Source organism: Pollachius pollachius, assembly GCF_949987615.1.
Source record: "Pollachius pollachius genome assembly, chromosome: 15".
Lineage (NCBI taxonomy): Eukaryota > Metazoa > Chordata > Actinopteri > Gadiformes > Gadidae > Pollachius > Pollachius pollachius.
The window spans coordinates 13,248,491-13,320,579 of record NC_136948.1 but is presented as its reverse complement, the minus strand read 5'-3'; the positions used below and the strand labels follow the sequence as shown (position 1 = coordinate 13,320,579).

General features: G+C 45.0%; 4 protein-coding genes across 4 annotated transcripts in view; 2 read left to right on the top strand and 2 right to left on the bottom strand.

Moving 5' to 3' along the window:
• Nucleotides 1–1,425, top strand: part of lin52 (lin-52 DREAM MuvB core complex component) — a gene marked incomplete at its 5' end in the record, with an annotated part of 11,116 nt that extends 9,691 nt beyond the window's left edge. Inside the window, one exon of the mRNA XM_079752099.1 lies at nt 1,023–1,425. Coding sequence (XP_079608225.1) covers nt 1,023–1,078 — 56 coding nt within the window. The 3' untranslated portion in view covers nt 1,079–1,425. The remainder of the gene's footprint in view (nt 1–1,022) is intronic.
• Nucleotides 1,426–5,702: 4,277 nt separating this feature from the next.
• vsx2 (visual system homeobox 2) lies at nt 5,703–11,056 on the top strand (the record flags this gene model as incomplete). Its single annotated transcript, XM_079752272.1, has 5 exons — nt 5,703–6,117; nt 6,674–6,758; nt 7,250–7,373; nt 9,424–9,604; nt 10,656–11,056. 5 exons carry the CDS (start codon nt 5,703–5,705, stop codon nt 11,054–11,056), a joined length of 1,206 nt encoding a protein of 401 aa, XP_079608398.1.
• Nucleotides 11,057–21,410: 10,354 nt separating this feature from the next.
• On the bottom strand, nt 21,411–28,362 carry LOC307087293 (synapse differentiation-inducing gene protein 1-like; the record flags this gene model as incomplete). Its single annotated transcript, XM_079752815.1, has 3 exons — nt 21,411–21,569; nt 22,935–23,072; nt 27,862–28,362. 3 exons carry the CDS (start codon nt 28,360–28,362, stop codon nt 21,411–21,413), a joined length of 798 nt encoding a protein of 265 aa, XP_079608941.1.
• Nucleotides 28,363–47,571: 19,209 nt separating this feature from the next.
• On the bottom strand, nt 47,572–63,977 carry LOC307087288 (RAS guanyl-releasing protein 1-like). The gene is made up of 18 exons (XM_079752808.1): nt 63,895–63,977; nt 63,590–63,798; nt 62,544–62,725; nt 58,811–58,913; nt 57,454–57,516; nt 57,212–57,343; nt 56,576–56,726; nt 55,949–56,122; nt 55,031–55,147; nt 54,596–54,871; nt 54,142–54,222; nt 53,759–53,863; nt 53,431–53,540; nt 52,728–52,872; nt 52,249–52,285; nt 51,665–51,796; nt 50,910–51,274; nt 47,572–49,406 (listed from the first exon to the last, which is right to left on the bottom strand). The coding sequence occupies exons 2-18, from the start codon at nt 63,781–63,783 to the stop codon at nt 49,272–49,274; spliced, it is 2,502 nt and encodes an 833-aa protein (XP_079608934.1). The 5' UTR covers nt 63,784–63,798; nt 63,895–63,977; the 3' UTR covers nt 47,572–49,271.
• Between the last annotated feature and the right edge of the window lie 8,112 nt (nt 63,978–72,089).

Below are 72,089 nucleotides of genomic sequence, written 5' to 3'. Positions count from 1 at the left end.
GTATTGTTCCTTGTATACACGCACACATGCAAGCACACACATGCACACACAAACACACCTACAATGGCTGTGTAGTCATATGTCAGTGCACACACCGCGATCATCAAGTCATTTACTTTGGTAGACGGTGTGTGTCTTATTTTGTTTTGCATGTCCAAAATGAACAGATGTTTGTCGAAATCACCTCCTGCTTTGACGCTGCACAGAAATTAAATACATGCTTTGCATTGCTAAAGAACAGTGCTGATGCCTTCTACAGCACCTTTTCAATCACTCTAACAGTTCCTCTTCCCATATCGGAACCCAATCACGTATTTGTGTAGCGTTGGAATTCATACCTATCTACGAAGAGCTGCCTGTTGTTTTCATATGATTTGCTTTTGACTAGCCTGGTTTCCCAGGCTAGTCATACCAAAGGAGAAATAGTTTTCAGCAGAAAACACGACTACAGTATATAGGCCAATGTTGAAAACGGCTGTCAATTTAAATCTCAGAACACTATTCAGTTAATTTGCAGTCTTGTAGATATCACATGGTTTGTTGTGCATTGTCTTTTGTCTTGTTTTCTTGTGTGTTGTCTTTGTGGATACTTTTGCAGTTTCTGTTCATATTGCCATCCAATTTCCTCTTGTTACAAAAGCATAGAAACTCATAATCGACCATTATGGGGCATTGTGTTGGAGGGTTTTCATAAAAAAGACTCTAAATTGCGAATATTTATACTAATTATTTGTTTATATATCGCTTCAGTTGTTTCAATTTCATAGGCGCAATGAATAGACATGAAGTGATAACTATTAAAATGTGTAATACTGATTAATGACCGCCTAAATAGCTTACGCTGACCTTTAGCTTGCTATCTCAAACACTAATGAACTACAAGTCTTTAGCCTTCTATGCTTGAAGAGAAGGATTAATTAAAGCCATGTGTTGGTATTGAATCTTTGTTTATCCATCTTTTTTAAAGCGGAGCGTCTTCCAGGGTAACTTCAGTAGACTAACTCTCTCTCTTTTCTCTCTAGCCAGGGAAATGACCAGAGGGAAGTTCCTCAACATCCTTGAGAGGCCAAAGAAGTAACGATTGGACCAATTGTTTAATGTCATCAACGACAACTGAGACAGGGTGGAGGAAGGCGGTCCTGATTCGGATCCTCGAGGAGACTGAGACAAACAACAACGCCCCCAAACAGTTGGAATCACCCCCAACCACTGGGGGGCAGCAACATTTCCTCCAGGGGAGCTCACTTTCGTTGGGATATTTTTCCTCTACTTATCATCAATGCAGTGGACTTGAATATTTGCAGTACACTTTCCCATTCCCCGGATGTACGTTCCCTATTTATTCATATTTCTATTTTAAAAAACGTGGTTTAGAATTTTGAGATTGCTGAATTGTTGTATAATAAAGTTTGACAATGAACAGAATCTTTGTTTGTGTTTACTTTTTGAATGCTGTTTTCAGCCACACTGAACGCGATTTAAACTACATCCAGCGAAACAGTTCTGAGAGTGCTAGGCATTTATTCAGGGCTGTAACTTCATGCCACCGCCATTCCACAGCTTGCAGCTGTCCTCCATCTTAGGCCATGCGGGGTCCCCCCCCCCCCCCCCACACTCCCAGGACCCCTCTTATTTCCCCACATTTAATGAGCATTGCAAGACGGGTTCCCGACACAAAACATTACGTAAAAATAATATTGCTTATGGTCATGGTCATGGTCGTTAACGAGAGTTGACATAATTACTAGGGCCGTTTCTTTTCTAATTAGCACACCCAGGTTTTCGGGGTGCTGGCGCCCATGCAGAGAAGGGAACCAGACAGGCATGGCGAACGGGAAACAAACAGGCCTCCACGGGTCATAATTAGGTAAGACAATGCCTCTGACTGTTTTCTGTTGGAGATGTTACAGGGTCCCTGGCCACTCACTCTCCACCAGCAACGCTGGTGCCCGGACCAGTAATAAGCCCCTCCTCGTGCCCAGCTCAGCCCCATTCACATGGACACGGAGCGCCCCGGCCCCCCCTGCTCCAGACACTCTCGAGCAGCCCTTGCTTAGGCCTACCGCACAGCAATTTGGATTATTAGAATTAAAGTAGGGATCGGCAGCCTTTATGTAGGATCAACAGTGACGTGCCAGCATGTGAACGTGACGGTATAGAAAATGCCCACCTTCTTTGTGATCATGAAGTGTTGGTGGCTTTCAGTGGCAGGGTGTGAATAACACTTTAACACAGGATTTGAAGGTGACCTTTAACCTGTCATGATTCAGCCGGGCCACCCGATAAGACGGCGATTAGGTTCACCATCGGACACGTGTTGATATCGACTAAGGAGCATTGATCAGCCGCAGCAGAGCCTTGACACACTAAGTGACCTGACATCCTCAATATGGTGCAGCGGAGCGCACTGCTGCCTGCCTCCAATCCCATGGCCCCCGGCACTCCCAAATAGATTATCCAAGGAACAGGTTGTTCCCCTTGAAGCGTATGCGCATGTGTGCGTGTGCGCTCGCGCGTGTGTGTGGTGGAGGCGGGGTCTTAAAAAAAATAGCGTTTGCTGATCTAACCTCACCGTGTAGGTAAGCTCAATCGAATGCGCCTTAAAGCTTTAAATTAGCTGTCAATTAGCGCTAATTAATCAACCGCACGCCTAATTAAGCAATGCCGATGTGCAGCTTCCAAACACGACACAGTGGAAGAGCCACGAGAAAACTACAGCTTGCAAATTTGGGATTGAACCGGGTGGCTGGATGAGAGGTGGATTCGGGGGGTGGGGAGCGATGGTGATGGTGGAGCATCACCTTCCTTGGCAGAGCTTCGAGCTGTGCTTTGTGTTTTCCCCCTGATTCGGCTGAAGATGTGTGCCGTCATCACGTTGCCCTCCAGGCGGGAGGGAGGATGCGGTGCTCGGCTCAGTGCTGAATCATCCAGTGCCTCCCAATGTCCGGTCTGAAAGGCAAAACAAACAAGGCAAAAGTATAAATCACCGGCGGTACGTGGAGGACAGGGAAACTAGTTATTATCAGGATTGCATATGTGAGCTGAAGCATTTCGGATTCTGCAGTGGGGGGTTAATGTATAGTTGTGTTTCTCGTGCACCGAGAGCCTATTATCCCGCCTGACCTTCCAGGAAAGTGAAAGTTCCTCACATATTCATTACCACCCATAGCCGTCAACATTTTCCAATCAGGACCACAGGAGAACCCGCGACGTTCACTGAAGGGGGCGTGGTTTGTTTGTGGCCGTTATCCTTTATGAACCCCTGCAGGAATGCGCTATGCTTCTATGGTCACTGGTTTTATGCTTCTATGGTAACTGGTTCTATGCTTATATGGTCACTGGTTCTATGCTTCTATGGTCGCTGGTTCTATGCTATGGTCGCTGGTTCTATGCGTCTTTGGTTGTATGGTCACTGGTTCTATGGTCACTGGTTCTATTGTCAATGATATGGTCACTGGTTCTACGGTGGGACCGGTTCTATGGTTCTCTGGTCGGACCTTCTTACTGAACCGGTGATGACTTACGGTGGGAAACTGTCATTACGATAGAATAGATAGACGTTTTCGACACTGGATTTTTAAAGTGTTTTTAAAAATGTGTTTAAATTATTTTTTAATATTCACAATAAGTAGGCTAGCATTTTGATTTATGCCAAAGTGTGCGATTTAAAAGAAAGAGAGAGAAAGCTTTTTTCTGCCCACCATGATGCCTATAATGTTACATGGGGTAATACTCGGGGATATTGGGAGGAAGTAAACCAAAAATGTCCAACAGCTGTTTGCTGTTTAATCTGCAGCCGTCAGATCCTGCAGGTCTTTGATGGGAAACCCAATCCACATGAATGACTGAACTAAACCTTCCCTTAATCTAGGGCCCTTATTGGGCTTCCTGTCTTTTGCATGCAAATCAGGAAGCTTGCATTTTAATACGGGGAGGAGATGCATTATAAAAATGTGCACGGAAAGTCGAAGAGTATTGCAACAAACAAGCAAACAGAAAATAATGATTGCAACAATAGCGTTAATGAAGTGCGCGCGCGGTCACCTCTGTAATTGACAGGTCATCTGCACTCCGTCACGTCCGGTATGAATAAATGCTTTGATCCCAGTAGGCTGATGTATCATTAGCATATTCTAACAACATTGATTTCTTCATTAATGCATTTTTTTCTTAACTAATCGGCCTTAATTAGTTTCAACTGGTCCACTGTAATGATTGATCCCTCGTAATCAGAGACTTGATTCCTTAATTCTCTCTTTCTGACATGGCTTCGGCAGTATAAGGGCGCTCGTTTCTCTTCCTCTTCGTCGTGAATATTCGGAAGACTTCGTCATTTGTAGGAGCAGCAACAACGGGTCGGAATGGATAACTGATGCCTCAGCTTGAATATTAAAGAGGTCTGTGATGTTAGATGGTCAGCTATTAATTAGGCCTTACACATTCAAATAGGCCTGAAAGCAGCCAGCAACAGGCCATCATTAATCCGTTTTATTCACCATCATTCAAGATCATTTAAGATCATTTCATATAGCAGGCCTTATAGGGCTTCTGGATTTAATTTACTTAGAATTCTGCTCTAAAATTGTCCTTTCTCCGTTGAGTGACAGCTTCTCGCTCGATTTAGAGACCAGACGTGGGCTTCATATGGTGAGAGATTTGAGAGATATGGTTTATGTCTCTATGCCGGCCGGCCTCCAACCTAACTCCCTGATTGAACGAAACACCACAAAAAAAAATCGAATCGCTTTCGATGTTTTATAAAAATACTATTATGAATTTGGCAATTAGGACTATATCCAGGCACGTTTTCCTCGCTTGACCCAACACAAAATCAAATAAAAGTTTCAAAATGCAAGAAGTGAGTAAAGACTCACACATAATGAATTTAGTCCAAGAGGCCAATTAAGATTTATTCCCCATCATATTGTCAATCCAATTATTTCGGACATAAATTAGCTGCCGGCCCATCCAGCCGTCAATAAGAGGCCCGATCGGGGTTTGTGTTATGATGTTGCTGAAAAATCCCCCGTTTCTCTATTTTTAGATCAAGCACTGGCCCATATTAGGGTTTTAATTTCTCTGAGGAAACGGTGTGATTTAATCTGCTGTGGTGGGATTATATCTCCGCGTCCAGCTGTCGCTCCGACGGCCCTTTGATGGCGCGTGTGATGCTTCTGCCCAGCATCTGGAAACAACAGCCCGTCTATGTGTGTGAAACATTCGACACCATAGCTAGGTCTCCATTGATCTGTTCATCAGAAAAATCATGCTTGTTTATTTCTGGCTGGAAAGACTTTTTGTTGTTGTTGATTATCTTCATGCAAAATAATCTTTCGCTACCTTGGATTTTGTGGCGTCAAAATGTTCACTAGTTCTTCATCATAAAATGCTCAACAAACGTGGACTATAGCTTGTTGTGTGTGTCGTATTCCTCTCTGTGCGCCCTGGTCCGTGTGGTTTATGTTGTGGAGGAACCAGCTCCAGATCCGAGAGGGCGTATAAACGCATCCATGATCCACAGGAATCCTCAACAGCTTCCTTGCAGCTGATTGGCTGCTGAGTCCTGACTCCTTTCGGGATGGACCTGTTGGATAAAAGGACCGTTTTCTAAAAGCTTCTAGTGCCGCGTTGCACAGTGGATCATGCACTGGGGACTACCATTCACACGAAACGGGCAAATATCACCCAAACACAGAGACTAAATGACGGGGAAGCAAGGCGCCTTGCTGTCGGAAACTTTCAACCCATCCAAGATGTCACTGGGCGGAAACGGAGGAGCCGTGAACGGGCATCTGTTGAAGAGCACCGCCACGCACCCTCCGAAATGCACGGGCTTCGGGATCCATGAGATACTGGGGCTGAATAAGGAGCCCTCCGTGCCCCCCGGCAGCCCGCTACAATCTCTGCCGCCCGGTGCGCATCTGCTGGCTGCTCGGTCGATGCTGGGCCCCGCCGCCGTGGGCGTCGGGATGGGACTACTCGGGCCCGGCGGGATTCCATCCTTCTACAGCCAGCCTGCGTTTCTGGAAGTGCTGTCGGACGCACAAAACGTTCACCTGCAACCCCACCATAGATCACTGGGACGGCTGGACGTGGGCCAGTCCACTGCCAGCTCAGGTAAACCGACACGACTTTTCAGTCTCTCGTCTGTCCAAACATCTGGATTCTGAACACAAAGCCTGTATGGAGCTATTTATGTTAGCCTGTTGTTAATTCCATTATTTAGAGGGCATATAATGGAGAACTATATACAATTATATCTACAAATAATAAAGAATGTATGATTATTATAAGGCTATATTATTGTTAATATTATTGTTGATTTTTTATTATTGTACCCTATGATTTAATTGAATTAAGGTTAGTGAAGGCCTATTAGTGATTATCATTGTTTAGTGTTGGTGAACCTGAACAGGCCTAGGTCAGATCAGTCCAGGTTTTTGTGGTCCTTTTCTTATATTTATATATCATAAATATTGTAGACCTATATAGCTACATTATTAGGCTAATAATTACAATTACAAGCAATTTCCCCCATTAAGCATGTCATTTTAAATGTGATTCTGCTTATCTGTGAATAAAAAAAGGCTATGTATAATCGGAATTAAGTCAAAATAATTTAATAGCAGGCTATAATATTAACCTCTTGTTGTGTTCGCTGTTGTTCGACCAGATTCGGAGGATTTCTCTTCCAATGAACGAAAGATCTCCAAGTCTTCCATAAATCAGAGCAAGAAACGCAAGAAAAGACGTCACCGGTCAGCATTATATTATTTAATCCTGTTTATTAATCTGCTGGTCTGTTAACAAATATTTATTCTATTTCTATGTTTGTATCAATTCATGATTGGCCTATAGGCTATTGCAATGATTGGTTGATATTCTATCCAATTATTGATGAGTATTAATGTTGTTGACTGGAGGTTTATATTCTTTATAATTAGGCCTAAATAGTTTTTCTGAGGCTTCAGAATGCGTTCCGTTTAAAGAATCCATTTTCTATATGAGACTCTCAGCCTAGTTTAGTGTCCTTATTGTTGTTATTATATGCTTAACAAAAGCCTTTAACTATTATAAGCCTTTTAGCAGTATACCTAATATCCTATAACGAATGGGATTAATTATTTGATCAAAGAAGACAGGCCGATCTTTAAAATATTATTGTATCAATAATGCTCGATTATTTATAAATGAATATCACATTTGTCATTTCGTTGTAATTTATCCCTCTAATAATCCTTCTCACCAGGACCATATTCACATCGTACCAGCTGGAGGAGCTGGAGAAGGCGTTCAATGAAGCCCACTACCCTGATGTTTACGCCCGGGAGATGCTGGCCATGAAGACAGAGCTTCCTGAGGACAGGATACAGGTAGGAACCCCAGAGCATGAATACATATCATCTACTGTTTGAAGGCCTGCTGTGAAGATGGCTCTGTTATATTTCGACTTAAAGATACAAACCACGGCTCTGTTTTTTGGTTTATTCAGTGTTTATTCGTTGTTTGGTATTTGGGTCATAACTGCGTTCTGCACGTTTAGTTTCACCATTATGCTGCTGTTTTGAACTGTCTTCAGATTATTGTCGTCTATGAGGTTGCCTACGAGGAGAAAAAAAAGGCTTATTAACAGTTCTTCAGACGACTTTATGGTTCTGTTCACTCGCAGCAGAATCATCTGTTCGTCTGTTTTACTTGGAAAGGTTCTTCCATTATTTGATAGTAAAAAGGGTGGGGAAATTCCATGAAGCGGGGGCTTCGTGTAGGCATATTACCTTTCAATTTATTTATTTGTTTATTTCACCCAAAAGACTGAACTGTCATTTTATTCTCCATATCCAATAGGGATTCAGATAAAAACGAAACTGAAGGAGTGGACGTGTGCAGTGAGTCTCTCAAGGCTCCACTAGAAAACACGGTCTGCTGTCAGACAGGGCGCCCACTCACACACTCATAGCCCACAGCCTAATGTATGAGGCCGGGGCCAGGGGCCCCACCGTAAATCGATCAGCGACGCTCCTCTCCTGTCGGAACAAAGATGCCTCCCCCTCCTCCGCCTCCTCCTCCTCCTTCACCTCCTCCTCCTCCTCCTCCTCCTCCTCCTCCGCGAGCAGCGTCCTCCTCCATCTCCCCCTCCACCACCTCCTCCACCTCCTCCACCAGCAGCGTCCTCGCCAGAGCAGATCATCTCTCATCAGGCGGTTGGATGTGAAACAATTTGTTCCCGCGGAAGCGCACTAACGACCTAATCACGCGATCAAAGGCTGGAAGAAGATTGCGTCGTGACCCGCGCTATCCATCTGGCCCCTCATGGCGCCTTTTAATTTTCCTTCTCATTACGGCTCCTAGACGCGAATAAATAATAATGGAATAAATAAATAAATAAATAAGGTGACAGCCTATTCCAATTCTAAATAAAATTAACACCCAATTTTCTCATTGAGAGTAATTAGTTAAATCAGACGGGGAGCGGTGTGCCACGTGTGTGTGTGTGGGTGGGGGGGGACGGCTGGCTCGAGATGCAGGGAGTTCAAATGAAATAACTACATTGAATTTATTAGCACGGGTCAATAGCGCCGCTCCCCTGAGTCCCGCCGCTTTAATTTCCCGTGATATTTGCCCGCCTGCCCGCCATCGATTGGGCCTGAAATTAACTTATTTTTCAATCAGCCTCGTCGTGCCCTCGGGTCGCTTCTTCTTCCCGCGGATCCACGCGCGCTTCCTTTGAGGGCCAGAGAAGAATTTCTCATGAAAAAGTATTCTGTATGAAATGATGGTTATCATCAGAATAACCAGAAAACCACTTGGAAAAAAAGCTCTTTTGATCATTTTCCATTTAATAACCCCCCCACCCCATCAACCCCCCTTCTAGATTCTTCCAGCTACCCCCCCCCCCCGCTGTCTCCTCTCATCTCCACTCTTCACAAAGCCATCAGAGGTGGCTAAGTAGACTATTTAGGAGCACTGTGTTGTGCTATGAAATCAATTTGGCCTCTCTCTGAGCTGACAGATCGCTGCACTCTGCTCAGCCGTGGGGTGGCTGTGACTGAGTGGAGCTTCCCTCCGTCTCTGTCGGCCCTCTCAGCTCCTCCACAGCGGTGAGACGCTACCTCGTTACCTTAACGACCTCCCCTCCCACATAGAACAGACACAGTGGACGCAAAAACCCACACCAAAGTTTTCGTTTTCACGCTTTGCAGTTCCAAAGCCTTGTAGCTTCCGCCCGTTGTCATAGCGATGGCGTTGGTCTAGCTTTGAACCTCGGTCCTTCCAGGGGAGTGACCTTCTTCATCCCCCCCCCCCCCGCCAGACCTCTACGGTAACACCTGTTGTCAAAGCGATGGAGGTCAGCGGAAACGGTCTACCTTTGAACCCTTTCTCACCTGTACCCCCCACCTCCACCCCTCCACCCCCCGTCCCCAGGTGTGGTTCCAGAACCGCAGGGCCAAGTGGAGGAAGCGGGAGAAGTGCTGGGGCCGCAGCAGCGTCATGGCGGAGTACGGCCTGTACGGGGCCATGGTGCGCCACTCCATCCCCCTGCCCGAGTCCATCCTCAAGTCGGCCAAGGACGGCGTCATGGAGTCCTGCGCCCCCTGGCTGCTCGGTGAGGCCGCAGTTTAGCTCAGCGTGTCTCCGGGCTTCAGTAGTTCCCCCTGTTCATGGCCAACTCGGTTTGGTTTTAAGTTATTGTTATTTTGACTCAGTCTTTACGTAAATGTATGTGTCATAAGTTTATGAGTGCTGGGTCCAGATCCACCCTCCAGAGTTCTGACATCCTCAGCATCTCGCTCCTCCTAGGCTGTAACCGTGCCAATGACCAAACCAGTTCTCTGCTCCCTGCTACTTTTCACTGCAGAGTCTGCCCACTTTTAAGAATCGGCCAAAATGCCTACACCTAACGGTGCACTTCAACACTGGTCGTGTCATGACAACAAAATGAAGGACATTAAACACCATATTGAAACACACTTTTATTTATCACTTTGAAAAGGATGGCCAGTTTAACCTGAAACCAACACCTCAACCTGGGTACCCGTGCATCCCATTTACATTTACATTAACATTTAGGGCATTTAGCAGACGCTTTTATCCAAAGCGACTTACAATAAGTACATTTGTCATAAGAAGTTAAACAATTTATCGCTGTCGGTACAGTAAAGATGTTCATAGAACCAAGTGCAAGTACTAACAATCGCTAGGCTAACCCATTCCCCGTGTGCGTACATTAAGTGCCAGGACGTACAACATACAATGGTGGCCGGAAGGGGCTGGGTATAGCTATGCAGAGTCGAGGTGAACTCTGAACAGGTGAGTTTTAAGTCTTTTGCCGAAGCTGGTGAGCGACCCTGCGATCCTGACATCGGCAGGGAGCTCGTTCCACCACCGAGGTCCCAAAACAGAGAAAAGTTGTGACTTTGCTGATAGACCTTTGCCTGCTCTTAGCGATGGCGGTACCAGGCGTCCAGCTGAGGTAGTTGAGCGGAGGGATCGAGCTGGGGTGTACACACAAACACCTCCCCCCGCTGCCCTTAAACTCAGCCTTAAATCCCTGTTCTAAAGCAGAGCCATCTTTTTTGTTTGCTTATTTGCAGTCCAAGACGGCTTTCCGCTCTGCAGGCGCTATTCTAAATCTGAATACCCGCAATTCTTTGCAGGGATGCACAAAAAGTCCATGGAGGCCGTGGTGCCCCCGCCGTCGGGCCTCAAACCGGACCCCCCCCAGCAGCCCGCCCTCACCCCCATCCACACCACCCCCGCCGCCGCCGCCGCCGCCGCCGCCGCCGCCACCATGGCTCTGGCTCAGCGGGCCGACGGCAGCGACGCCGAGGACAAGCGCCCCCCGGAGAGCGAGCGCTCCCCCATCTCCAAGGAGGAGCTGAGAGAGAACAGCATCGCGGCACTCAGGGCCAAGGCCCAGGAGCACAGCGCCAAGGTGCTGGGGTCCGCCTCCTGCGACCGGGCTCCACCGGAGGGCCAGGACGAGAGGCCGGCCCCCGCCCCCGAGGAGAGCCCCAGAGACCCTTTGAGCCCAGGGAAGGACGCCCAATGTCCCTAGAGATTGGGAGAGGGCCAGGGGGGGGACGGGTTGGCGCTGAAGGACCGGACTGCTCTCCACAGGTGTGAGGGCCACGGGCTAGGTCCTCTGACCCCCGTTCTAGATCACTGAGGAGAACGGCATCACCGCAGGGCGTCCTTTAGCACAACGGGGGGTTTTCTTGTGAAAGAACAGTGCACTTTTTTTTTTCTTGTTTATGTTGAGGGCTTTTGGTGAGTCGTGTCGCTTAGAGTCCACTGACACGAGTGCTGGGCGCGGCTGGTCGTGCGTGTGTATAATATCCACAGCTGTGCTTATCACGCGACAAATGTGGTTTCAGTTCATGTTTGTTATACCAGACGACGGAGGATTGTCCAGTCGGTCCTTTGAAGTCCACATTCTATCATCTCATTTTGGTCTGTGTTGACGGAATTGCTTGTACAGCTCTTATAATATATCTTTGGTATAAAGGTGACATTAAGAATATAATGATAAACATCCGACAAGACTCTTTTGAGAGAACGATGGTAAATCTGTCCGATATTGCTGTGTACATATGGAAATAAAATAATAACGTAAATATCGAATTACATTTTGTTGTAGTCTAGAAGTTTGTGTTTTAACTCCGGAAAATGTAAAAACCAAAGTGAAACCCAAGCATTAAATTGGTATCGGCTTTTGTTTTTCAAATGTACCCTTGTGTTGACCGTTTTTTTTGTGGATTAGCTCTTTGTCCCATCAGCGCAATTGACCAGAACCCATCCATGAATTATAATCTCCTGAGTAGTATAGGCGTGGTTGGGTTTCTGGGCAGGGAAGCTCCATTTACCAAGCTAAATCTCACCTGTTCATCACTAGAGTGCCTCACAGGACCTGGCCTGGCCCTGGCTGTAGTGCTGCAGTACGATCCACCTACTTACTTTGTTGTGAAAGCCATGTTGTCTATGATGGTAAGAAGCTTCCCCACTTTGGTGTCATACACATTGGGCTCCTTTAAACCAAGGCTACATTAAGATGGCTACATTAAGCCTAAACCAATATAATAGCTTGCTTCCATAAGCTACACTTAGAGCTGGATCACCCGCTTTTCAAACCTCTTTTTTATCAGCTTTATTGGTTGTTAAATCTTCATTGAGCTTAGCCCTACTTCATGTTCAAACTTCCTATCAAAGTATTGACCTCATGGCAACACAAGCCACGTTACCCACATGAGACGTTACAACTCACCCCACCAGTAGCCTCCTCACTAATGACTCCTGCCATCAGATTAGATTCCAATTAAACACAGAGCATTCCCCAAGGGCACCGGAGGGGGAAGACTTTTCAGTATGCCCGGCGCATGTCTTCTGATTCCGAACGAATCTGTGATTGGACCCATTATGTCAGAGGATGGCGAAAAGTTTGCTAATTAATACTGTTGACGGGGAAAAGTACACACAGTAATTAAAGATTACTTGGGAATGAAGTTGAGCGTGAGCAGTAATACAAATGTTGGAGCGCTGCGCGGTGGGAATATCATTGATTGGTGCACTCCTCTTCTCGAGGAGTACTCGTCTAATTAGTGAGAGGCACTATCATCACAGCTCACTTATGATTACCAAAGGTCACAGGGTCACATGAGTGCCACATGATGAGATTTGTGGTAGATTAAAAAAGTATACACGAAAAACAAAAAAGGACGATGGAGAGTTTCATCATCGGTGAGGTTCTCCTGCTGTTTTCATTTCAGCAAGTAGATACAACGCAATTAAACCCTTTAAAACGATATTTGACGCATGAAATATAAAAACACACTGCAATTTGCATTAGTGTGTTGGTTCAATAATAGTGATCATTGATAGTATGATCTTAGCAATTACATTTTAGCAATGTTTAGGATTAAAAGAGGCGGTAAACCGAGGAACCATTAGGTTCAGAAATGAACCTCAGGGGTCACAACTCAGGAGCTATCAAGTGTAATATTCACCCGTAAAACCACAGAAATCACTCAGGCCAGTTTATTGGTCATTTCCCCCCTCCATTGAAATTTTCATATGCCCCACTATGAATATACAAATAACGTTTCTCATAACCACATGTATGTCGCTCCATATTGTTATTCAAGCACACAGTAGTATTCCCCGTGGAGACTAAACGACAGGATCTGAGAGAAAAGAGGATGCCCCCGCAATTCAGTAATTGAGGCCAAGACATATGCAGAGTGAGGATTATTCATCAAACTGCAAATCTGTTTAATCTTTGCGTCGTGAAATGGATGCTTATGATAGTAGATCAAGCTGTTTGCATTGGATGTGAGGTGATAATTCACTTTATCTCTTCTGATGGGCAGAAGGATGAGTGTAGACTATCCCAAGATCATCCCAATCTGTGCAAAGAGATATCAGCGAAGGTTTAAACAAAACAGTTTTGACTAATGCAATATTATATTACATTGAATTCATGTGTTTTTTTGGTATAGGGTTGGGGGGTACGTGTCGTTATCTGGTATGTAGGAGAGGCCGTGTACAGGCAACATGTTTGATAAGATTAAGTACCCAAGGAACTGAAGATACAGAAGATAGTTGGCGTGAAACGCACAGTCCATGGTGAAATGTGGTGTTGTACTGCCATCTAAAGCATACAAAAGATATTGCAGCCGAGGAGCAAAGGAACCCGTCACATGGTCAGATTACTGTTTCTATTCTGTTTCGACATATGTGAGATAGATAACCTTTTTTGTAGGCCTATCTTATTATTTATTTAACTTTTTCTCAGTATTCAAATATCTGAAGAATGGCTTGTTTTAAGAAGGAAATCAATCGTTCACAACTTTACGCTGAGATTTATCCTGATTTAAAGTGCTTTATTGCAATAATATTGAGTTTTTTATGTAACTTGTGTCAGTAAATGTCAGCAAATCTAAGGTCTTCTTGTGGGCAATTTTAATTTTGGAGACTCTAGTCAGCTCAGAAGAAGCTGCTTTCCAGTGGAGGCATGTTCTAGTCCAATCATCTCAACCACCTGCACCTGAGGGACGAGGGAGAGACACGTGGTTAGAAATTGCGTTACATACCAAATTTAAAAACACTACAGAAGTTCTGCATGCTCTTATCTTGATCATCAAAGCAAAAATCCTAACAATTTTGTTTCTACGAATATAGAATATATACCTTTTAATAATATTATATATATTATTGAAAGATATATATAATATATATATATCTTTTTTCTTTGTAATAAAGCCAAAGTAAACAAATGTTGTGTATTTATATATATATATATATATATATATATATATATATATATATATATATACACACAGCATTATAACGGTTGTCTGGAGGGGTGTGGTCTTGTGTCGGGAGGGGGGGAGGGTGTGTTGTTGAGTAGGTTTTTAATCAGTTTCCTCTTGCAGTGAGGCTAGGTTTGGCCTGACACACACACACACACACACACATACAGAATTGTATTTGTTTATCTTGTGCTTTGCCGGATGTGTGTGTGTGTGTGAGAGAGAGAGACAGACAGACTACATGTGTCAGTGTAATGGATTGTTAGGCTTCTCTGAGTATGTGCTAATATTTTGAGCTGCCCACTGATCTCTCCCATATCTGAAGAGGAAGCTGTCTGCGCGCATTCCACTACATCCATCCAGCCACATGGAGGCAGTCTTGCTCTTGATTTCTAGACAATCCCCTTCTCACTATATATACAGGTTTATCCTTTTTTTTTTTCTTTTTTTTCTTCATTTGAGTCATAGTGCTGCCTTCTTGGCCAGTTCATTCTTGGAAAATAGATTTTAATCTCAATGATTTTCTCTGCCTGGTTAAATAAAGGACATTGATTGATTGATTGATATGTCGAGTATGAACATGACAGGAGTTTTGACATGACCTCTTGATCAATGTTTGTCATTGGGAGTGGTGTTTCAGGTGTGTCGGTTTGGGGATGGGCCTGTCTGCCCAGAGCGGATGGAGACATCTTTGATTCCATAGCTTAATGATCCGCCCTGGCTCGGAGGCTGATTTCATTCCCAGGGTTCATTTCACCAAAGTGATACTGTAGTTCGATCATCATCATCCGCGCCTGGCCTGGGGAAAATAAGCCTTCATTTGCACTTCATTTGCTGCAAGTTCTTATTACAATGGGTTTAATTTAATAAATTCTCCCCTTCGTCGATTGCTATTGACCGTCTCTCGCAATTTTTCATTTCAATGGTAAAATGATAATAGCCCCTCACACTGACTTTCATCTTGTTTACCAGTTTGATGCAGATTGAAAATCCATACAATGTATAACAGAGGAGGAGTGTGTGCGTGATAACGACGCGTGTGCCCTGGGCTTGTTTTTAAGGAAAGGTGGGTCAATACTCCTCAAAGTATAATGCTTACCATGTCCACTCCAGTCCCATGATTGATTACAAGACAATGACGCCTGTGTGTGTGCTGTCCTTGAGTAACCTTTGCTGTCTCACACACACACTTGTCTCAGTGGGGCCACAAAGCCCCTCTCTGTCACTCTTTCCTAATCTACCAATGATATAAGCTATCTCTTGATAGTTAAACTCTCCCCCCGCCATCCCCACCAGTCTGGAGAAGATTTATGATGAGCTGCTTGACACGGGCAGCAGGCCTTGGTTGGCAGTCCACTCCAGCCCAGCCTCTCCTCGGAGCTACAGTTTCTGTGTTCGGTCCGGCGTATCTGCCATCTGCTAGCCACTTTGAGTGCCAAATGCCGGGCCAACACTAGCCCACAGCTTGATTTTATTACTGTACCACTCTGGGCCGTTCCCAGCAGCGTTGCATGACTTCCACGGTAGCCGATCACATTAGATCTGACTCCACCTCACACTGTACACCCGGATTTGGTTGGCAATAAAAAATTGAGTGGTCGTTACTAATTCTTCCATGTTTTCAAAAAACGTTTGTCATTACTATATATATCCAAATTATATGTTTGCACTATTCAGCTGAAAATATACAAAGAATGGATCATGTTAAGCAGATATTACTCAGTATGTAACGTTTCTGAGGCCCATTCACCAACCAGTCAATTGATTGTAACTCAACAGAAGAAGAAGAAGAAGAAGAAGAAGAAGAAGAAGAAGAAGGGTGAGGTAAGAGTGTAGATTTACTAATATCAAAATTCCGGTCCGCTGACAACTGAGTGAGCTAAATGCGTTAGCTTAGTGCTAACATTAGCACTCTAACGTTAGCTTGTTTTTCTGTCGGTTCGGTTGTAACGTTAGTAAGTAATCATGTGCTTGTGGCTAATGCTAGCTACCGTCTGTCAATATGAAGTTACCGATTCGACATCGTGTTTGATAAGGTTGTAACAGTAAACGTTACATGTGTGATTTGTTGCATTTGCAGCCGTGACTGAGCTAACCTTTCAAAGGACGAGGTCATTAGAGGAGGTCGGTGAACGTTTTGCAGTGGAGTTGACATTACTGAGTTGGTGAGGTGGTTCTTTTAAAGATGAAGTGTAGTGGAAGCATAGTGCGTTTATGTTGACACATTGGGATTGATATCAAGTTGTTTTAATGCCTGTTTCTACTTTTTATTAACATGGTTTGTCACATTCCAAGTGTTGCCTTGCAATGTTTTGTCAACAATGCAATACTTTGGAACATTTATATGGATTGGTACATTTTTAACCCTCCACAAAATGTAAAAAATAAACAGAATGTACTTAAAACACTTATCTCAGAATATTCTATTTTAATAATTTTAAAATATAATATTAATATATTTTTTAATTTTGACTACTAATGTCACCTTGATAGGTCTACTACATCCAATTAAGGTTGTATGGTAATGCAACTTCACCTGTTTAGTTTCACCTTGCGTCAAAAAAACTCTGTTGCATGGCAACAGGTTCCCACGCGACCTCCTCATAACACTAATTCAGTACCCTCTGATGCCTTCTCCCACGTCCCAAATTCAGATAAGACCTAAAGTTGGCTGGGGAATCTGTAAAACATTTTACATCAGTACGACATCTGTCACATGGTCAGACCATTTCTATTGCCTCTTTATATTGAGATATTCCAGAGCACCCCACATATTCCAAGGAGTATATTTGGCAAATGCATCACAATTCAAAATGCATGCATTGTTTGTCTTTTTGTATTGTGCTGATTCTTCTAACATCTGTAACATGTGTCTCTGATGTCTCATCAGGAGGACTGGCTTCTACATTTGAGGGGACATGCCTGGACCAATGCTGGGATGTTAAGGTTGTTGTTATCGTGAGGCCGCCCTGAAGGGAGTCAGAGATAGACAGCAGCTAGCTTGTTGCCCGCCAGAGATAAGTGGAGGCCCAAAGACGTGTCGGGATGTGTGGTTATCGGGGCCAGTGTGTTTGTTGGCAAATGCCGTCACAGGTGGGAGAGAAAGGAGAGATAGAGAGAGAGACAGGATGCTGTGGACACAGGTGTGAGGGCAGATAGTGGTTTCATTGTGTATGTGGGTGAGTGTACGAACTGAATATACAGGTGTCTGTGTCTGATAATTTATAATCAAGCCTTTTATGACCTATATTACATCCTAAAGTGCAGGGACTCTTCCAATAAAGTCACCCATGAACCCTCATCAATTCATTGCCTACACATGATAGATGGATTATCCTTATGTTCACTCATCATTTTATTGGCTACTGATGATGGATGAATTATCCTTATGTTCATTCTAAGCAGGGGGTCGATTTTCACGCTCGTTGACGTCAATATCGTTCTTGTTACTTTGGAACCAAATGAGCTGTGGTCTTTCAGATGTGTGCAGCAGTTATGGGATTTTTTAGGAGAAGTCATCTTTCTTTGAAATGGGCTTTTCGAGATGAGCCATTCAATAATCCACGGTATAAATTTACACAGGCTGCACTGTCAAGAGGCTTCTATGGGAGCCTGGAAGCATATGGATTGTGTTTTACCATATTGATGCAAGTCCCACTGACTGCAAACTCGGAAATCCTCCACTCCTGTTGCTTTTATTTAATTCCACCGTTCTATTACGGGTACACAGACATACATTTTTTAAGAGTACATGAGAGTTCATTAACGCTGAAGACTTGCGCAATGCATAATACATTTTCTGTCTATATTTAGAACGCACGCTTATTGCTTTGTATTTAAGGAATGCCATCATTTGTAGGCGATAATGATGAAGGTGTGGATAGTGCTTTACTCTCGATTGGGTAATTGATGCTGATTAATGCATTCAGGTGAATTATTATTCATGAATTGGGTTTTATGAACACAAAGCTGGAGAAACCCCCCCACAAAATCATGGTTGAACGCCTATCGTCACAATGGTACCTTATGTTGACATTGAGATGGAGAGCTACATATTTTATAGCTGTCATGGGGGGATGATTTAGTATTCCAGGAATTATGAAATATACATTCAGATCCCTCACAGCTTAAGAAATGCTCTCTGGAGAAGCTTCCAACTGCATTCTTTAAAACCCAAACTTGAGTTTTGCCGCTTTTATAAGCAAGCTGTATTTGTATAACCTATCGCTTGAAAAGCGGTAGGTTTGTGTCTATTTTGTCTGTGGTGTCTATGTTGGTGATTTGAATTAATGATGACAACTGTCTCAGGGAATTACATTTTCCTATTCCCTCCCCCCTATCATTACTCTTTTGCTGAGGTATTCACACATCATTATGGAATAAATACAATTTATTCATGGGTAAATTGGGTTTCCTTTGAATTTCCCCAAATACCAAGCCGGTGTCAGCCGGGCCGGGGAAAGTGCTGAGGGGAGAGTATTTCCCCCACACGATGTTTGTATGCCGCTGTTGTCCGTGCCGGGGCACAGATGACAGGTATTTCATCAAAGCAATGATAAGAATGTGGAAATGCCTCACAGTGGTGCGAACAGCCAAGTGCATCATGCTTCTTATTAATGTAGCGCTCAGCTCTAATGTCTTTTTGTCTCTCCACTGCCTTTCACACTGCTATCCTGCCCTTTGTTTGAGACCATTCATCTTTGTTCTCCCCTCTAGAACCCGTTTTCACTTCAGTCTCAGGCGCAGGGGAAACGATCCCTCACTCGGATTGGTATTAGCTCAAACTCAAAGACTAGCAAGTGACATTTAATTTTTTTGTTTTTGGATACGAGGCTCATTACAGGTTTCTAAAACCCAGTTAGGAAAGGCTACCGAGACACGCATTCACACACACACGCACACACTCACACACGCACATAGCACGCACATACATACACGCACATAGCACGCACCTAGGCCTATATATTTTTTATTCACGTGGGGGTGGTGATGACTAATACATTTTGCTTTTGCCAGTCCGAGCTTTGGTAAGCGGCGCGGCGTGGGTGTAAATTCACATCTACTGAGAGAGCGAAAACACAAGCAGCAGCAGCAGCAGCAGATGCAGCACTGCCTCTCAGCGCCGGCCCACTTCAACACGCACACGCCATGGGGCTCCCATTGACAAGAGCAGCACTTTGGCTCCTTGTCGGCCCTCGTAGGCCCCAGCCAAACTGTTTGTCCGTGCGCTGGGTTTCATGCAGTGGAGACTCAGGGCAGGTGGTGGGGGGGTTGGTGGTGGTTGGGGGAGTTGGAGTTTTGAAGCTACAGCATAAGAGACGCCAGGACAAACACAGAAGACGTGTGGTCTGTGCTCTCCTTGTGAGAGCAGCTCCCCCAACACCCTGCCCTGTTCAGAGGCTGAAGCGGTGAACCCAAATTTCTTTTATTATTTATTTATTTTTTTCCGGACACTCTTCGGACATCGACGCTTAGTCACGGGCACTTCTTAATATATTTCCTTGAAGTCCCGGGGCCTTGGCAGGTAAAGTCACCCGGAGGGCTGGGCTCTGAGTGATGCCCAGGCAGAGGCAGAAAAAACCATGCCAGCTCCGCAGTCCCTCGCCCACACCCCCCCACACCGCTGCAGAGGGCGTCGATATAACTCATCCCGGCCTAACAATACATTCTGACAGCCCAGTATAAGCACACAATCAATGATCCCTCTCTCTCTTCCTCGCTCCCCCTCCCTCTCTCTCGACACTCCTCACATTTCAAAGGGGTAATGAATAAAGAAAGAGAGTGAAAGAGAGAGAGGGGAGAGGAAACCAGACCATCATGCCAAACGCATTTATTGACGAGATTTACCCGCTGCACAATAAACATCAAATGAGCACTGTGATCACCGCTCATCACTTTTGTGTATGCCTCCTGAATTGCTTTTGTTGCTGCCCCCCCTCGCCCCCACCCTCCACCCCCCCAATCCCCCCTCGCCATCTCTTCCTCCAGCAGCCTCCGCTGTTAAGCCCTTTGTCCTCTTTGTTAATGGACTGTAATTACATGTGAGGAATATTTCTCCAATATACGTTTACACCACCACTTGACTTGGACGTTTTCAAGGTTGTTTTTAATTGAAACGTTTAACGTCGGTTACTGTAGGGTACGGGATCAGGGGGGTTGTGTGGGGATTGGGGGGCGGGGGGTTACACAATAGGGCTCGGTGCTGCATTGAGCTAGGAGCTGATAAGTGGTCTCTTTATAGTTTTCACTGTGTGGTACAAGCGGCTGTAAGTACAAGGTACAGACTTTGCACAAAAGTAGTCTCTCCGGTGCGATAGTGTTTTTTTCCAGTCCGTCGGCGCTCTTCATCTTTCATAATGGAATGCCGGGGCGGTATAATGGGAGTCCTTGGAATAAGAATAAAAAGTAGTATCCAGACCGATGGGGATGAGCTCCGAACGATATTCCGTCCACACAAGAGTCTCTCTCTGTCCTCGTTGGATCTCTTCCGCCCACATCCGGGCTGCTCCGACAGCCAGACGCATGTCCTGCATGTCCTTCATGTCCTACCTGTCCTACCTGGACAGATAGGACAGTAGGACATGTGGTTGGGCAGTGTCAGGTGCAGAGGGATGACACATCCCACGTTTGACCTCCATCTTTTCCTCTGCCTCTTTCTCCCTATCTTGTCCTTTCTCCCTCTCTCTCTCTGTTTATTCCTCGTTGTTTTTCCTTCCTCTAGCTCTTCCTCTCTGACGTCTTGCTCTGTTTCTCTCCCTCTCTCTCTTTATGTCTATATATCGCTTGCACTCTCTCCATTTTTTCTCTCTGCCTTCCACTCTCTTCCTATTGTTATCTCTCGCCTACTCTTCCTGTCTGTTCTCTCTCGGCCACTCTCTCCTCCACACTAACACCTGCGTCCACAGAATAATCTCCCTCTCTCCCTCGCCCTCTGTCTCTCACCCTCCCTCTCTCCCTCCCTCTCTCCCTCTTGCTCTCCCTTGCTCTCTGTCTGTCTGTCTGTCTATGTTTTGTGTCTTCCTCCCACTCTCTCTCTCTCTCTCTATATCTATGTGTCTGTCTCTCTGTCATCTGCTGGTGAGCCCCCCGCCCCCCCCCATGCCGCTATACGTGTCCAGGCTTGGACAGGTAGGCCATGAGGGCCACCACCACCGCCACGTAGACCCCCGCTCCCACGGTGATGGAGAGGGCCGCCAGGAACAGGGCTCGCCTGGAGTTCACGCCCGCCCGGGAGAAATCCCCTTTAGCAATGGCCTTGCCACTCTGTATGTAGAACACACACACGCACACATGGACACACAGACACGCCACACACACACACACACACACACACACGTGTAAACACATACACACACACATGGACACACATACACACACACACACAGGGACACACACACACATACACATGCACACACTTGCACACACGAAACGCACACACCGACATACAAACATGCAAATAAGAAGAGAGATGGTTTTGAGCTAGTATTACTCACAGCACCAAAAGACTGTGAGTAGGTGTAAAGCTTCAGTTAAAAGAGGAAAAAAAACAGAGAAAGGCTGCTGGGGAGCTATTAGTTGCCATGGCAATTAGGTCATTATCCCTTGACAGTGACGAATGGGATGTTTGGGTGTTTTGTTTTACTCAAGAGAAAAAAGAAAAGGAGAATAACATTGCTGTTTAATCTATTTATCCCTCTGACACATTTTTTATAGTCTCTTCCGGGGTAATTGTTTCTGCAATTAGTTGAGGAGATGGTGCATCTCCTCTGAGATAAATTGGTTGGGATTATTCTTTAAAGGTTGCAGGTTGTTGCTTTTTCTGCCAATGCAAGGCTGGAGTCCCAATTATATCAAAGTCATTAGACTTGCTTCGTGGACATGACAAATGTCAAGAAAAGTCCATGTAGAGCTGGGTGGAACCAATATTATGATAATTTTGTTCAAACAATATGTTTCTAATCCTGCCAATTGTTGCATTTATTTAAGGGAAACACAAAACATCTTCATATTTCTTATCACCTGAATTTATTAATAATTTACAGATAAAAGGATGTTGATATACAGTTCTTCTAGAATGATAAATTGTTGAAATCGACTTTAGTTTTTGAATGGCTTGTTATATCCTTTAATATCAATGCACTTGACCTTTGCTTCTGATTAACACAGATCATTTATTCATGAAGAAATGATCCTGCAACTCTCACACATATTTAGAGAAGGAAATAGGGTATATATATATTTATATATTCATGTGTTTCATAGCTATGAGGATTAACACCTTGACACCATGAAGACGCTATTCCACATAATCAAATACCAACAGGTCATCTCAAGGTTAAACTGACTAAATTCCACTTTTGGTATATCTAGGCTCATGTCATAATAACAGATATTTAATCAAGGTCTCCCCCAGCTCTCGGTCAAGGCAAACCATTTAATATTATTAATCTCTGTCTGGAAAAGATTAATTCATTAATTCAATGACTTGAGTCATTCACTTGAGAACCACAATGACACTGATGAAAGCCTGTGCTCCTGCCGGACCTTTGCTGGGGCATTGTCCAGTCTGTACATGCTATACATCCTGTATGTGTATGTATGCATGCTGGGGCCAGGCAGACTCTGTACCTTGTGCGAGTAGTAGAACGCCACAATGCCCAGTGGCCAGAAGCAGCAGAGCATGGAGAAGATAGCCAGACCCAGGTGGTCCCTGGGGGGCTGCATTAGGAAGTTGTCCTCGCTGTCACTGTCGCTGGAGCTGTCGCTCTGGGGGAGGCAGTGAAGAGTGAGAGAGATGGCAGACGTTGGTATTTTCAGCATGTCGCAGTTAGTATTTGCATATACCGATCGTAGATCTGTGAGGAGAACTTATAAATCATGTAGATATACATATCTCTATCTCTATTTATATTTATATATATATATATATATATATATATATATAGAGCTATATATGTATATGGTTATGTATATATCTCTATCTTAATCTATATCGATGTATCTCCATCTCTACCTTTATAGATATAAAGATACATCGATATAGATATAGATACATATAGATATGGATTTATATATATACATATATAGCCCTGATTACAGTACAACAATCATCATGGATATGATGGCTTCTCCATCTTTAAGGCATTCAGGTCTCTACTGGGACGTCCCTGCATCCCCATTGAATGTTTGGTGCTCTCATGATTGGTGACAAACACACCTATACACACACACACACACATACACACACACACACACACACACACACACACACACACACACACACACACACACACACACACACACACACACGCACACACACACACGCACACATAAACACGCACGTACACACATCCCATACAGCAGCCCAGTTTTCCCCGTTCCTCCAACCACACCGGGACATGATGTACTCGGCCGACCAGAGAGGATTTCCTCACTCTGTCGACACCCATGGGAGAGAGAGAGAGAGACAGATGAAAAGGGATTAGCAGATTGTTCCGTCATCGCTAGGTGACAGGAGTGGGGGGGCGAAAGACGCATCATGAATGTGCTGAATTGCCTCGGGAACCCAGGCCCCCCGCCCCCCACACTCCTCGTCAACCCTGGTAACTGGAGGAGGAGGAGGGGGGCGCGGTGCCTCCTAGATGCTGAACTGAGATCGCAGAGATGCTGGGCTAATGAAGGCCATTTAAAAGCCTTGCTTGCTTAATGCTGCATGTCTGCGGAGGGAGGCTGCAACACGAGAGAGACAGCCTCTTAAAGAGGAGACGGGCCAGGCGTGTCCACAGAAGATATTGGTTTGAATAAACATGGCCTCCCCACACGCACGGACACAGACACGCACACACACATACACTTACACACACTTAGAGGGACCCCTGATAGAATATGATTTGTGAGATTAAGAGAGTAACACTAAATCTAACTTTGTTGTTTGTTTACATTATATTGCAATAATAGTCAATTAATCGAATCCAAACAGGCTGGGTTAATGTCAACATTGATTTGCGTTATCCTTTAAATCCAGTCACGTCTGTATTGCTTTTCTTACAATTCGTCCAATGCATAACCACTTACATGACAAAGGGAATTGGTGATTTCAAACCCTGATTCTAGTACGATCTACCTTTAAAGAATTTATTTTTACTTTCCTCAACCAATCCCACCCTTTTGGCACGATTTGGCCATATCTGTGTAATGAAAACCATTTTAGTGATAACCTTGACTCTAATAGTGATTATGGGCTGATTGGATTGGATCGTGGCTCCGCTGGGGCATAATCTGGTTCGGGAACACCTGGAGTCCTTCCTTGCCTGACTCACCCAAACAGCAGCTGTCACCAGCTCCGCAAAACCTGGCTCTGCCTGAATGAGCCGCCAGTCACGGACTGGACTGCGGTGTGCTTCTCTCCCTTCATTTCATCGTATGATTTAGTACATGGCGAGCCCACTGACTACCCTGAGGGCAATGCTTCCAGGGTAGTCCCAGTCGGATGGTGTGTGTGTGTGCGTGCTTTCTTGCACGTGCGTGAGTGCGTTTGTGTGCGTGTGTGTGTGTGTGTGTGTGTGTGGGGGGGGGGGGGGCAGAGAGGTAAGGGGATAGTAAAACTAATGAGATCCACCAGCTAACATCACCTTGTTAGGGTCAACGGGCGACAGCAAAACCAAAACTCAAGGGAGTACGCAATCCACGAAGACGGGCACCATTATTCAAGACATCTACTGCCATTGGAATAATGCTGGGGTGGTATCTCCTCTACGGACTCCTTACCCACAATCCCCCTGTGTTCTGTCGCTACCACTCAACTGTGTGTGCAAGGCACACTGTGACAGTGTGAGAAGCAAACATAGAAACAACAGCAACAAAATCTGCCAAAGCCTGTATCCTTAGACTTAGACTAGAAAATGTGATTCTCTCTTTCTCTTCCTCACCATCTGTCTTTCTTTCTCTCTTTTAAAATGTAGCTGTTGGCAATACATCCTGACAGTAGCAACTTAAACCTCATCTAAATCGGGCCTGCAGTGATACAAAAGTATATTCAGTGTTTGTGTGCTTAGGTTAGTGATTCCTTTTTTTTCTGTGTTTGTTTTGTAGATATATGTTTGTGTTTTATAACCGTAGCCCAGAGACACAGGCAGAAAAAGTTTCAAAGTTTAGACCTGAAACTTGAGTTTAGGTTGCGATCACCAGTTTTTTGGTGGAAACTTTAAATTCCTGACTAGCCTGCTCTCAGAGTCCCTGCTTATTATTCAGGTGGGGGAAGGCATTCGTTATGGCATTAATGGCAGTCAGTGCTGCGTCTCCATCTATCTGCCTTCAACCAAAGTGACAGGAGCTGGAGCGATTGTCAAGGCCAGTTAAGGAGCTTGGCTTTTCTGCTGCCAACTTGGAGTGCAGGGTGTTTCACAAGTCTCACTGCATGAAATTAGATTTGCACCACTTCTTTAAAGATTTTCTTGGCTGCCACAGTTTTCGTTCCTTTATATCAGGTCGTCAACACGCTCTTAAGCCTAACTGTAATCATCCCGGCGGATAGAATAAATCCGATACAATCAGGCGTTGGGTTTTTTATTTTAAAATGATTGCAATCAACCTGAAGTGACTGAGAAATAATGGACCATTCAGGGGAGGCAAACGTGAATCATTCTCCCAATCTTTAAGATGAACCAGTCAATGAAATGAGGAGCGGCGCTGAGAAGAGTGGCTCATATTCTGTTTGAAAATGTCGCCAACGCTAATGAAGCATTGCTGTGGAATGAGAACGCTTCAGTTTTTTAATTGCCTTCTCAGTATTATGCGAGTGGCTCTTTAAAGGCCCCCTTCACACATGTTTTGAACTCTAAAATCTTGCATGAGAATCGTTTAACATGGCTTTGCCTCTGAAATGTTTTCTATGAAGATGGCTTGGCTGCATGGCCTATATCCTCCTTAAGAAGGCCACGATGATTAGACCATGAATAAACAAGTTGCGTTCCAACGCGAACCCGCCCACCCCTTCTCCTCTTGAGCTATATCGTTTGCATAGTAAGTAAATCATATGCATATTGGGCCATGCCTGGTTCATCCTATTTGTAACATCAACAAATTATGCTCCTAGATGCAAATTATGCTCTTGCATGCAGGCGTCACATCAACTCAGAGAGTAAGCAGGTGTAAAGGCGTTGAACACAGTGTTCACTGAAAGAAGGTGCAAATGGGAGTGAGGTTCCGTGCAATACATTACTTTGAGAGTGTTAGCTTAGCGCTATTTAAAAAAAGAATGTAGCAATAGTAATAGCAATGGACAACAGGATTGGAAAAACTTAAAATAACCCGGATATCTTTACAACTACACTCCTGTTGAATATCTTGTCAGGGAAATTTATCACAAAAATATGTGAATGAATATCTCATAATCAGTGAACAAATTGGAAAGACTAAGAAATGCAGAGATATAGTCCAAAATCCTGCCTTGGCCACCTGGTCCCGAGGGAATCTAGACTCCATCCATTCGACAGGCTTCAAGGAATAGAAGGAGATTGACACAATGGAATGACTGAATCTCATGGAACATTATTTTCTGATGCTAAATAGGATACACCGAGATATCTGCAAATTGGCGTTTGGCTGTATTAGCCAGATCAGACGAGTTGCGTAACTTTTGACCGTTTGCTCGGTTAGCGTGTGATTTCAGACAATCAAGCGCCATTGCAGAGAAATCTCGGGGTGTCCCTTTAATGCACACCTTGATAACCCTCAACAACATAACTCGAAGAAGTGCATCTTTCTGTTGGACACTTGATGATGTATTAAGCTTATGGTGATATTATGATGTGTTAAGCTTGCTGATATCGATAGATGATATCTATATCTGTGTCTGTGTAGCTCCAACGTTTTTCATGGCGGTACGCCCACTGTCTGCACCACTCAATTCCTAAATTGTTAAAAAGGTTGGGTGGGCAGTAATTCTATGTGATTGTTTATTGTCTGACTGGTGTCACAACAATGTGAAAGGAGACAATATCCCGTTATGATGCAGAGCTCTGCTGTCTAATTAGTAATCATGGCTATAAATATGCCTGAACATTGTTCTTCGCAACATAAAGTTTGAATACATCAGAGAGAATTCTCTTCGGGAATCATTGATTAAAGTGTATTATAGCTTAAATTACCATACCACCGCAGTGTAATTAATCTTAGCACGGCTATTAAGCTCTTCGGTAGAGATTTTGAATTTACAAGCAGATGCGGTGCTGTACATATCAATATGCTCTCATCTCCGTATAAATATTGATTAAAAATGCTAAATACCCTCGCCCCGTCTAAGAGTAGAGGATCTGGGGGTAAAGGACAGTGTAGAGGTCCCCCACGGACAGATACTGGGTTTGATCCCCAAGGTCTGAAAACACACCTGACGGCCCCCTTGAGCGAGAGGCCGAACCTCAACCTGCTCCAGCCGGTAGTTCAAACGCCACTGTGAGTGGCTTTGGGTTACACTGTCCCTAAATCCCTGTTCCCCAACCTTTGTTGTCGTTGGTTTAAAAGCCCCCAGTAAAAGCACGGCTCCCGGGGCCCTCACCTCGTACTCATGGGCGGGTTCCTCCTCCACGTCGTAGCAGACCGTCTGGATCTTCACCTCCTTCTCGGCGCCACTGCTGTCCTCTGTGGGTTCCTCTGTCTCCTCATCCTCCTCCTCCTCCTCTTCCTCATCCTCCCCCGCCGTGGACCCCCCGTCGGTGAGGGCCCGGCCCTTGCCCTCCGTGAAGGTGGTCTCCAAGCTCTCGCTGCGGCCTGAGTCCTTGCTGTGCAGGCTGACGCTGTCGGTGTACAGGATGAAGCCCGCCGGCCGGTAGAAGGCCTCCACGGCCAGGTGCAGCGACGTGGCGTCCAGGAACTCCTTGCTCTTAGTGGGGGCCGGCCGGCTATGGGGGCCGGCATACAGGTAGCCAATCAGGTCTCCCTGCCGGTGGTACTGCTGCTGCTGCTGCGGCTGAAGCTGGTGGTAGTTGCCGTGGTGAACCACATGTCTGCTGGAGGTCTTGTCCAGCAAGGGGTTCTGGAGCTCAGCCAGGCTCTCCATGATGGTGGGGGGGCCAGAGGGCAAGTGGCTGCTGGGTTAAATATCCAGGAGGCTGGGACCTGGAACAGAAAGAAACCTTGACCTTTCCGAGCCTCGTAGCGCATTAGTTAGGGGAGGACATCGAGAATATACTGCAGGGGGAGCCGCTGCAGTACTCTGGTTCAGGATGAGCTTAATCAGGAGAAATTACACAGAATGAGTCCAATGGCAAACAACATGGAAGTAGCGTTTGTTAAGCAGTGGTGCATGAGACAGGCTGAGCCCTCACGTCGCCATATGCCCTATGTTAATATATTGCCGCTTACATAACTGGATTTGTAACACCACAAGCTCGACCCTATCCGCATTAACTTATAGAGTGCGTGTGCGCGTGTGGTCTTGTGTGTGTGTGTGTGTGTATGTGTGTGTGTGTGTGTGTGTGTGTGTTTGCTTGTGTGAGTAGAGGTGTTATGGAAAGCAGCTTAAAAGCATCAACATGCAAATAATATACGTGTAGGGAAAAAGCCCATCCAGATCCTATATAGACACCATTTGCAAAAGCTCAATGCCACTGCCTTTAAAATAACAGCACTCCCGTCCATTCTGACAACGGTGTGACGAGATGCTGACAGGTTCAGCACAGCGCTGTCTCCGATTCCTTTTCATCTCCTCCTGGCCTCCAATTTCAAGTGTTGCTTTCTTTCTTTTTTTTGTTGCTTTCGTACTCCACTTTTGAGATAAAACCGAAGTACAAACAAAACACACACATGTTCACAACATGTGTGTGGACCAACACGGCAAGCGATTGCTGAATTAGTTTGGACTATCAACAGCCATACACGCCCTCAATAGTTTCTCTCTCTCTCTCTTTCCATGACATTTTGTAATTGAATGATTTGATGATGATTTTGTTATGTTTTAAGTTAGTCTTTGTTGCTAGTCGCACTCTTGGAATTAATCGGTTATAAACATCGTGCGCTCCTAACAGTCAGAAACAAAACCAAATGTCTAAAATATATCCAGAATGGTCAGCATATTACAGTCGTTACCTTGGCTCATACCTGTTGTATAAGAATATGCGGCGGACGTCTTCATTCCTCAATCCTCATCCTTCGAGGCTCGCGTCAAATCGATGGATGAGCACCAATGTCCAAATTCACAATTGGTAAAAAAAGAAAAAAAAGATCACCGAACAATAGCGACCAATTTTGGAAAGTAGTTTTCTGTGTGTCGATATGCATAGTCTCGGACGCCGAACTCGGCAGCGTGTGCCTGGGAGGACCAGGACGGCTAGACTAGACAGAGAGGTAGAATTTGCGCTCAACATCACGATGAGCGCAGCCTCCCCACAACTCCGCCAGCGACACTGCCAACTGATTGGCTGCAGAAATCCGCTGGAACGGCCGTTGCGGACATTGATGTCACAATGTTTCTATACTGTTCAACCTTTTCCTTTCATATTCGATCTTCCTTTCAGACAGCGTGACATGGATAAATTGCTCAAGAACTAAGTATAGGTTAACTTCAGTCCTTTAAAATCGAGGGATTGCATTCGTTGAGAAAAACAAAAACAGCAGGTGATTCACGGCCGGGTTTCATCATTGTTATTGTCTACTATGCCAGTACAATTGTGGGCTATAGATGGCAGCAACTTGAATCATCTACCTTATAAACAATAACTCTTCCCTGGCGACTCCCACCAGGGAACACGTCCTGAATAAAACCACCATTAAATTCATTCTGTATTTACATTTGATGAATATTTCATATCACAGGATATGCATTTATCATGAGTACGTCAATTTAGTTGTCCCCTTCAACCGGCCTGGCCTGTGGCTTAAAATGGTTCACATTCTAACAATTTATTATAGAGTTATCTACATATCATGCATATGGATGAACTTTTGATGCATACACAGTAAAGCACACACACACACACAGACACACACACACCAACAAGTATCTTACTTTATTCAACTGCCCTGGGAGATGAAAACGATTTACCCCAGCCTGATTTACAGAGTTTTATGCGGCTTGTTGTTCATGGAACCCTAAACAGCGAACCACTGGACACGGGTCCCATTCACAGGGGAGATTCATGCCGTATCCTGCACAATTGACCCATGAAAGTATCCCCGGCCTTTGTAATGTGCTTGGCGGCTATCCCCTTCCCTGCGTCGGCGGGAGGGGGAAACGTGGTGTACGAGAAGCAGTCTCGTGCGTTCATACGGCGGCGTGGGGAAGATGGCCGCCGCTCCCAGAGCCACCTTGTGTTCAAAGGGAAAGGTACTGGGCAACGTGGCGGGAAGAGATGTCCCTTTGATAGACAGCGCTCCCTCAAGAGGAAGCAAACGGATAAAGTGCTTTGGGAGAGAAGTGGGGGGCGGGGGGGGTTAAGAGTTGAACAACACCTTTTATAATCCACTCCCCTCCTCGCCTGCAACACAATCATTTCCTCTTTTCTGTCTCTCTCACACCTTCCCCTTCCATTAGCATTTGCAGAAACCCAATTGAAAACGCTGTCCCCTGGCACAACATTACTGCCAAGACAACGTGGAGACGCTTGGAACTGTTTAAGACAGAGCGATGGTCACATGATGTGCTTTTTTAATCTCAGCGCCGCTTTAGGGAGAAGTCGATGTTTCTACTTGGACCGGGTCCTGCTGCCAGCTTCCTGGCCGGACCACCGTGACTATTAATGGCCCACACTGTGAACTATTCTTCTGCTCCATTTTCCACTCCTCCTCTCTATATTTAGGCTCCAAGTCCCTACTGTACACAGTGGATGAAAAGGAAATGGCTTGTGGTTCACAGTCTGGTGATCCTAACAAGGACAAAGACATTGATGGGGAAATGCGTACGAAAGGGTAATTTTTAACGTTTGCTAATGTTCGGTCCTGGTTGACTTTGACTCAGAGTGAGTGGGAAAACCTCCGGTCTTTGTATGTTCCTCCTGCTGCGGTTATCTTGCATAACGACTTTTCAGAACCTCTCCCTCAGCCAATGCTGACCACGTGAACTTGGAAACGGTCCCTGGGGCCCATTAACCCAGCCTTAATCATTTAAACACTTTTTGAGAATTAATCGTCCTAATCCGATTTGCAGGGAACGTATCAAACCACTTAATTTGATCTGAGCTAGCCGGCTTTTGTCAATAAAGGAAGGGATTTAACTGGCTGTTCCCAAAGGGATCATTCAACGCCCATCCTATTTGATTAAACACTGAAACCAAGTGTATGCTACGCTAACGTCTCCGACCACCTACCCAGACCCAGGGCTAAGTGGGGACACAATAACACTGAGGCAATATCTAAATCCTGTCTGGTGGGAATCTACGTTGTCACCCTCTCAGTTCGCAATCTAGCCCATGCTCATCTAAGAATAGCACCAGTTCAATCCAAATGATTGGGACCTTTCCACCCCGGGGTATAAGTAGGACATCAGCAAGCTTTCCACAGCACAGCACCCATAAAAATAATCACCAATTTTCGACATACCGCTAGCCAGGTGTATTTGTGAAATATATCTCTAGATGAAATGTTCTGGCTGCTGATGTTTGCTGCAGACATCAGTGGTGCAACCTTCCTGGGGCTCCCATCAGGTATGATGCGAGGCTGGGATGGTTGAAAGGCTACGGAGGAATAGGGATGACGGTTTTGAACTTCCTTTTCAGGCAGGCCTGTTGCGCGCCCCAAGCTAAGCCCCTCTGGCTGGGCCAGTAACAGCTGTGCATCCCCTCTGATCCATTGGTTTTAAAATGAGACATTTGCATGCAGGTATGGTTGAAGAAGAGGGAGGAAGGTGGAGTAAAGGGAGGCAATCGGGGTATTAAATTGAGTGATGGAGGAGGAGGAATCCAACCCAGACACCTCTGAGTGTGAAATCGCTTCTCTTAAACTGTGACAATTTTGTCACATGCAAGCAAATGAAACCACGAGGCTTGAAGGCTGACCATAAGTTGGATTTATCTGCTTTGCATTTAATTCATTTGAAACACATCACTATTATTATAAAAATGAACTTCAGTTATTTGTATAGGCTCAAGTACACGCAAAGACATTGATTTATAGCTTTCTTTCTTCCAAAGCAAATAAAACAAGTGTGACTCCTTGGCTGATCTGCCGCTTAAACATAACAGCCAGAGGATGGTAACATTATTAGATGCAATTTCAATATTGTCTTTAAAAGTTGCCCGCTGTGTTAGTTTTCAAGGTCCTCATAAATGTTTTAACCTAATTATGTATAAATGAAACAAGGTTCTGGAAGCCCGCCCAAGTGGGCATGGGGGCGGTGCCAAGGCAATGGAAAAGTGCCGAGACCAGCAGGATTGCTGGGAACTTGTGGCAATGTGATTATCTTCTCCACATACTGATCGGATCTGTCTCATTAGATCAGCTCACTCCCGAGTGAAAATAGACAGATTCTTCCTGTCCCAAAACACTTATATCACTTAGGGCTTATTGTCAAAAGCAGATCTTCGATGTAGCTAGGCTGACAGAGCTCCGTTGCTAAGGGTACGCCATGGGAGACATGCAGATATGAACGACACCCCCCCAAAGTCAATCAAATGTCCCTCTTCCTCCAAGAGAAGCACATGCAATAAGGATGATGGGGAGAAGGGCTAAAACTCAGCAGATCCTTGGCAGGAGTACCGTAAGCAACCGTTTCACCCCAGCGAGAGGTTCTGTTTAGATTGATGGCTTCCTCTGCGGTGAGATCTCGAATTTTTTTCCATTAATGGAGCCCCGTTGATAATTTATTTGGACAGTTGCGCCGTTACACTATGAATAATGAAGTGGTCGTAGGATCATTAAAGTGATGGATTCCCTTTAATGTTGTTGTGTTGTCCCACATACAGCTAAATACCATATATTATAGAGAACAACATTATGCGTAGAATCATAACATATGGATTTGAAAAAGCATAAAAAACTAACAATAATCCCAGCGATTTTATGTTTACAACTCGTGTGATTTGTACAGGATTAAAGATAAAGAGCTTGATTGGATTTCTTTAGGAACGGCATTGTCCGTATCGATTGTGTGACAGGCTAATAGCCGGGGTACAAAATCCATGCTTGTCCAGTGATTGAGATCCTTCTACCACGTCATGTTTTAGGAAACCAGGCCATCCAGGTTGGCTTTCTAACTTAATCTCCTTCATCCATTAGTGTATAAATAGACAGCATTTAGCAAATCCCGCCATGTCAATGTGTCTCTGTGGGATGTCGCCTAAGTTTGATCTGTCTAGCATAAGTTTGATCTTCTCAGTCAAAGTAACAAGCATGAAAATACCTGCGCCAGACTCCATCATCACAAGGTTGTAAAGTCGGAGGGTTATCTGCCGGAAGCTGCATACATAAAAACACCATGGGTGCAACTCATAGACAGCCTGTCTGTTAGTAAGAGGATGAATTTCTTGTGGTCATGAAAATGCAAAGAGGGAGAGAGCGAGAGAGAGAGAGGGTGAGAGAGAGAGAGATAGAGAGACAGTGAGAGAGAAAGTTATAAATAGGTAATCTTTTTGAAGCCACTGTGGGCAAAAGGAGGCGCTCTGTGCTTCAGTGAGTCATCGCGGGTGTCTCCTTGCATCATGTCAGCTACCTGGGTCTCTGCATCTGTCACTGTAGCACCGACGGCCACGCAGATCACACAGGCGACGGTGCGACATGCACACACACACACACACACACGAGCACACACACCAACACACACACACCAACTTCCTCTTTCCAGGTAGCAGCTCTAATAAAAGGATTATAAACCCAAGAAAAAGTCCTTCGAAGTAGAAATACTCATCAAAATTCCCCTTATGGGTGCAGTTTCTGTTCGAATGCCGACCAACACATTTGTGGGCATGTAACTGACACCTTTACAGTGCACAGTAAAACCGAACTCTGAACGGTGAGCCTGGTACCCCAGTTGTACCGGTAACCAAGCTCATACGTTGCATTAGACTAGGCATTATGGTTTGATATTCTGTGTACATCTCCTCCGCTGCCGTCTGCTAGGTATTCGAATCGATATGTTCAACCATGCGTTTCGACGTCGACCCAGCTTGTTAGCACGCTGCGGATCTGGAGGAGGGTGTGGAAGTGTTCCTCCTGAGCTCACTGCTTCCGCGCCCAGCGTCGGTGGCTCCTCACAGGGCAAACAGAGGCGTTACTCCTGGACGGGGACCCATGGTGGCGGCTGCCAATCCCCCACTCCCGGCGCAGCTGTGACTAATAGAGAATTCAATCGCCTCGGGATTCTGAGAGATGGTCAATAGTTCAGGAGGAGCTGCGTGGAGAGGCTGTGCTCACACGGCAGCTCATCTCCTCTCACTATACTTCAAAAGGCCGTTAATGGATCCACGGCGAAGGGGATATGTGTGTGTGTGTGCGTGTGGTTGTGTGTCGTATTCTACCCCACAGTAAAAATATTAATAAATCCATACCTTCACAAGACACGAGCTTTGTCGGTGTGCTAGGCACCATGGTACTACGCTCAACATGAAATGTTGTGTAGGCTTGGCGTGCTTAGTACGAATCGATGGCTGCTCATGTTCTATCAAACCCAAGGGAAGACCAGAGGGGGGGGAGGGGGGGTTAGGGGAAATCATCAAGGAGCCAGAGGAAGATGGATGAGGGTTGCTTCAACCGCACTCATTGGCCCTCAGCTGTTCTGAGGTGTTCTTTAAGAGCCCGGCAGAGCTCGAGGGATGCCATATCAGCAGGAGCTGCTATCTCCAGGCAGAGTTTTGCAGAGGAGCAAGAGCAGACAATTTGTGTTGTTAATTCTGTCAGAATGTGTTGTTGTGTTGATATTAATGGCACATATTTTCAAAATGCATAATTCATCTCTTTTCTGCATCACCAAATCATCGGGATGTATCTGTGGTGCCACAGATACATAATTTCTTTACTTGTACCGTTTATGTTGATCCATTGGTGGTGGTGGAACAGATGTAAGGCCCGGAACTGTTAATCACACTTTTCTCTGCATGTAAGATAAACGAGTCTGTGGTTATGTAGCCACTCAATTGTCCTGTAAGTGTAGCAGTGCTTTCGGGCTCTGACAACGCCCAGCCCTGTATTATCAGAAGTAGATACAGATTAGGAGAAATACATCATCCAACGTCTCACATCATCCGCCACTACGTTACAGACAGTAAAGTTGTGCCGCGGGCCTTTGGCGGCTGAAAGCATATCCATATTTCATCGACATATCTATATTTTATTAAAGTGCTCATTAAGGTGAGCGATGGGCTCCCATCTGGGAGGTGTCTAATCGGTTCCGGTTTTAACCTGGTATGCGGGCGTACCACCGGTGAACTGGATTTCTCGCTTTACACTCGCAGGGGAATATCCAATTTATTAAGACATCTTCGGCTCATGTCGCCCGGCCCATTCGCCGACTGGAAACAGCCATCCAATAACCCATGCATGATATCATCGTCTCCTCTCCGCCGTATGTTTTATGGAAAGCAGTGTGTCTTGGCTCATGTATTTCAATAATAACAATAATGTCCTCGGAAAGTCTGGGCGGTGGGGGGGAAGGGTAGGGGGGTGGTCGTTGGGGCAAGCATTCGTGACACGTAGCTCAACATCTCAACTGACGTTATGCTGTTTGAAACCATATGGAGTGTTTAAGGATCAGCTGGTATCAGATGCTGCGTAATTAATAGGGATGGGAAACAGACAGACAGTTCCCATGAGCACTGTGTCTCTGTTTGTGAGTGTGTATCGTGTGTGTATATTCAATAGGTTTCAAAAAAAAAAGAGGGGTATCCATGGTAACCTAGACATTGGGTGAGGAGGATGAGGGAGGATAAAGAGAAGGAAACTTTGTTATTCATACCTGGTAACGGTTAGACAGGTCATTAAGGAGCAGGTAGGGGTTAGACAGTCAATACAGAGACAGGTCATTAAGGAGGAGGTAGGAGCTAGTTCGACATTGAATGCAGAGAGAGGTCATTAAGGAGCAGTTAGGGGCTAAACAGTGGATACAGAGATAAGTCATTAAGGAGCTGGTAGGGGCTAGACAGTCAATACAGGGACAGGTCATTAAGGAGCAGGTAGGGGCTAGACAGTCAATACAGAGATGGGTCGTTAAGGAGGAGGTAGGAGCTAGTTCGACATTGAATGCAGAGAGAGGTCATTAAGGAGCAGTTAGGGGCTAAACAGTGGATACAGAGATAAGTCATTAAGGAGCTGGTAGGGGCTAGACAGTCAATACAGGGACAGGTCATTAAGGAGCAGGTAGGGGCTAGACAGTCAATACAGAGATGGGTCGTTAAGGAGCTAGTAGGGGTTAGAGAGTGAATACAGACAGGTTATTAAGGAGCTAGCAGGGGCTAGATAGTTAATAGAGATGGGTCATTAAGGGGCAGGTAGGAGCTAGACAGTCAATACAGAGAGTAGTCATTAAGGAGCAGTAAAGGGGCTGGACATGTTGTTTAAGGATGCCTACAGGAAGGTGACCATAAATAATACAATGCATAAATAACAGCAATGTGTCTTTAATGACATACACCTTTGAAAGTTGTGTAGATGCATTACCTTCTTGACTGACATTTAATGGAATCCATTTTGAAGATGAACAAAAGTGGTATTGCATGCATTATTCACAATAGGCTTTCCTCAGAATAGATGGTAAGTTATCATTTTGACATGTAAATACAAATGCCATTTTATGTGTTCTTGAATCTTTTTAGTAGAGACAAATTTGCCAGACTTGTTAAGGACATGTTTGAATTCCTTGACCATGTCTTCCCAAAGCATGCTACAGAATGCTTTGGGAAGCACGCACTGTAGCACGCTGCACGCTAGCATCCCCGATAATGCACTGCTGCTTCTCCCGTGAGGGAATGTGAGGCTTTGTGACATGCTAGGGGGGTTCATCGCTAAGCTGCAGTATAAAGCCGGAACCTGAATATAGCTCTAGCTAGCGCTGTCCCCTCGCATTACCTCCATCCTTGCTTCTCCAGCTCACCGGGCGTGAAAAGGGTCAAAGTTCATGCAAGGTCGCCGAGAAGTGTGCAGAAAGTTGTCGGCAGGCTAGTCGATCAGGACACTGCAATCACCTGACTCGTCCGATAGTAGTCTGATTCAGGAGGTCATAAGCAGGTCGAGGATGAGGACTGAAAAGACAGTCCTAGGACACCGCCCAATGGCACTCCGTTTGGCTGTTTTCACAAAGTTAGCCGATCCCGAGAGTAAGCCGAGCCCCAGCCGGCGTTCCCCCTCAGGTGTGCCGGCATCGACGCACACATCGTACCCTATTAGGACGAGCAGTTGGCCTCTCCCCCGGGGTCGGCGGCGCCCAGATGGCGGCGAGACGTTTAGCACCTCCGGAGGCGTCAGACCGAACGTAACCCGCGGTCAGCCGAAAGATGACGGCCGGCCCCGCCGCGACAGGACCTGAATATTCAGAGGAGGATTCACACCAGGAGGTGCATCCGGGAGCAGCAGCATGATCCATGGGCTCTTGACTTGAGTGTGAGAAATGACAACAGTGCGGATGCAACGGTGAGTTAAAGTGTACGGTTTGAAGTTTTTCTATGAGTTGTTCTGATGAGAAGATAGGCTACTTGGCTGACTATGGGAAGCTTCAAGCGAACGCCAGGCAATGTACAGTAAAAATAGAGTCGATGGGGATTTTCCATGATTAGATCTTCAACTTTTTGATTGAACCGTCTTGGTCATTTTCCGATGCTGATTTTTGCGATTTCGGTAATTTCCTCCTGCATATTGATCAAAGCACTGCTGTTCATGCCGTCATAGCTGCCAACCACATGACAGCTACTATGGTAGAAAATAATGAAGGTTTAAAAGGATATCTCTACCAAATGTTGGAATTTATTTGTGGAGAGAAATGTACCAGTAGTTGGGGGAGGGGCAGGCTCCAGACCCTGTTCCATTGTTGACACCTCAGAGGGTCCGCAGTTGACCGGCAAACACTCAGACAGATCCCTATGTACTCAATGACATCAGTCTATTTCTCAGTTCACTTAATAAGTATACGTATAAGCAAGGGCGTAGGAACCGTGGGGGACGGAGGGGACGTGTCCCCTCCAATATTGGAGACAGGCGCATTTTATTTTGAAAGCGCAACACAGCGTCTTGTCACCGCTTCTTATTCTAAAAAACTGGATGATTGAGCGTGCAACTAAATAATTGATTTGATATTTATCAGTTCATTACTGCCATTCAAAATGTGTTTTCCTTTACATTTACAAATGTATCTTTTTAGTAGAATAAAATATATTTGTGAATTTTTTCAGTGTAGTTAATTTATGACATATTTCTGTTCAAACCATTAACGGATCTGTCAGGTTCCGATATGTGTCCCCCCCAATGTTAAACTCTTTCCTACGCCCTTGCGTATAAGTATAAGTAAGGTCAACTTTAAGTATAAATTATGCAAGAATACAAGGTAAATATATTTACAATGGAGCCAAATGTTAAACACTATTGATATTACCTGGCGTTCCTGTGTCTAACAAATGCCTGCTTTCTTGATGAACCCCCGACGCCTCATGTAAATGGATCTTACAGAAACATCTGTTACCCCTTATGGTTTCTCGTCTGTGGCTTTAGAATGTATATTCGGTAGGCTTCAAGTTAGAGTTAAGTTAACACATTTTTAAATGAATATTGCTTACACAGGGCTCATCTATTAAACACATGTGGTAAGTCATGGTGATTTAAGATCAGGTTAATAAACAAGGCGATGAATGGATTTTAATCAAATACCTCACTTCATATAACTGTAATGCATAATGTGTAAACTTCACATAACTGTTATGTTTAAAATGTAACTCTTTTGTATCTAATGCTTGAATGTATGAATGTATGTATCCACGTGGGGAGTGAAGATAAATGTTAATGGGGACCGGGGAGGGCCCGTAGATTTGATTTTAGAGCTCTGTGATTGATCTAGGAAATCACAGATGCTGAAGTTACCTCAGAGATCCCGAGCCGGATGGGCCAGTTATTTTGCAATCCAACTCATGTGATTTTGTTACTCTCTGCGGTGACAATAAAGCCTTGATCATTCAACCCTAGTCCTTCTCAACCTCTCGTAATTGGTTAGGGTTAGGGTTGAGTATCAGACCATGTGTTTTATCCACGACACTACCTATACAACTAACTATATACAAGATACGTTCATATTCAGCATCGCTGTCCAAATCATCCGATAATCTTTTAGAGTGAGTGTTATGGCTCTGTACAGGGGAACTCTCCGCCCAGTAAATAAACCGCCACAGAGTGAACACCGACAGCAACATAATATTCACATCGCGTCATTTTTTTTCTAAAGCCATTAAATCACAGTTCTGAAGGGCTACCCGGGTCACGTTATGTAACCACAGACCCGGAAGGAAAAACAAACAACAAACTTAATCTGAGGAAAGAAACCTTTGGAAGGAACACAGTAAGAGGGATCTCTGCTCCATGGGGAGGAGGGATCCCTTTGGAGTTAGGAGTGCACTAAGTCCCATAATGGTAGGGTAAGGGTCAGGGTAAGGCTTAGGGTTAGGGAAAGGATTAGCTTTTAAACACAATGCAAGACAGTGCGTAGATTGGCCAATGTTGGAGTCAGCTGGGCTATCGCTGGTTGGGAACCAGACAAATCTGCAAGCTCATGTTTTATCTGCCCTGGCAAATTCTTCTTGTCCCCCTCCCGTTCAGACAGATTTCCAGCACTGGCAAATCACAACAGTCAATCTAATGTAATTAAGGCAGGTGTAACATAATGACAGTACAGAGGAGCATCCTAGGGGAGTGCTGTTGAGGCCTTTTCATACACAAACCAAGACGACTGCCACTGATGTGTCACCCGTTCTGTTGCTCTGATTGTTTGTAGGTCTATCCAAATGCTCCCAGGGGCATACTGCAAATTACCTGAGAGGTTCTAGACTAATTTGCATTTGCGATTTGGTCTGGCGATGTCACGCTACCTTTTCGGTCATTAAATTGTGTCGAATCAACTTCATAAATTGCTGAGCCGTCAGCTGATTTCTGTTGATTACAAGCAGCCCCACTCAGCCATGACAGCTAGCAATAAGAGCAGAGACATCGTCCATATTGGGAGAGCTGTGTAGCGTGTAATAGTATTAATCAATTAGTATTATTCATCAAAGTCATGAGCGCCGACGCATCACGCCAGGGGCCGCCTGAACCATCGTCTCACCCTATCTCAGCAGCAAAACATTTGCCTGCTTTATAAAATTACGTCTATTTAAAAAAGCTGGAGAGATTTGGGAGGATTAGCACAGCTGCCAGCTGTCAAAGTCGCCTCAGTTCCACTGGAAGTGCTCTAAAATGGAGGTCATGTCACATCCATTAATTATATGTCCCCAAATAATTGTGTATAGGGTTTATACATCGTGACGTCACGTTGCAAAGACGTATGACAACTATAGGAGCATCCCATGGTGCACTCTGATGCAGAAACCCTACTACAGCATAATTATTGCACATAGCAACCAGCAATAAAATGACCAAACCCCCGGATGATGATGTGCCCAGGTCACGTGACTTTCTGTCTGCGACATTCCAATTTTAACATAGTTTGGCTTTAAAATGGGTTTTGTTAAAATTTCTATATCAGCGTCCTATTACAAACTGCGTGATCTACATAATACGTGTTAGACGCATTGCGGTCAACGAGACTGGCGGCATCACGCCTGGGCCTTATAAAGGGAGGAAGTTGAATGGAGTCAAGGGAGCTCTATTTAAAGAGTTGTGATTTCAATCAGAATCACTGTTAAATGTTCCTGGGAGGGTTTTTCTAATTAAAAGACGGAGCAAAAAGCAGCGGGAGACACTTAATGTGTTTGAGCTCTGTGTTTTCTGTACGTCCACAGTTGTACGTAGGCCATTTTTTTAACAAATGAGAAGTTTCTTGATGTGGAAAATTACAATTCCTCAGTCAAACCCTGCCAAGAATATATTTGGGAGATTCAGATATAAACCAATACTTTTTCAATCCTCCTTGGTTGACATAAAAATGTATCCATGGCTAAGGTCAAGCGTAACGCCTGAGGTGGGGGTGACTAAAAACCACACTATTCAAAGTCTTAGAATATGGCCTCTGGTTTGCTTCAGTGCCAAATAACAACCACAACCAGTAATCCTACAGCAGTCCTCCGAAAGAATAAGAGTATAGTAGCTAATTGTTTATCCAATTTATTTCAACATAACAGAGAGAGAGCGAGAGAGAGAGAGAGAGAGAAATCACGCACGCCTAATATGTTCTTACCTTCAGGGCAATGCATCATCAACACTGGACAGTAGGTGGTTTGGGTGTGAGGCGCAGTGTGTAGTGGTAGGGACGTGACCACAACACACTCAACAGGCCTGCAAGCCCTCGCTCACTCCATTCCAGCCTGCTGTCAAGAGAGGGAGGGAGCAGTGCTTAGGGTGGTCGGCTATCTGCTGCCGCCAGCAGCTCAACGGGCGCTTCTCTTCATGGAGACCTGGGGCCGTCTCTAAAGCTGGGGTAGTGGATGGACTCAGGGTCCCAACACTGCTTATTTCTGCTCCTCTCTCTCTCTCCATCTGGTTTGATCACTTGTTCTCTCTATCGCTCTGTCTCATCCCTTGTATTTCTTCTGCCAGAAAAGCAATAAAACGGTATAGGCCTGAAAAACGAAAAACATTTTCTATTTATTTTGCAAGTAAGACAGTTCTGACGCCATCCCGGGCACAGTTCCTTCCCATTCCAGGGTTGTCGTGTTGGACTCCGGTGAAATCACAGGAGGTGCCAAGTGGCTGCCGTATTGAAAGCCGATAGTGCTTTAACTCTGCCCTGTCTTTAGCCTCATTAAGCAGAATAACCCTTGCTGGCAGGGAGACACCAAACAACACCCTGTTCAGCCTGGCATCCATTCTACCCCATTACAGTGCGCTATTTCCATCTCACGCACAACTCATCCTATTTCTAAAAGGCTGTGTTTCTGAAGCATGCCACAGTCATTGCGTATCATTTATAGAATGTGTCAGCTTGTTGTATGCGTGATGTATTCACCCAGAAGATGCAGTTCAGCAGTTTGTCGGTTGGTTGATGGCTGTGCACAGTGAACAACACACATTTCAACAAGCTAATTTGATCTGGAGACATGGCGCTACAGAATGAGGCCATACTAATGATAGGTTGGGTTTAATGGCTTAAAATGTCTGAAAATAGGCCAGTGAGCGGAACAATATACACAACGTTAAAGCAGGAAAATAAATGTGCTGCTTTAATTGTGATTAACATGCTCAAATCGAGTATTTTTGATTTGGTTACTATATGAAGTGATTATAGTCCTTCTTAATGTATACATTGTTCTGCTGGCATTACATTTAGTATCATTATTTCATTGCAAATTGGCAGCTGTGATATTGGTTTCCGAAACAGTGCGTCCATGTTTATTAAGCAGATACAAAGCAATATGAGCAGGTTTGGCTAATTTGGACAAATCACTAAATGATTCAAGGGAAATAATGGCAAAGACATTTGTTTCTTGTACTGTGGATTGTATGTGAGGTGTGTATGTGGATTGTGTTGTGTGTATAACTCAACGTATCAAACCCATAAGCATGGGTTTCCTTGTTGGAGGCAGCAGCGTTTGGGTTCCGTAATTGCTTCAATAAAACCGGGTTTTCAGCGTCCGAGTCTGAGTCAGGCACGCAGTTCAAAGGGCTTACTTCCAAATGCTCAGTGCATTTCTCCCCGACTCCCCCTCCTTCATCATATTCTTCTCGCTGTGTTTCTTGTAGCTGCGGTGCTATGACTCCCATCCCTTTAACAGCATGCCCTGCCTGTTACAGAAGATTGGCTGGGCTTCTGTTTGAGAGCTTCTGCCGGCACAGCACCGCTGTGACACTTGTCCCCACTTTATTGTCATCTAGCTTCACTCCAGGCTTCTCTTCTTATTACCCGTCTGTTCCTCTCCTCTCCCCCTCAAAAGGTCCCCCCGCCTAGGGCTACATTTTCCCTTTCCCTTCAAAATTAAATTGGCATTCAACGCCCTCCTCACAATCTTTGCTAATTCTCCTCTCTAACGCCACAGGACACTCAATGTCGAACCGCCCCAGAGAGAGAGAGGCTCTGAAGCTTTTCCATTGTGCATTCTTATCTTGTAAGAACGGCTATTGTATCTTGTGGTTTTCTGCCACGGCGCTCCGAGAGTTAGGTGAGACGTCAAAGTCAGAGTTCTTCTGCGAGGAGGAGGGCGAAGGGGTGAGCAACACAAGGGGCGCTTCTCACCAGGACAACCATGATCCAGATCCACGGTCCATATTAAGGCCCATATCCGTACACCTGAACCACTAGTTGCATGGAAATACATGTGACGTAGCTCATGTATTTCTCTGGTCCAGGTGAACGACAATTGACAGCAATGGCGTCATCCAAACCCACAGTACTGGGGGGTGGAAGGAGTTGGAGATGCGTGTTTAACTATCTGCTTGAATCATTTCATGAACATGTTGGGTGTTACAGGGGCACGGGCCAAAAGGTCACACTGAGACCCCCGTGGTGCGAAGGGGCAGGTGGTTTAGGGTGTGGCTCTTGGCACCCAATCACAAGACAGATGGGTTAGTGGCAGGTGTTCTCAATTACCAATTACTGTCCACTCCAATAGCTGCCCCTAAAGGAGAGTTTGGCGTTGGAACCAGAGACCAGAAACTCGGGGGCGTTGGAACGGGGGAAGCTGCTGGAAAACACGGTATGAGAATTTAATTTTGGACAGACTTTGTCGGTGCTAATAAACTGAACGCCTTGGGCTGCCAACAAAGAGTCTTCTCCTTTACAACCTTGTTTTCTTGGGGGATGGAGATGACGGCGGTAGTCTTCAGACAATACAGAATGTGGAAGGGAGAGGTTGGAGTTCTCAATGAAGGCAAGCTGACGGCTGGCCAACAACACAAACCTTGAGAATGCACACAAGGGGGCTTATGTCCTTACCTGTAGGGGTCCTGCGTGGGTTTACCATCTTCAAGGATTTGCACACGTCTGCCGGGCCAAGGTGTTTTCAGTGGGCTCACATCCAGACCCTCATTTGCAGACGTAAGCCTTGGGTCTTGAGTGTGAATACAAAGTGTACAGGGCTAAATGTCCTCAATAGCCTTGCTTTTACCTTTGTACTCGGGAGTTCTTAATCCCCTATCCCCTTGTGTGTCAGGTAATGGCGGCGTGTTGAGAAGACTGTATTCTCTCCCTATAATTGTTGCTTTGGTCTTCAAATCTCACGCTGTGATTTTTGCAGCTGGTGGTAATGCATGGTAATGATTTCCCCCCTCACCCATGGCTTCTGATTTGGAGATGTTTAAGGTTGTTGTTGTTGTTGTTGTTGTTGTTGTATAACTTAAGTTACCAACAGACCCCTCGCCCCAGCAAGGGGGAAATAAAACAAGCGACAACACTACGAGTTGTTTGTGCCATTATCCACCAGTGAAATCGTTGTTGTGTTTATCTTTCATTACCACTGCCTAAAAGCCAGTTTGCTAATTGTACCACCTTGTGACTGAATGCGCAGTGGAAGTTATCAGCTACTTACTTCTGGCTCACTTTAATCGCTTACGGTTTGAAAAGGATAATAAATAACTGCCCAGCTGTGATCTCATTCTAATTACATGTACTGCCAATAATTGCAGGAACATGCAGCGCCTGCGCCTGAGCTCGCTAGTATACACAGCCTGCCAGGATGAGTGACTTCTCAAAGAAACTACACTCACACTCTTGCAGTTAGGGGTATTATAATGTTTGGATTCAGTTTTTTAGCTCTGGCATTAACTAGTCGATTTATAATGATGGGACTCAGCAGGGAGTGAGTACATTTTCAGACCCAGAAACCAAAAAGAGAAACTAATATCTGAGATGCCATTAAGGGAAGTATCCTAAGGGCAAACACCATCAGCAATTTATTTAGATTGGTAGCTTACCATAAAATGTAAGGCTTGCTTTATGTGGGAACCGTCATCCAGTCTGCAGCGCTTGTAAAATGTTAACTAAGAGGCACATAAACAACCACAGTAATGTTGCCTTAATTGAGATTACAGTTGAATGAATGCACAAATAAAACAGCATAAATATACAGGGGGTTTTAAAGGGGGGAGCCGTAAGTATATAGCAACTAAAAGCTCAGAAATAATAGTGTGGTGTTCTTGGCAGACTGCAAGAAGACCCAGTTAGATGTATATGTCCCAACTGACATCCGCTTCAATTACAAAAAGTTTGCTGTGGCATTACCACCCACTTTTGAGGCCATTTTCCAGAGGAGTTCTGCTCCTTCAAAGGTCTCGCTCTGCATTCATTCTGCAATGCTCCTTTGGCCATCATTAGGAGGAAATGAACTTGGTGCCAATTAACACAGTGCCCATGAAACAAAGAGTGATGCTTGTGTGTGTGTGTGTGTGTGTGTGTGTGTGTGTGTGTGTGTGTGTGTGTGTGTGTGTGTGCGTGTGTGTGTGTGTGTGTGTGTGTGTGTGTGTGTGATCTTGTGCAGACATCGTGTTTTTCGCCTGTGCAATGGAAACGAGCAGAGCTGGGTGTCAGACGGTGTAGGGGTGTGTGTGTGTGTGTGTTTGTGTGTGGTTATGTGTGAGTATGTGTATGCGTGTGGGTGAGTATGTGTGTACATTGTGCCCTCTGTCCAGCAGTACTCAGCTGATACAGAACCAGTGTCGTGTTCCCTCCTCATCTTTCTCTAATTAGTTTCCCGAAAATCTGTTCATTACACTGAGAGAAGGAATGCTTAACTTATGGATATCTCACAGTGACCCAGATCCACAGGGTATAACGTTGTCTGGCTGATAAATGATCTTCATCTGCCTGCAGTAATTAAGGTGACATTTAACATGTCAGATTGCCCCTATGCTAATTCTGTGTTATAGATACATGAGGCATATTTGTCTGCTTAACAAGTTCCTCACACACATACACTCTACATACATTCATTTATTCCTTCATACATACACTCTTTCATTCATACATACATACACACATACACACACATACAGACATACATACATAGATACAGAAATTAATTTATTCATGCATACATACATTCATAAATACATAGATATATTCATACATACATACATACATACATACATACATACATACATACATACATACATACATACATACATACTTAAATTAATTTATTCATACACACATACATATATACACATACATACACCCATAGATAAATACATACACACACGCATACACATATACATACATCTGTGTTTCAGCTCCATGGCTTCACATGCATCACTGTTATCATGTTTGAGTTCCATAATCAAATATCGGCCGCAATTAGTCGCATGTCGATGTAATCCATCTACCTTCAATCTACTGTTATTTAATCAGGGTATTGTCAGGGGTTTTATCCCAGTGGCTCTCTGTATCGGGCCAGCCTTGATGTCAGACAGCACCGGGCTTATTGCAGAGCCACTCAAGGCTTCTGTTTCCCTGTGGCTGGGTGTCGCATTCAAACATTGGAGTAAATTAGCTGTCACCAACGCTTGGCTTGAAAGCTGCTGTTATGCCACAGGAATTATTTAGTCTTCGGCCTCGCTGCAGTTTTTCCTCCTTTTCTTTTATTCCCACGTAGCACAGTAGCCTGTTGGCATTTATAGATCAAACAGCCACAACGCGTTGCCTAGGGGGCCAATTTAAATTGGCTTGATCTCCGGATTTTCTTATAGAGAAGAGTTGAAGTGTCAAAAAAGTGTGTATGTATATGTGTATATATGTATATATATATGTGTGTGTGTGTTTATATATGTGTGTGTGTGTGTGTGTATATATATATATATATATATATATGTGTGTGTGTGTGTGTGTGTGTGTGTGTGTGTGTGTGTGTGTGTGTGTGCATATATATATATATATATATATATATATAAAAATCTATATTACAGCGTGCAACATGTAATTACTGCAGGAACCACCGAGCTGCTTAATGCTGTCAGAGTAAGAATGCGCTGAAGACGGCCTAAGACCTTAATTGTGCCATTTCTGCTCACTTTTCTTTCCAAGGCAAATTACTTCTCATTATTCACAAGTAAACAAGCTGCGGATACGACAAACACAAATACCACTTTTGATTTGTGAAATAATCAAATGATTGTTTTGGTTCCATACAATATATTAAACAAACAAGTGAAATTAATTTGACAATGGGTCACCTCGATCTGTTGTTTAATGCACAGGCTAAATCTTAAGAATACATTCATATTTAAGCCATACAACAAAGTTTAACCAGAAACAGAGTGTACTGTGTTGTAATGAGTCTGAGATCGACTATTAGACAGGAGACGTTAATCACACTAAATTAATTAGTGAACAACATTTGGAGAACTTCACTTTGCCGTCCAAACTGTTGAATTCTTTACAACAAATAGATGAAAATCCCACATCATAGAGCATAAAGTGATGCAGCAGTGATCCCTGGTGGTGTTTCAAAGTAGCAAAGGCCAACATATTGTATAATGTATTTATTACAATAGCAGAACACACAGAGCAACAATGTAAAACATGATTGATGACATTCAGAAGGACTCCATTGACAGGACCAAATACTAGCTGTGTCTCATTATTTACAGGACATTTCAAACTATTGCATTTGCTTCACAGGATAGAATACACCATTTGCTACTGCAATGCTACAAAGAAACTGACAGTGAAGAGAGGTGCACGTAAGATAAGAAAAAATACTGCAAGACACAAAACCATAAATAGCTCAATAAGTATACCAATAAAAAAAACTTTATTAGAATAATAAACAATGTAGTGTTTCAAACAATAAATATCAGCGTAAGCACTGAAGTGAGTACTTTTACATGTAGACATGTATATATATTGATGAAAATTATTTACATGCTGAAGAGGCAACTACAACTAATACCACATTAGGTGTATCGCCACTGTCCAGTTTATAGTGCCTTTACTTCAGGACTTAAAAAGGCTCTCTCACAGTGTAACCACCATCCTGAACCAAATACCAGCAAAGAACATTATAATTTCCATTTTAATGTTACAATTCTGTTAAACTGATCCTAATACTGCTTGACAGAAGCCCCATTTGAGGCCAACTTCTGCTAACATTCGTCCTCCCTTTAAATGGCTTACCCTAAATGTAGAAAGGTTGACCATGTAAATATGAATGAATTGGCTGTAGGTTGTTGCTTCATCGAAATGCAGATTGTCTTGTACTTGCGCTAGGAAGTAGCTTGTTGATTCCTTAATAAAGGGAATTGTTTTTTCCAATCTGATCCCTGGCTCGTTCAATCCCTGGTACGTCTAATCCTGATCCCTGCAACCTTACTTGGTAGACACCACTGTTGGTGTGTGTGTGCTAGTGTGTGTGTGTGGGTGGGTTTCAAGTCTATGTTTGTGTGTGTGTGAGTGTGGGTCCATCGTGTGTTTGTGTGTGTGTTTGTCCAGCGTGTTTATGTGTATGTGTGTGCATGTGCTTCAACTTGACAAGAAAAACACTAAATAAATGCAGTTATCATCACACTTCTACAGCGGGGCCAACCTCTCCTCACCCCCCCATAGCGATTCATTCCTTAGTCATATAAAGTCACCCATATCAATATCTAAGATGAGCGTTAACAGACTGCCTAAACACGAGACAACCTGGCATGCACACACGAACACCAACGCCCGGGAGGCGGCAGTACGGCCGATCTATAAAGTCACGTGACTCCATTGATCCGGGGCCGCGACGGAACGGCTCGGAGCGTCTCCAGCCTCTGCCCTTCTGCCCCGCAGAAACCCCCCGTTGCCCGGCAACAGGCGGATGCTCGGCGTCCGATATGCAGCAGAGGGAAGCAGTCAGAGGCTGGCGGGCCGGGTTCTCCTTCAGGGCCCGCAGGTCTGAGGGCCCTTGTGTGGGACGCCGGCGGCGGTCCCTCAACAGGAGGGGTGGCGGCCCGGCGCGGCTAGGAGGACGAGTCCTCCTCCACGCGGTGCAGGGCGTTCCTCCGGAGCAGCGTCTGCAGCGCCTGCACCTCCCGCTCCGTGTCCCTCAGCCTTCTGCGTAACGTGTCGTTGGTCTCCTGCAGCTTGTGGTTCTCCTGGAGACACACGCAGCAGGGCGGGACGGTCAGGGCCTTTACCTTTGGGTATGCATGTGCTTTATATGGGTGGCCCCGGCCTTTGACCTTAGCTGGGCCCCGACATTTAGATGAGTCGAACCACAACCTTTGACCCAAGGTGAATCACAACCCTCGACCTTAGGTGAGCCATAACCTTTGACCTTAGGTGAACCACTTCATTGTCATCAAGACTTTCACAGACTACCTCATATGCAAACGATATAACGTTTATAAATGCACATGCAGGGGCTGAGCCAAGAGTGCCTTGCCTCTGACTATTCCTATTACTGCAGGAACGTCAGCAATGCTGCCGATGCTTCCAGTGTTTTTGTGATTTTTTTTTTGTGATTTTTGCAGTTGCAGTATGTTTCCATTGATGTTTTGTAAACACAAAACATCAATGGAAACATATGATGGAATGCACAATGCAAAACTCTTTTTTAAATAACAACCCATAATAACATTTTACTAAAAAGTATTAATAATTGTCAATGACCTCTATATATATTAATAGAATAATATAATAATTAATAGAAACAATATATATATATATATATATATATATATATATATATATATATATATATATATATATATATATATATATATATATATATATATATATATATATTGTTTCTATTATTGTAAATTTAACTTCAGGAAACAAATCCTACATACAGTACCTTCATGTACCACCTGTGGTTGCCCATACCACAGGTGGAAAAACACTGCTGTAGATGTCAGACATTATAGAATGAAATATAATCATATTGTAGGACGTTCAGTTCCAGTTCTTTAGTTTGTGTGGAGCAGTTCCCTGTTTCAGAATAGAATAAGAAGTTCATGCCTCTCGTTCTTTCTGCATTGATATACTACATAGGCTACGCTTACAATGGAAAAATATATATTCTATTGGCGGAAGTTCAGTTCCGGTTCCAGCAACAGTTCAAGTTAATCCGCTCGTCTGCCGTAGTTCCCTGTTCCTGTCCCCCGCCACATGTCACCAAAAGCAGAACATCTTTGTTCCAGAAAGCACACAAACCATGCTGCAAACCACACAGGTTTACTTTCCTATATAGGGTTACACATACACACGTAAAACACTTCACTCACCTAAAGTACATTTAGATGACTCTATCCACAGCGACTTACAACGGTTCATACATTCATACACCGACGGCAGTGTCGACCATGCATGGCGAAGGCCAGCTCGTCGTGAGCAGTTAGGGTGAGGTGTCAGGGACACCTCGACACCCCTGGGGGGACACAGCCGGGGATCGAGGTCAACATTATCTACCTCCTGAGCTAAGCCGAAATAAGCGACCTACACCTCTATTTACGTACACACACACACACACACACACACACACACACACACACACACACACACACACACACACACACACACACACACACACACACACACACACACACACACACACACACAACCACACTGTAGGCCGTCAGCGAGCTGGGTCTCACCGTCTCCAGCTCCTCCACGCCCAGCTTGTGGCCCTCCTGCTCCGGGGACCGCTGCACGGTGGACGCCCGGTTCTCCCACTTGGCGTAGGAGCGCTTCTTACGCTGCGGCACGGGGCTGGGGCAGGGGGGAAGGGCGGGTGGGGTGGGCAACAGGAAGTACGGCTGAGGGCGGCCGCCGTCGGCCGGGGGGGAGGTGGCCGTGGTGGCGGCGGCGGAGGTGATGGAGGAGAGGGAGGGCCACTCTGTTTGGGTGCCACTGTGGACCCTCTGGTGCCTCAGTATCAGCGGGCGAAGCTGCACCGGGGACCCCGGGCTCCACTCCCGGGTCTCGTCTGGCGGGTAGGGGAAGGGCCCGTCCTCCGAGCCTGGGGCGAGACGCAGAAGGTGAACTTCATGCACTTTGAACGGGGACTCTAGCTTTAACACAACGGGGGACGCTTTAAAAGGTACAGGTGGTATACGTGTCATATTTAATGCATCATTCAAAATATTGAACACTATTTCGATTTTGTTTGCTTAATCATTTACTTTTTTTCTTTTTTTACAATTGAAGGATTTTTTAAATTAATTTTTTTACTACTTTTCTGCCACCAGGTGGCACTAACCACTAACTTGTATCTACTGATTAATGCCAGCTGGATGACACTAGCCTAGCTCTCCAACATTTCACACTTGTGTCTGATTTTTTATTTTGTGAGTTTTTGTTTGTGTATCTTTTGTGCGCCCCACATCCACGGCAACACCACTTCACCTACCTTCCGGGACCCCTGTTGTTACAGGGGTCAGGCTGGGGCTGGGGCTGTCACTTGCACACGGCCCTTTCGCGTTCTTCTTGCACTCGAAGGCCACCTGGTCCTTGCACAGCTTGTGACAGTTCATCCCACAGTCTGTGCAGCCAAAGGAATGCAAACAAGTTAGAGCAAGCACAGAAGCCCTAGGTTCAGCAGCATGCATGCACATGCACATCACATGTTAACCGAAAGTTAATAGTGCACACTGCAACACGAAACCATTCTCCTTTGCCTGCCTGCTGCCGTGTCAAGACAAACGTTTTGGGGGCAAAAATTGAGTAATAGAAAAAACGATGTGGTCGGGTCTGCAGAGAGTGTTTCTTAGATGTGCAGCTAATGTTTGCTATAAAAGTGTGCAAAAGAGAAACCACATGCTGTTCCCTGCCCTTAAGGTATCCCCCCCCGCCCCTCTACCTGCGTCTTGGTTTCGACATGCAGTTGTGTGAACTCTCGGTGTCTGATCTGTGGCCAACTGATGACAGCAAACAGAACAGTATTCTAGTAGTTGGTTGTCTTGAGCAACATTGATGCAATAACGTGATAGTTACCTTTGCATCTGTAGCCTTGTTTAATGACGCCCCACAACTGGAAGGAGGAGGAGGAAGGTGCAACATTTGTTTAAGATAGCAGTCAGACAATATACAGTAAGGGATGTTTTAATGCTTTACGTTATCAAAACACAAACATAAACCAAAAATGAATGAATATCTGTTTAATTAATTTAGAGAGAGAGAGAGACAGAGAGAGATGTAGAGATAGATAGAGAGAGCAAGAGAGAGAAAGAGAGACAGACAGACAGAAAGAAAGAGAGAGAGAGAGAGTTGGAGAGAGAGAGAGAAGAGAGAGAGAGAGAGAGGCAGAGACAGAGACAGAGAGAGAGAGAGAAAGAGAGAGAGACACAGAAAGATAAATTGAGACAAAGAGTGAGAGAGAGCGCGAGAGAGAACTTCCTCAGAGCTATTAATGATCTACTCATGCATGCTGGTTGTCACAAACATCTTTGTGTTCGTTTTTGCAGTGGACTCACGAATCCTGAACAGTTGTCACAGAAGGTGGGCTTCATGTACGTGGTCTCCTGGAAGTTGTGGACGAAGCCCAGGCCCAGCTTGGAGCAGATGACACTGGCTCTCATGAAGTAGGCGGTGATCTCATCTCGGCTGATGAGGCCTTCCCTGGACAACCACAAAATGTTAGCATTCACCATGAAGTCCACTATCGATAGCAGCTAATCCTAGCTAGCAATTCTTTAGGACAAATCAGAGGACATATTTTAGATCAAATTTTATTGAGGACAGAAAAGTGTACTCTATATAAAACAGGTACTTCAGTTCGGATTTATTGCACATTATCATTAATTGCATTGCTCACTTTCTGCCCCTCGCGCAATACCCTCCTGATTAGGTTTCCACTAATCTGTCCCCCTTCATGTTGGATTTGCACTCCAGAGCAGCATGTCGCGGTGTAAAGCCTTCACCGCGATCAGCACATGTGCAGCACCCTCCACCCAGAGCTTGCATGAGAGCGGCGGAGCTGCCGTCAACAGGTGCTGAGAATGCTAAGTTGGGGTGCCTTTTTGATGTTCCTTTACTTCCTGTTGCTTCACTCCACGCTACAGATTTAACTTCGGTTTCCTCTAAGACAGACCTCCAGACGAGTGAATACACACACAGACAGACACAGACGGACAACGTGACCCGTCGGGCCCTATGTGGGGCAACAGCGACACTTACTTCTCTTTGTCCATGACACAGAAGGAGAAGGGAAAGCTGGCTGCAATTTTCTCAAAGTCCTCCTGGCAGATGAAGCCGTTCTGGTCGTGGTCGTAGTTCTTGAAAACGGACTGTGTGGAGAAACACGCGCGTGTCAAAGGGGCCACTGTCATTCTACTCTGTGAATCGTCTGCGTAACAATGGCTCCCAAACACAGAGCACATGTGCGCTCAATTCTCGACACGGCCGAACCCGAGGGCAGCCCAATGGTTTGGTGAAATGATTGCGCTTATGCAACCAACATCACCGGGCTATTGTTGCTTCAGCGGGGGGAAAACGAGGCACTCACGTCCACCATTCTCTGCACATGTTTGCTGATGGTCCGCGGGTCTGGTTTGGGGGCCACTCCTGGAGCCCAGTCCACTACCATTGGGGGTCTAGATGGCGTGACGGGCTGAGGGACAAAACAACCAAAACCCATCAACCCCCAAGCGACACAAAACCCATTCATCGCCCCAACCTTGAGCAGGTGAACAAACCGTTCGTTATTTTCTGTTGTTAATAGAACACAATTTGGAATCATTATATTGTACTGAATCCAGCCTCACAAAGAAAAACAACACAATGCACCACACAGTGAGGTTTGGAGCAGAATAATCAGCCCTTGTTTTACAGATGGCAGGAGAAGAAGATGGAGGGTGAGCGGGGCGGCTGCTGGTGTCTGGGACTCACGGGCGCCTTGCAGTTCTTGGGCTCTCTTGCGTAGGACAGCTCGTAAATGTCATCCTCTGTGTAGTACAGGTCCAGGGACAGCTGGGGGGCCACAGAGGTTATCAAGTTTATCGAGTTGAACCAGAGGGAGTACTTTAGGGTACTGAAACATCGCTGTCGCTCGAGCCTCGCCTAAAGCACAACCCTTAAGGCCAAACTAACTGTGTGCTTCCGAGTGTTGAAACTAAACCAAAATCCATTCTATCTATTCAACACAAAACTCACACATATTACCTCTATTATCGATTCCATACTACCTAATCCCTATCACCCAAAGCAGTGAAAGCAACAACACTAACAGGCAGGTAGGAGTGAAGGCTTCTCGCTCTCGTCGGGACACAAACCGAGGAACCATCTCGTCCCTTGACCACTGAACAACCGAACATCCACCCCCCCACTCCACGGGCCGGCCTACCGTGAGCAGGTGCACCAGGTCCTTGTTGGCGTCCAGGCGCGGCGGGGTCTGCTGCAGCTGGATCAGCTCGTGGATGTGGCTGTAGAGCGCCTGCAGCTTCTGCACGTTCACCTTGTCGTCCTCCACATAGTCCGACATGGCCTCGTTGACGGAGATCAGGTCCTTCAGGTGCACGCCCAGTATGGGGATCTTGAAACCTGCACACCTGCCGTAGGCCTGTCTATAGTTGTCATAGTTCCTACAGGACGACAGCAGGTCTGTCATCTCATTCAGGACCTAGTGACACCGACACCGTTGTTTGAGTGAGTTGGCTCATTGGCCATTCGTTGTTTGATTTCTTTCAGATGAAAAAAAGCTCATTTGGTCCATTTGTTCTCTGAGGTAAATCCACACATTTGTTTGAGGATGTATTGGTGACTGTGATCGGCGGTGTACCTTTGTGACCTCGCTGGGTACGTGTGCGCTCGTGTCCTTCAGCCTGGAGATGGAACTGTGACACAGGCCTCCCACCACCGCCATTAGTGTGTTGAAGTTGAGAATAAGATGGAGGCACTGGTAATTACATGTGGACAACACACACACACACACACACACACACACACACACACACACACACACACACACACACACACACACACACACACACACACACACACACAAACAAACTCTGACTAGGTAGTTGCATAATCAACCAACATGTCGTTACATAAGCCACTTAAAGTACTGGCTGCTTTCTACTGAATTGCCCATCGCATTTAATAAATATATATATATACCGATTTTTCATTTTTTGGGGGGGGGGAGAGCTTTTGAGTGTCTTTCCTGCTCTCTTATTGACGCTACACTCAGAGCGCTAAAATCTTTTCAACAGCTCTGAGTGGGCTGTAGTGGGCAGAACCCGACCGCACTGGCAAACTACTGCAGGGGATAAGCCAGATGAAAATAATGTGATAGCCGGCCATACTCATGAAACAAAGGGGTCATCGTCACCTGTATCCATATCCGTTACCATGGCATCCATAACCACTCAGCTTGGCTCATCTTATTCCTAACTACTAATGTGCATGTTTGAATGAACGGGGCTGGCTTTGACTCTCTCAAAGCGCATGCTACGACGTACTCCTGCTATTATACGACTCTTAAAATAGCTTGTCACTTGGGGTGCTGGGGAATCATTACCAACCCTATAATCTGCCACGCTCTTTTCACTACGCGGGTTGCGACCGAGGGTCTTCGACGCGAAACTGACATACGGTGTGTGGAAACAGGTGTAGGCCGTGAGCGCCCTCTTTCACATGCAACGCAGCAGACAGGAAAAGAAACTACAATGAGGTTTGCTTGAAGGCAGCGTACCTTGGCCACGTGAATAAACTTGGTGAAAACCTCCGCTCTCAGCTGAGCTGTAGGCCTGCTCAGCACCATGAGCTGCACCCACTGGGAGATACCATTACACAGAGCGATGGAACGTTCCATGGCGGGGATGTCCTTCATGCAGCAGCTGCGGATGTAGCTCTGGTAGTCGACAAACTGGAACAAAATGAAAATAAAACACTGGGTGTTTTACCAGCTGCCTGGAAATGCAATACAGTGGTTGTTTCTGATTCCAATCAGCCAGTCGCAAGCCGGTTGCACTTCTGACTACCTCTTGACATATGGATGATGTTGCTTTTCCTGTGGTTTGACAAACTTGTCTAGAACTTTTAAGTCCATTACAAAATAGCCTCGACCTAAACCACAACTTTGAGATCGATATCAAAATGACAGGGACATCAGTGACGCTCCACATCGCAACTAAGTAAAAGTAAACAAAACCAGTAAACAAGAAAGTATATTTTGGTATCTGGAACAAAGGTGAGGGGTAATCTTTATGAAAACCACATTCTATTTATAGCATGTAATACCCGATCATTTCCATAGAAAGTGTATAGAAAAGCCATAGAAAAGCCGACTATGTGGTAGCAAAAATGTGGGTATACTCACAGATATCCTGCAGAAGGACTTGAACTCCAGGAAGGTGAGGTGTTCAGCCAACTCGATGGGCTCCAGGTGGTCGAAGAGAAGAGATACCTTCCTCTTCTTGCTGCAGTTTGCCTTAATCTTCTGGCTGGCCTTCAACGACCAGTCTCGCTCCCTTCGCACACACAGCGACTACAAATCAAGAAGGGTCCTGCCATGCCGCACTGACCACTCGGTTGTGTGGGAAAGGGCCCGCGCTAGGTTAGGAAACGTTCACACTGCTATTCTACTGAGATGTTCTCATCTTTAGAGCCCTTTTGTCCATCAACTGTGTGTGACTTTGTGTGTCTGTGTGTGTGTGTGTGTGTGTGTGTGTGTGTGTGTATGCATGTCATTGTATTTGTCTGTATTCTTTTAAACAGCACTAGAGAAAGAAATCGAGCTTGTTCAAATTGGCATAAAAGGTACTATATAGACCAAAACTAGTTAAACCTTGCATTACAGTTAAAAGGCTGACATTTTTCAGTAGATAAATCTTCACACATTTGTATCATATTTGTTTAGTTAAAGTTGGCAAACAGTTATTTTAATTAAATATCTGTCCTCGACTACATGGCAGATCTCCAGTAGGTGGAACCTCCTTAGTTCTGTAGAACTCACATCCACTTGGTCTCCAGGAGTGGAGCCAAATGATCCTGTCCCAGGTCTCGGATCAGCTCCTGGAACTGCTCCAGGCTGTCGGACAGGCTGCTGTGCAACCGGAACATCATCCAGAACTCCTGGATCCAGAACCTAGACGGGGCCCGTTTCATGTTAGACCGATAAACCACCATGACCTTCTCTGAACACCATCAGCGACACATCTGGAGATGATCGACCGTCATAAGAGCACGGGCACCCACCTGATCAGGTAGCATATCCTCTGGCACTCGGCGGGCTGTTCGTTGTCCATCGCCGTTTTGAACGTAACCATGGAAGTTAAGGAAGGAATCACAGAGGAATTGCTGTGACGCGTGTCGCTGTTCCCTCGGCTGTTTCGACTCATTACTCAGCATGGCTAATCGTTCAAATATAAAGAACAAGCCAAAACTCCGACCGGACATGAGGTTCCGTCGTGAAGGTTAGACGTAGAAGCGTCCAAAAGAGATACTGCTTTGCATTCTGCATTTGCATGATACAGCCTTAATCTGGAATAAACACACTGGAACGAGGACACTCAAGGCCTTATCCCATCTTACACTCCATGTCATAAGCACTTCAAAACGATCGGACCGCTAAGGCGACCGCCCGTTGATCGGAGACTCTCAACCATTTACTTTCCCTACAAAACACGTGTTTAAAAATACCCTGACACCGTGGCTCTCGATTGGCAGGAATCAGCTTGAAGGGATGCGCACATGAGAGAAGAAAAAAAGCTAATTGCGTCATGAGAGCAGAAGTACTGCCTACGCCTTTCCTGGTTGTCAGTCTGCCATGCAGGCTGCTTACTGGCCCCCATAGTCTCTCTTCTTGATCAGCCTGTTCATCGTCTTTCTGTCCCGGGCTATAGATTGAGGAGGGTTGGATAGAGCTAAACAGGGATTTTTGGCTAACCACTGTGTTGTGGGCTAATGCAGGTTAAATACGGGCGCTGCTCGAACAGCCTTTTGAGGTCCTTGATGAAGAGTGTGATTGTGTGTAAAGGTACAGGGATGAGTGATACATTACTATGGGAACCCTGGAGGCGTACATGCGAAGGCCGGTCAAATGACCTGAGAAGGCTTTCTGAGGCCACGGCTGAATCGAAGCAATCATAGTGCACAGGCCATAAATTGAAATTATTCAATTTTTTACATCTAAATCTAAATTGAGTATTATAATTTTTCAATGGGTCATTTGAAATATTCCATAATATGGAAATCCCGGAGGACCCATTCACCTGGAACATTAGGAGACGTCCATTGGTGAGAACGGAGGGGAAAACCGAGTACTAAACACATGCGCTGTAACAATTGACAGCAATGGCTACAATCTGACGCTGCCTATCAAGTTTTCACAGCGAAAGCCACCATGGCAGATTCGCTTGTAAACCCAAGTGTGAGTTTGATAGGCCGTTGCCACTGACAACCAGATGGAACTAGCACACGACCAGGGCAGATCCAGTCCCTGGCTTTATTTCTGTACTGATACATCCACGTCAAACAGCCTGTTGCCTTCATCTAAAAATAAAGGCGATTATACATTGGATGGCATACGTTCACGGGTGATTTTTAAGGATATAGGGTTGTGAGTTTGTCCATGAGGTCGCTGGAGGACATGAGAAGACGGTGCATGGTCAGGGTAATGTTCAACAGGTGGCTGCTCCCACATACACCATCTGAGTCTGTAAAAAAAAGAGGAGAAAGATCAGCCAATCTGCTCCGTGCTAAAGAGAGCAGTGGCCATTAACCGATCACATACACATGGGTTAAATATTAACATCTCAGAAAGATGCAGCGTCTTTGCTGTGAACATGACTTGTCTGTCCCTCATTGTCTGTAGAAAGATAAAGGTCTGATTTCTTAAGTTAAGGCTCAGTTAGCCTTTACAGCCACACAGTGTCGTAAATTATACGATACTATACTTTGCTATAAATTACTAAAATATATTTGGATAAATGATATCATTAGGCCCTTTTACGATATGAAAACTTAATATATGTGTTCATATATATATATATATATATATATATATATGAACACATTGAACGATTTAATCAATCGCTAATTGATCCAAATAGTTTACTAATGAATCTTCCTCTGTCTTCTGAAGCAGAGTGTGTCCGTGCTCTTCTGAAACGCCTTGTTTTTTGAACTCCTTCATGTGTGAAAGTGCTGTGGTGAATTAAGTGCTCCAACTTAAAGGTGAGGGTCCGGCTCAGTGCTAAGTGACTGTCGGTGCTCTCAGGAGGACGTGCCTAAGTAAGTGCAGCCAAGCGCCGGGTGAGAAGACCCTTAATCGTCTAGACAGCGGGTCGTATCTTAATGCCACCAAGGACGTTACAGGTTTCCATGTTCCTTTTTTTAAACCACATCACCTTGGAAATGGCACAGATGCCATGGCAACCTGCTGGGCTTTAATCTGTTGTTATCTACATGCAGCAGGTCGTAGCAGGAGCTGACTAGTGCTGCCCTCGTATCCTGTGTCGGGGCGTGTTGCTGTTTTCGTCACGCTACCGACAGGACCTCAAGCCAGCGAATGGCGCTGACATCACCTCTCCTGGTTGTAAACACACACAAACAGTCCAGTGGCAGGTCGTGTTCTGTCCTGCCCTTTCCCACCGGATTCTTCTGAGCTGTATTCTGTCTTACTTTGTTTTTGCTGAGAAGGGGGAATTGCACGTCACAAACCCAAACATTTGTTTGTTTGTTCCTCCGAACAGTTGCCATGAAGCACAATGACGCATTTAATCAAAACTTGTCACGCAAAAATCCCTGTAAAACGTGTTTGTGTGCGGTGGTTTTGTTTCTGTTTGTTTTTGTGCGCTGGGAACAAAAGCTTTACACAAAAGCTTGTGTCCTATAGAGGGGAAAAAAGAAAAAAGTGAAACGATGCGCGAAGGCCCCACTTTGCAGCGCCAGAACAGCACGATATGAATCGGTGATAATACAAGGGAGACATTCATCACCAGGTAAACACTGAGCTTTGTTAGGTAAACAATTGCAACATTCTTTTTTTTCACAACTTTCCTTACGCACACCTTCCCTCCCTATGCCATGAGGGTTAATCACCAAAGGAAATCCCACAGCCTTTAGTCACTGGCCCGCATTAGGAAAACCATCCATCGCTATGCAAGGACAGCGGCGTGTGATAGCAAAAACACCCGTGCAGGGTGTGTTCCCGGCATAACAGTGGTGTTATCTTAGGCCTTCATCAACTGTTCCAACCTTTCCAACCCGCGTATGAGGCTTTTCCGTGTTTTGACAAGGCACCACTGGAATGGATGATCCCTTTGTTTTAAAAACACCACCCAAGTTCGACCATTATCTTCCTGCTGGTGGACAGATTTAGGGATCATGCTATCTCCACATTCACAGATAAGAACTTGGTAAAAAAAAAAAAACACATCTGGTGAGAAACCTTCAAATATAGAACAACATAGTCCCAGCGAGAGAGAGAGAGAGAGAGAGAGAGAGAGAGAGAGAAAGAGTGTGAGAAAGAGAGGAGAGAGAGCAACAGAGAGATTCAAAGAGAAAGTTCACAGAGAGAGAGAGAGATAGCAAGCAGTATATATATATATATATAGAGAGAGAGAGAGAGAGAGAAGCAGAGAGATTGAATGAGAAGGCGCACAGAGAGAGAGACAGCAAGCAATATATATAGAGAGAGTGAGAGAGAGAAAGAGAAAAAGTACAAGAGAGAGAATAGAAGAGAGAGAAAGAGAGAAAGAAAGGCAAGAGAGCAACAGAGAGATTGAAAGAGAAAGAGCAGAGAGAGAGAGAGAGAGAGAGAGAGAGAGAGAGTTGGTGATGTCAATGGCTATTGATCGCCAGTGGTAGAATGCTCTGCATTTCAAAGCGGGCCAAGCATCTAAGCATGGCCGTTTGGGGAGGCTGACCTTTGTGCCCGCGCCCCGGCTTGAAGTAGCCATTGGGTAATCCTTCAAATGGCTCCTACGTCTATGTGCTCTCACATTTGAAAAGGGGGCCATGGACCGAGAGACCTCAGGGGGGATAGCCTGTGATGTGGAGCGCGACTAGTGAGCTTGTGTTGCCTGCACTGTACACAGTATTATGGTTTAGCATCCAACCTGGCATATGTCATTAGCATGCATATACATCTTCTAATTATTTACATTATGATACATGTTAAGAAAAGATGTATTAAAAGGAAAAAAACAAATGCTACACTTTGCCTAAGTGTGTCCTTCTATGTGTTTACAATGTGCTTACAATGCACCGGCCATGTCGCGCACAGGCACGCTCGGAATACACAGCGTGGTTCCCACACGACGATGCCATTCTACCGACCGACAGATAAAACATAATTATGACATGTCACTCTATTTCCAGTCCATTGTGCCACCTCTCCGTTTCTCCCGCTTCACTTTTGTAGCCTGGCAACGGCGATTTGAAAGCTTGCCTCTTGAAAGCCATAATCACCATAAGTCTGAGAGCACTTGAGTTATCTTAGTAAAAAAAAACACGATCTACACTTGAATGATCCACTGTAGCCTTCTGCCTACTTTACTTTTTTTATTTATTTAAATGCATGATATGGCTCAATTGTCCTATGGAATCGATTTGAATCAATACCAAGGCGAATGAAGTGTACAATTCTTCGCTGTTATTACCATTAGCAGTTAAACAATCAAGAAATAAACAGCACAATTAACTTGGTACAGGTTTTACTAACAACCATAAGACAAAACCACAAAACCTTGCTTACAAATTGAACTTTTTTTTTGCTTAATTTCGGTAAAAGCGACTGCATATTCAAAACCAGAAGACACTATGTAAAGTGACCTTTAAATAGTGTTTATCTGAATGTTACAGTTTAAATACTTGAAAAGGAAGTAGTAAAAACACATGATGGAATGACCTTATTTCAACAGAATTATCATCGTCCCTTACATCCTCATTCTCAGTTTAAATATCAGTCTATTAAAGCAGACCAATTAACCGAATCTCCAACATGTCATATGAATGTTAAGGAATGGGTTAACCAAACAATTGTTGGTGATTGGCACTTGATTCTATTCTATGAACATCCTTGTACTGTACGGATTGATCACAGTACGGACAGCGATATATTGTTTATCTTTCTTGTGACAAACGTAGTTATGTAAGTCGCTTGGGATAAAAGCGTCTGCTAAATACCATAAATGTAAATGTAAAATATAATATTAAAGTGTAAGAGGGTCAAATAAAACATTTTACAGCCACACGGTATCTCCACAAACCCACCCTTCTCACCTCCCGTTCCAAGCCATCCACCAGAACAAATAAAAACAGACAGCGTGCCGTTGACGTACCAAAGGTCAGCAAGCAGGCCTGCAGGAGCTCCTCCCAGCTGGCCCCTTTGTTGAGGTGTCCCAGGGGGGGTGTGAGGCTCTTGCCCTGGGTCACCTGCTGGCCGGGGCTGGGCCGGTGGAACCTCTGAGCCAGGCCAGGAGGAGAGACCCGGGGCCTGGGGCTGGTACCCACGGTCGACCGCCTTGGGGCACAGAGAGGAGGAATCAGGCTCTAGAGAAGGTGTGTGTGTGTGTGTGTGTGTGGGTGTGTGTGTGTGTGGGTGTGTGTGTGGGTGTGTGTGTATGTGTGTTTGTGTGTTTGCGTCGGTCTGTCTGTCTCTCTGACTTGTGAGATACTTGATTAAGTGTGTTTGCAAAGTGAAAAGTGCATGTCTTAGAGAGAATAAAAATAGTTTATGACACTATTGAGAAGGAAAGATGTGTTAAATCTGAGTGTGTGTGTGTGTGTGTGTCTGTGTGCGTGCGTGCGTGCGCACGTGGGTGTTCGGGTATATTGGTTACAACTAAAAAACTATTCTGGAAACAATAATGTACATTTTAAATTGGAAACAATAGTTTACATTTTGTATCTAAAACATAAAGCTATGGTTTAAGCATCAATACTAACACATTGGAGTGGAGCTGTGCTATTCATTGTTCGCATTTCCTTCCTTTTAGCAGGGAAACATTTTTGTGCGGATATCCAGAGCTCCACTCTGAAGTGACAGGTAAGAACAACAATACAGTACACCGACTGGGATTATAAAGTGTCAATGCATGAGCATGATAAACATAGCCTACAAGTTTAGGTTTCAGAATGAGACAAATACACAAGGCTTTAACAAAAGATGTAAAACATAATTATGTCCTTTAAATTTACCATGAAAAGACGAGGAAAGCCTGCTTTTCTATACACTGTCACAAATGCAATGGCTAATTAAAAAATGTTAATGACTCTAATCACTTTAAAATCTCTGTTTATCCTCAAACATGTTCACACTCTCTCTAAACGATTTTTTTTTTGTTTTATTTTGTTTCACAAAAGTCCGATAAAAAAAATTACTTACGGGTGTTCCTTCTCCTTCCCCTCGTTTGCTGGGATATTTCCATTGGCGCTGTTGTCTTTGGACTGGCCTCCCATCGCGAGGTACTGGGCGACGAGGGGCTGCACGAGGCTGTCCATCTGGCTCCTCTTCCGCGGGTGCATTTCATAGCTCGCGCGGCTGGACGTGCGACCGTGCCCCGGCGGTGAGCTCACCATTGTTCTGACTCGTCACTGTAGAAGAGGATGAGGAGGAGGACACACATGAAGGTGCACCGCTCCGTCTGAGTGGGCGGGAAGCGCACTTGAACAAGTTGGGTGGTGACGTACGCAATTCGATGGCCATCATGTATTCCTGTGTGTGAAGTGGTGGCCGCTCATCTCTCACCGTCCATGTCTATTTCCGAGAACAGCCTACCTTATTATACATGGCTTGTTGTGTGATCAACTTTAAAAAATGTCACCTTGGTGTTTGTGTCGGATGCGTTTTCTTTGTATTGTCTATGAATTCCCCTTTATAGTCCTACATTATAAACAATTGTGTGGGCCTGTCTGAGCCTCTCTGAACAGGAAAGGGTGGTACTTCCTCTACATCTGGCAATGGCTAGACGAGCATTACCTTCAACGTGGAACTATGACATGCTCTTTGTAGGATATAGGACTGATATAAGTTTCAGGTGTAGCCTGACTCCTGTTTGAGTTCTGCTTTGAGCCTTCAACCATCTTTCAACCACATGGATTTCAAAAAACGGAATATGTATGCATAGACCCAAGTTTACCCAGACAACATGTTTAGAGCCCATATCGATCAAAATGTACGTCCATTTGAGCATGAAGTAGCCCTTAATCTCTACAACTTTATAAACCTACCAAAACCATTAAAGAAAAACGAAACGAACCTACCTACTAGGTTCCTTTTTTTGTTTTGCTTAGGTAGGGTATTGAGTGTGTAATAATTGTGATTACACTGAATAGGCTTGTATAAGGGAAACAACACAACACAGTGTACAGCCAGTTTTGATAAACACTGGGTAGTGTGTGTGTGTGTGTGTGTGTGTGTGTGTGTGTGTGTGTGTGTGTGTGTGTGTGTGTGTGTGTGTGTGTGTGTGTGTGTGTGTGTGTGTGTGTGTGTGTGTGAGCAACATCCGCAAGAACTCCAGTGAGGTCTGCCCCATACACTCCCTCTGATAAAGTAACACCCTCGTCTGGAAATGAACAATGCGTGACTTCAGCTGTGTTTCCGTCAAGAGCACATATCAGCCCGCTATCTCTCCAAGATATAGTGGACCACTCCCTCCCTGACACCACTCAAACCCTTGCCACTTTGATTTAGACCGACACACTGGACATTACATTGCACACTCTGTCCACATGTGTGTATAGGCACGTTATAATGAGGGCTTCTATTACATGTTTGAATATAGAGCTTTTGGTGATAGCGTGGAATCAATAGGCCTATTGTGATTCATGGTTAGTTGTAGCTTTTTTCATTCTCCTGTATTATTCTCTTATGTGTGATGACTGGAAAAAAACACTCGAGGAAAAACTAAAGGATTGTTTCATTCTACACAATTATTCAAGTGGCTTTTTCATCTTTTAAATAGTTTTCCACGAGTCTCTGTAGTAGTATTTATATTATACATCTGACATTTTTCAAAACATGACATGAAAAAGACTCATGATGATGAGATTCTTAAACTTTCACCATTAAAAAAACTTCGGAGAGTGCAATAATTTTTTACACTCAGCAAAGGCTTTTATCCAACTTACAACAAATTGTCCCCCCACACACACACTAAGAAGGAGGTCTCAACCAAGGGATGCTTGCTTGGGATCGAACAGCTTATCTATCTTTCGAGCTACTGCAAGGTATGTATGTTTTAATATTTGATAAACACTTTCAAGGGGCACACTTGGGGCACGCATGCCTAATATGGCGAAATACAGCAGATCAACCGATCTTTATCTGTTAATCTATTTAAATGCACTACAGATCTTACTCAGCATTGCTCATAATAAACTGGCAGGTCCCAGCGTTGTAAGGGAGGCCAGTCTGTCCGGTTAGGTGTCTAGGGTGGAGGCTTCCCGAACTGTGTGGCATTAAATTACTGGGTGCCAGATTATTTGAGCAAATGTTGTCGGTATGTTTCGTGCCCCCCCTTGTGGGTGTCGTATAACACAAGGTAAAGTACCGATTCAGCGGTTAGGGAGATACCAACTGTATGACTAAAGTTTGCCTTATAAGACGTGTAAACCAAAAGAGTACCAGGAAAAAGAAGATGACAATAATGATTTATTAAAAATCAACATTTTAGTCATGCTGCAACAATATACGTTGATGTTTTTTTTTAACGCAGGTTACGCGCCAGTCTGCTATGACGTGCAGCCTTGCTGACCTGTGACCTATTCACGAAAGTGACTAGGTCAACCATCATTAGCCCATGTTTTCAGTAGTGAACTGATATAACGGAGAATTTAGTTTACCATCATAGCAAACCTTTATCAATCACTGTAGTGAAATGGCCGGAGACAACCTTGACGTTTTAGATATTCTCAAGGGAAAGCGCGTCAAGTTGACCCTGAAAACCGCATGCTACTTTGGCGTTGTCCAGCGATTCAACACAAACAAATCACTGACCTTGTCGGATGGTTAGTAGTTGCTGTTTGCATGAATTACGTCGAAGCGTAAAGTTCTATAACTGAGTAGATCCAGAACGGGCGAAACCAGTAAATACTAGGTTGTTTATAACCATAGTTGCTAATGCCTGCCTTAATACTGAAACCTTATAGTCTGATGAAACCAATTTGGTTATCTCGTCCGTTTAATCAGCAACTGCTACCTTGCATGTGAGATTGCAAGATAATATTTTTTGGGAAGTACATTACATCCTGTCGCGTAGAATATGTGGAATCTTTCATTATTATTTAATCGTCTCATTATCACTCAGTTGTCGATGTCAAGGATGGAAGAAAGTTCCCCGGGGTCAAACTTTTCTTTGGCCACGAGATTGTGAATGGTGAGTAGCGACATTAAACAATGTTTTTATTATTGTCTTTATACAATTCGTCAGGGGCCAAGGCAGAGCCAGGTTTATATGGTTAGTTTCTTTAAAAAAAAAAATGTTTAAGTTCCCATGTTTTGCATCCGTTACAGTGGAATTCTGTGGGGAAACAAACGGTATCAATGGGTAAGTAAATGACTGATGGGTAAGGGTGAACATTATGTGTGACAAGATTAGATCTACAACACAAAGTATTGCAATAAATCTACAAGAGTTTGCAATCAATCTACAAGAGTCCTTTCTGCAGAGAAATATCCATCTCAGAGAGTGATGGTGTTCTGAATGTGGAAGAGTTTCAGCCTTACAAAAATAACATAATTTGTGGTGAGTTTGTTAAAAAGGAGGACGACAGTTTTTGAACACTTTCAAGTATTAATCTTGTTTAATTTGACCTAAGGTTATGTACATATTTTTTGTTCCTAGATAATGGTGGTGACGATAAGTATGTGAACTTTCTGGTCATCGATGAGTTTAATGAGAAGTTTGGACCTGCTGTAAGTTTCACACTGAACGCTTTCCTTCTTAAACCTTCTACTTTGATGATTATGGGGAGCTACATCTCTTTCTGTCTCTCTATCTCTGTCTGTCTGTCTGTCTGTTTCTCTCTCTATACTGCTCTGTCTTTGTCTGTGTCTCTCTGTCGGTCTCTCTCGTAGGTGATGCACATTAAGAAACAGCATGTGATCGGTGTGGCAGCTGATGGAGTGGAATCGTTCCAGCATGGCAGACTCTGCTGGCTTCAGGTAAAGACAGGTTCCATAGATATTTCACTGGTTTTCAAGTCAGTTTGAGGACAAATCTATGGTCTCAATCAAGGGTTGGTATAACTGTCCAGAACACACAAATTCCAAAGGGCCTGAATCAAATTATAGCTACAGCAGTCACTGTCTATCCGTCCTTCCAATTTTTCTCGACAAGCGTTCGTCCGACAGACTTCACACTTGACGGGTGGACTGCTGACGACCGAAGGAAGCGCCGTGTCGAGTGTGAAGTTGTTTGGATGAGCACTTCTTGAGAAAGCTGCAAGTAGCGATACCGGTGCCCAAGCCATCGGCCCGTTCTTAACAAGCACACGTTGGACTAACTAGTGTGCGGAGTTCAGGGTTAATTAACGCTGTATTCACCTGTTGATTGCATCATGTACATGGCAGTCTAGAGAGGGGGGTCTTGTTTGGAAGTGTTATGTGGAGTCTTATCCTAGCCATCTTTGTTTCATTGGGGGAAAGGGATGCATCATTTTAAAACAAGGTGTATTAATTTGGTAGATTGCAACCAAGAACAGGGTGTACCTCTTTGACATCCTGTTGCTCGGAACTCAAGCTTTCAAGAACGGCCTCTCCATGATCCTTCAGAGCCAGCGGATGCTCAAGGTAAAATGTGAGCCAGACGTCAGTGCTGGAACGCCGCAGCCTTGCCTGAATGGTCAGCGTTTGTTTGCTGACGCCCCCGCACGGGAATGAATGTTGTTACGCAGGTCGTGCACGACTGCCGAGGCATTGCAAGCAGTCTGTTGGCGCAGTTCGGAGTGAACCTCACAAACGTCTTTGACACGCAGGTAATGAAATGAGCAGGCTTTAATGTGACCAAACTGATGCGTGTGTCGCATGTCGTCTTATAGGCTTTGTTTCGACCACACTCAGGCAGTACAGGGTTTTGGTTCTTACTGTGCCGGCTCTCTCCACGCCCTCATTCATTCAGGTTGAGCTCTTATATTCACCCGAATATGACCTTGGTAACAAGCTCAGATTTATCCACCGGTTTTGATTTTGGTGGCAGTTTGGAGTTAAGCAGTCGTATGCAGATGTATTGATCTCACACCCAAACAATTGCCTAATGACACTTTAGAGTGCTGTAGGTAAGAATTAAGAGCTATTATTTCAGTGTATTTTATTTTGAATATATAGTCATAGTCCACCATCAGCTATTAGCGAGGGAAATGGGCTGTGGGAGTTGCAATTTTGATCTGACTGCACCTTCCTCTGCATCAGCTAATTTATACTTTAGACCGCTCCCGGCTTATTTCGGACAATTCGTGGGCTAAATCTATTCTGTGATTCGGTTGGGTAATCTGCCCTGTCCATCAATCCCAGGCGCCTGAACCGCAACACATCTCAACGCTGGAGAACTGTAGGGAGGAACAGGGGAGAAGAGGGAGTGGACATTTTCTGGTTTAGTTTTGAAATCGTGCTCTTTTCTGCCCTCTCTCTTTACAGCTCTGGAATTTCTTTAGCCTCATAGCATAATTGCATAAGTAACATTTTAAGATTCATCTTGTACTTAGCGTCATAAATGCCGAGGCAGATAGTGATTATGGAACGTAAAAAGAACTCTGATTGGCTTAGGATACAGCCAGTGAGGCACAGTGAATCAGCGGCGTTAGGAGGGTAGAGTTAGGTAAGATATCACAATTTGGCCAAAATATGGCTTACGCAATTATGCTTTGAGCCTAACGATATTATAGTATTAGTTCTATTTTAAGGTTTCTATGTCTGCATGTCCTATTTGAACAGCAGCAGCAGCAGCAGCTCTAAACATGACAAAAGACAGAAAAAGCAAAGGGGATTCATTTTAGTGTATCCAGAACAACTAAATGAACCCCTGCATGGATCTTTCCCTGAGTTGGAATGGTGAACTTCTGCCGCCCGCATGAGTGTCTTTATGTTATTTTCTTTGGAGGTGGCAGATGTGATGTGCTTCCTCTCGGACACGGGCGGCTACCTTCCTGACCGGGTCAGCACGCTGCAGGAGGTTGTCAGCATGTACCTCAAGGTGCCCTCCTCCAGACTCTCCTCTCTTGGGATGAAGACAAAGCTCAGCAAGGTACACAGCGTCACCTAGTGGCCAGGAGGGGGAACGGCAACGTGGCAATTTTTACAGTGTGATATACAAGCAGATGTCCTCTGTTTGTGTTGGTGGATGTTACATCCTGACACGACCCAAGTGTTACCTTCTCTTTCTTTTCAACTTTTAAGTTTTTATTTTTGTATTTTTTTAATTTAACCTTAAGACGGCTTATAAGAACGGCCTAACCTTCTATCTGATTGAGTAGGACTAAAGGGCCTCATAGCCTAATTGCCTAAGTCATATTTTGGCCAAATTGTGATTTCTAAACTAACTCTCCTAACGCTGCTGATTCACTGTGCCTCATTGGCTATACCCTAAGCAAATCAGAGTGCTTTTTAAATTCCATAATCAATATCTGCCTAGGTACTCCGTACTCCGTGTCGTATATGTGACGCTAAATACAAGAGGAACCTTAAAATGATGAGGCTATGAGGCTAATGACATGCTTCAACATTCCTCTTTCAGACCCAAAATAAATTCTTTCAATCGTCATTTGCGTCGTGGATAAAAGGAAACCTTAAAATAATTAACTGTGAAATCCTTTATAACGTGACCCTACTGTGCTCTGCTGCTGTGGGGTTTCCCAGGAGGAGAGGGAGATGTGGTACGCCCGTCCGTGCCCTCTGCCCCTGCTCAAGGCCATGGCCCTGGGTGTGATCCACCTCCAGCCCCTCCGGCTGGTGATGCTGGACGCCATGATGACGGAGTACCTGGGCCGAGTCGACTCCTACCTCAGCAACAGCCTCGCCGAGCCTGGCGCCGTCGGGCACATCACCATGGTGCGTTCCCACACCCGCCGCCTCTTTTAAACGCGGTGCCGCACTCTTAAATGTTTGTATGGTGTATAGAGGTTGTGCTCCAGGACCGAACCTTGTTTGGTCCTGGAGCAGGGAGAGCTTGGCTTGCTCAACATTTTTGCATTTTGTAACTGTAGTGCAACATTTTTGTAGTAATGTTGTCTATTTTAGGCTACGGTAGTAGTACAGAAAGTGTGTGTGATTGTGTGTGTGTGTGTGTGTGTGTGTGTGTGTGTGTGTGTGTGTGTGTGTGTGTGTGTGTGTGTGTGTGTGTGTGTCTGATCGCCAGGGTGCCGCGGGAGTTACGTAAACTGTAAGCTATACAGTTAAAGTTACGTGGATAAAAAATTATAAAAGAGTAAAAATTGTATTTAAAATATAACAATATTAATATTTAATAGCAATGTCTCTAAGAAGAACAACAACCCTTTTAAAAGTTTTTGTACCCGTGCGAAAATATCACCGCATCATGTACTGTTTGATATTATTATCTTATCTTTAATATCACAATCCAAACGCTGAACAACTCTTGTGGAGCAAAGTTCTGGTGAGCAGCGGGTACATGGAGAACGGATATCCATTGAAACGCAGCACAACCTAGTCTCCATCAAACATAGCTCTCCGCCTCCTGCCTATTATTTCACCGTACATCGATGTTGCTTGCAATAATGTAAAGTAAACAAGCGATTGTCTGCAAAACACTGGACATATTCATTGTCCTGCCGTCTTCGTATGACCGAGCTCCTTTGAATACTGGCGGATACACACATTCAGCAAAGCAGGACATGAAGCTCTATGTGTGTTTCGTTTATCGAGTAAGTTAAGAAAATCGCCTTAATATTGGCGCAGGAAAAACAAATAGTCGCCCAACGCTTCAGTCGCCAACATACCATCTGATGGCAGATTGGCCCAAGCCTAGCGTGTGTATGTGCGTGTCCACAGAGCAGCGTGTTGGAGCTGCCCAGCGAGCTGAGGGAACTGGAGCACCTGCGGAAGGACCGCCAGCTCCACGCCCTCGACCACCTCAACCTCACCCAGCACGGGCTGCTGGATCGCTTCAACCCCCGGTCCAAGAACCCACCCAAAGCCAGGCCTCTGATTCAGACCCCGCCCATAGCCACGCCTCCCTATCAGACCCCGCCCACAACCACGCCTCACTCTAAGACCCCGCACATAACCAGGCCTCAGACCCAGCCCACAGCCAGGCCTCAGACCCCACCAATAACCACGCCTCGGATCCTGCCCAAAACCAGGCCTCTGTTTCAGACCCCACCCATAGCCACGCCTCCCTATCAGACCCCGCCCACAACAACACCTCAGTCTAAGACCCCGGCCATAACCACTCCTCAGACCCTGCCCATAACCACGCCTCCCTATCAGACCCCGCCCACAACCAGGCCTCAGACCCCGCCAATAACCACGCCTCGGATCCTGCCCAAAACCAGGCCTCTGTTTCAGGCCCCACCCACAATCACGCTTCCCTCTCAGACCCTGCCAATAACCACGCCTCTGTCTCCGACCCTGCCCAAAAACATACCTCTGTTTCATTCCACGCCCATAACCAAGCCTCTGTCTCAGGCCCCAACCATAACCACACCTCTGTTTAAGACTATGCCGCCGGGGCTGGTAGCCAGCTGGGACGCCATGCCTTGGATCCAGGCAGATGCCCCAAACAACGTGCCACGCGTGGAGCCTCCGCCAATCAAACAAGCATTAAGTTATCTCCAAATGGAGGCCCCTGCAAGCCACCCTCAGCTAACCAGGGGGTTCTTACTGCAGTCCACTGCCCTGATCCCCGCTGGGTTGGCCACAAGCCCTCCCC

Coding starts and splice junctions, on each gene's coding strand:
- LOC307087288 (XM_079752808.1), bottom strand. CDS start 63,783: ATGGTGAGCTCACCGCCGGGGCACGGTCGCACGTCCAGCCGCGCGAGC. Junction 58,914..62,543: donor GGCCTGCTTGCTGACCTTTG/GTACGTCAACGG, acceptor TTTTTTTTACAG/ACTCAGATGGTGTATGTGGG. Junction 56,727..57,211: donor CTCCTGGAGACCAAGTGGAT/GTGAGTTCTACA, acceptor GTGTGTGCGAAG/GGAGCGAGACTGGTCGTTGA.